This window comes from Lactuca sativa, chromosome 7, assembly GCF_002870075.4.
Source record: "Lactuca sativa cultivar Salinas chromosome 7, Lsat_Salinas_v11, whole genome shotgun sequence".
Classification (NCBI taxonomy): Eukaryota; Viridiplantae; Streptophyta; class Magnoliopsida; order Asterales; family Asteraceae; genus Lactuca; species Lactuca sativa.
The window spans coordinates 53,739,910-53,811,998 of record NC_056629.2 but is presented as its reverse complement, the minus strand read 5'-3'; the positions used below and the strand labels follow the sequence as shown (position 1 = coordinate 53,811,998).

The 72,089-nt window shown below is 38.0% G+C and overlaps 2 protein-coding genes across 2 annotated transcripts; one reads left to right on the top strand and one right to left on the bottom strand.

Moving 5' to 3' along the window:
- The first annotated feature begins 44,208 nt into the window (after nt 1-44,208).
- On the top strand, nt 44,209-45,618 carry LOC111905714 (1-aminocyclopropane-1-carboxylate oxidase 1). The gene is made up of 3 exons (XM_023901440.3): nt 44,209-44,367; nt 44,515-44,738; nt 44,833-45,618. The coding sequence occupies exons 1-3, from the start codon at nt 44,266-44,268 to the stop codon at nt 45,410-45,412; spliced, it is 906 nt and encodes a 301-aa protein (XP_023757208.1). The 5' UTR covers nt 44,209-44,265; the 3' UTR covers nt 45,413-45,618.
- A 1,145-nt stretch (nt 45,619-46,763) lies between these two features.
- Nucleotides 46,764-48,760, bottom strand: LOC111905706 (uncharacterized). Its single transcript, XM_023901431.2, has 2 exons — nt 48,473-48,760; nt 46,764-48,191 (listed from the first exon to the last, which is right to left on the bottom strand). Exons 1-2 carry the CDS (start codon nt 48,691-48,693, stop codon nt 46,916-46,918), a joined length of 1,497 nt encoding a protein of 498 aa, XP_023757199.1. The 5' UTR covers nt 48,694-48,760; the 3' UTR covers nt 46,764-46,915.
- Between the last annotated feature and the right edge of the window lie 23,329 nt (nt 48,761-72,089).

Sequence of the window (72,089 nt, the reverse complement as noted above, 5' to 3'; positions counted from 1 at the left end):
ACTGGAAGTACCTGAAACCAAAACTGAAAACCGTAAGCACAAAGCTTAGTGAGTTCCCCACCCTACCACATACCATGCATAACCACATACGGCACATACTGGGCCACGCCCGCTATCCTGGGCCTCGCCCACCCCAACCTCGGGCCTCGCCCGCTACAACGGCCCCGCCGCTCCAGGCCCCGCCTGGCTTCGAGCCCCGCTCGGATATAGATCTGTTTCATTTAGGCCTCGCCTGTCACAGGGCCTCGCCCACTAACATATAATAGCACATAAACATATCACATCACATCACATAAGCTTAACACATTCTAACGGATCTTGTCCTAAGGCCTCGCCTACCTCTGGGCCCCGCTCTTGTCCCGCTACTGATGAGTCATGGAACCCTGTCCATACTCCCGCTGATAGAGAGGTACGGGCCCAGCCCACCCTCACTCCTTCCCTAACTTGGGCCTCGCCCCTGATCTGCTGCTACTAAGATGTGGAACACCATCCACACTCTGCTATTGGTGAGATACGGGACCTCGCCCACACTCACCTCCCTACCAAGCACATACAAGTATCACACAGACGACAAGTATAAACTATCACATAAACCATTCCTTGGGCACCCGCCTTCTATCATTGGACCTCGTCCCAAATATCATACTAGCATACTGTGCCTAGGGCAAATTCCCGGGTCTTCTACTCATAACTACATGGGCCGGCATTGTGGCCGTAGACCCATTCATACAAAGGGAAACTCACCTGCACTGGCTGAACTCGCTGATGATCCCACTGGCTGCTGACCGGCAACTCTCTGAACTCCTGCTCCACTAGCTTCCCGAGCTACCAAAATCAATGCAACACTTAGTCTAGCTGACCCCCGACAGTCAACCAAGTCAACTCTGGTCAAAGTCAAGATCTGGGTCAAAGTCAACCTTCCAGGTCAACCCTACTCGCCGAGTCACCCTATTGACTCGCCGAGTTCATATGTTTAGAGTTCTTCCATTTGCGTCTCGACTCGCCGAGTCAGTCCATGACTCGCCGAGTCTACCGATTTCCGAGTCCTGACCTGTCCAACTCACCGAGTCTCCACTCGACTCACTGATTTGAGTCTCAACTCGAAGGGTTTGGGGTTTCGCGACCTGACTCGCCGAGTCCAAGAACAGACTCGCCGAGTCCAAGCCAACCTTCAACAGACTCGCCGAGTTGTTCATCTAACTCGTCGAGTTCCTACCCAACTTCATCTGACTCGACGAGCTGTTCATCCCACTCGTCGAGTTCCTCCTCATCTTCATGCTACTCGCCGAGTCCACTCAAAGGACTCGCCGAGTCCATTCAGATCTCTATACATGCAGAGGACTTTTGAGTCATGCATGGACTCCAAACCGTAGATCTACCCTTCCCAAGCCTATTCCTCACGTAAAGTTGCAAACTTTACGTGTAGAGAAGGAGATCTAGGCAAAACACACCATAAACTAGGGTTTAAGGCAAGGAGACTCCATAATCAATTCAAGGGCTGAAACTTTACGCTTCTCAAGACCATAATATGCTTGGATCTGAAGTAGCAACTCCAGATCCGGCTTCTAACTCAAATGGATGACTATCCATGGCTTAAAAAGCCCCAAATCTCACAACCAAAGAAGATCTAAATGAAAGAAACGACTTATTACCTTCAATAACTCATAAAGGTTCCACAAACTCCAGATCTAAGGCCAATCCTTGAGACTTCAATGATTTCCCTCTTTCTTCTTCCTTCAATTCACCCAAAAATGACCCAAAAATGACTTGGAAGCTTGAATGCACAACAATGGGGGCTTAGGGTTTGTTTTCTGTATGAGGGAGGCTCTAAGGAACCCTAATGGAGAGAATAAGGAGTTTAAATAGCGCCCAAAGTCCCGGATTTAGGGTTTTCCTCGAACAGACCTGACTCACCGAGTCTCCTTGGCCGACTCGCCGAGTCGGTCACTTACTCCTCGACCCGGATCTCGCTTGGACTCGTCGAGTTCTTCCTTGGACTCGCCGAGTCCCCCCCTTAAAGTTAGGGTTTCTTTCCTTTCTTGGCCTTCAAAACTTTGGGTGTTACAGATTGAATTGATCTATATAATTTTTCTTTTTTGCTAAATTCCTACTATATGTATTGTTTATGAATTGCATGGAAGTTATTTTTGAAAAGAGTTTGGTTGTTTGAAAAGTTGTTGAGAAACATTTTGACATCTTTATGTGCATTCACTTAGGATGAGATACCTTAGGAGTTATGTATGATATCCACATAGGAATTGAATAGTTGAAGTGATTAAATTCCTAGATAATCATCACTATACATAATCGAGGTTAACTACCCCTTGTGTGGGTCTTGTGGGATGACTCATAAGTCATAAGTTTCCAAACCTATTAGAACGTGTGTGATATGGTGTATTGGTGGAGTGATTCCATAGTACAATGGTGTATTGATGGGTGTTTCAATTTATAATGGTCAAACGAGAAGGTTTGATTCATGGAAAACATTACTTATGACCAATGTTTTAAAAACTGGTTCGAGTCGGTCGAACTGATCGGACCTGAAACTGGGGACGAGAACAGTTCAACAACGACCAATTTTATGTTAATTTATAAATCGGATTGAACGAAAAAATTTCTTCAAAAACCAGGTTGAACCGGTGTGATGGAACTTGTAAAAACCGTTTGAATCAGTTTATTGGACATGCATAGTTGAATTTCACTTAGTCTGTTAAAAACAATCAATTCTCAAAGCTAATTGAACATTTTCGGAGTGTACACAACTTGAAGACAGACGCACACCACCTCCATATATATAAATTTTTTTTGGTTGAACAGACGGTCGAACTGATTGAACCAGAAATCGGTCAACAAACGGGTTCAACTAAAAAACTGGTTATTAAAACATTGGTTAAGACATATTTTGTTGGTTATTAAAACATTGGTTATGACACATTTTGTTAATTTATATATTATGAAATTTTGGATGTAGAAACGAAAAAATTTCCAAATTGTTATCTTCACTAAGTTTGATTGTAAAACGAGATTAGTTAAACAAGCAAACTCCTATATTTAAATAGCAATCGTCACCACATTCCAAATATAAGAACTGGTTAGGCCTAGGAACTAGTTATACAACTCTTTTTGATTAAATTATAGAAATATAGAAAACGCAATATAAAATCAAGAGGATTTTTCAAAACTCTAGAACATCCCTAGGTAATGAATAAAACTTTCGTACGTCGTCTTCCATGAGGAACATTTTCTCAGCTATATGCATCAAATATCTTTGTGTGGCTGAAACCATGGGCGGAATAATAAATAATAATGAGATCAATGAAGTCAAGTGACCTCACAACAATTTTATATGAGCTATCTATTTTACAATCAAAATCAAAATGGAGAAACAAATTTTATCAAGTTAACATCTTAGCATTGTTTCATGGTTGAGTATATATATATATATATATATATATATATATATATATATATATATATATATATATATATATATATATATATATATATATATATATATATATATATATATATATATATATAACTCAACCAATGAAATATGCTACTTAAAAACCTTAAGGCTAGTTGTTATCCATAAACTAGTTGATAAAATATAATCGAAAAGTTAGGGAAGATATAAAATGACATTTAGAAAAATATGTTTTTCTATAATTAGATAAGAGTATATTTGGAAATTTTTCATCCACTCACATTTTACTTACCAAAAATAGAAAATAGTCACTTTCCACTATCTTTAATTTTTTTATTTTTAAAAAAATTATATATTTTTTATACAAATATTATATTCGTTTTATAGGAAATTAAAAATCATAAATTTTAATATATGTTTTATAAATTTTAGTATTTATATAATTTAGTAATATTAAAAAAATAGAAAAAAATAAATAAATAAGGCTGACCAATGACACGAGGAGAGCGAGGGCGGTAGCCTACCCTCACTCTTTTCCCGCACACTCTAAACCGCATTGCCGGTGTTGTATGCAGGGGTGCAGTTTCCTTTCCCGCTCCATACCCTTTGCCTTATAAACTATTTTTTGTTTGTCAAAGATAACAACTTAAAAAATTCGGAAAATAAACTTGCATGACACGCAAAACACAACCTAAATCCAAAAGTATGCTATATATTCTAAACATTTTATAAGACTGCCTAGTTTGGAGGTAGTATTTAAGCTATTTTTCCAAATTTCTAAGTACATTTTTTTGGTATCTAAAATGTAACTTTTTAATAAACATTATAAATAACCAGATTAGAACATCATACAAAGATAACAGATTTGGATGATTATGGAAAAATAATATATATCACATGATTATTTTGTCATTTTTGTTTATTGCCGTCTAAAATGAACGAGAAACAACACATCTATATTTCTTCTCGGAACCATATACTGTCTCCAAAATATTGTATTTATAATACTGAAATATTACATGATGAAAGCAAAAGATTCTATTCATTGAACCATTTTCTCCATTCAGTATTATATGCTTCATCTTTAGATCTCATGTCATTCACTAAACAAGTAAACAAAACATAATCTTATCGTTTCATATAATTTAGACCCATAATTATAATGTCTCGATGCCCATGTTAGAATGATTCTTACAACTTGAAAAGACTGAATCAAGATATGATATCAATCAGTTAAAGTTACAAATATTTGTATCTCACCTTTTTCAATTACTATATATGTCTGATGATTTTAAAGGCAAAAATAAAAAACAAATTAAATTTAAGATTGTGAATTGTCTTGTGCAGAACTTAAAAGTAAATAAATTAAGACAAATATTCATTAATAGTTCACATGAGTTTTCAAAAATATAAAGTTTAGTCTTTAATTTTTTTTAGGCTTATCGAAGGTATTTATGGTTTTAATATTTATCGTAGTTCGTCTCTTATTCATATAAAAAGATTTTTATATCCTTTTATATTTTTCTTTAATTAAAAGTATTTAATCAAAAAAGAAATAAATAAATCACAATAACACCCCCACCCCCATTCTTCCCCGAACCTCTTATCGGGAAGAAAACAAATACTGCCAACCACAACCTAACTCGCCATTAGATTTTCACAGAACCCCCACAAGGTCCAATCATAACCCCACCCCTCAATTCACCTTCCTCCGTCGTTAACCACCATGCAACACCACCTCCAAAGTCAATGAAAATCGCATACCACCCATTCCAGCCATCAGTTTTTGCTAAAATCACCTCCATTATTCTCCCCTCACTGTGTGGACAATACCCCAACCCCGAACAACCGTCATAGCTACCTTCAACGACCACCCCCACAAAGCCACCATCTATTTTTAAAACCGACACCACCATTAGAACCATTGTAACATCTCGCCATCATTTCATCTGCTGAAAACAATAGCCTCCGTATGTAAGGCGAAGACGAAGGTTTAGGTTGAAATTTGTATATATATATATATATATATATATATATATATATATATATATATATATATATATATATATATATATATAGAGAGAGAGAGAGAGAGAGAGAGAGAGAGAGAGAGAGAGAAGGAAGAGAGAGAGTGGGAACATGAAAAAGTGATCCTTATGCAATCCAAGATGAAGACTTCCGAGATGTAGATTGAGTCTAAAGTGAAGATGTTCCAAGATGAAGACTTATCCGAGATCTATGTTTGTTTAGAAGTATTTTGAGTCTGTAATGCATTAAGTGTTCTTATTGCTTTCTAGTATAGTACAAAAGACAAGATCAATATCAACAACGACTGTGTCAGTCTATTGATCTTCAGAAGTCTCTCAGTCCACGTACTTTTTCAGATTTGTCTTTTAGTGACTCCTTGACTATTTAAGGAGTTGTCATCTTTGTATCAAAATAGAGAAGAGTGCACCTTTTTCACTCTAATCAATAATCATTAAGTTAGTCATTCTTTCTTACATTCTTCTTGTTCTTGAATTACTTTACATTGTTCATACTTACTACTTTTCCATATTTGAGCACTTTGTTGATTATCTCTATTCTAAGACAAGACTGGTTTACCAGACTTGACTGGATTTTCATTACAAGCAAACATTGATCTTAACAAGGTTTGAGTTCTCAAACCTTGTCCATTCAATCTCATTGCATTCATAATTAGTATCATATCCTAAGTGGTTGTCCTTTGAATCCATAAGAACATATTATAGTTGATTGTTGATTACATTGATATCTCAATCATTTATGTGTTCAGGATAAAAGTTTTTCTATATACCAATTCAGATCTAATATCTTAACTTCATTGGCTGCTTATAATCAATCTTAACAAACGTACTCAATACAAATAGAAAATAGTGTGGGTTGTCCATCACGTGCCCCATTACTAGTTGTTGAAGAGTATGATCACTGGAAAGTTAGAATGGAAAGATTTTTGATCGGTGAAGAAAAATGTGATGAAATATGGAGGTCAGTGAAAGAAGGTCCTCATGTTCCTGTTAGAAAAGTGGTTAGAGATGTTTCCACGCTCATGGGTCAAAAGGAAACTCAACCAACACCACTTACTGCAACCAACATTGAGAAACTCCATGCATATCAAGTTGCCTTCTCTGAAATGGTGTTTGGTGTTCCTCTTTCTCTCTTTGAGCACATTAATTTGTGCAAATCTACTAAAGAGATTTGGGATACACTTCAAGACTTGTTCGAAGGGTCAGAGAACATGAAGGATAAGTGTTTGACCTCGGTGGTAAACGACTTTGGCACCTTCACTACAACTCTTGGTGAATCTGTTGCTCTTGTATCAAACCGGTATAAGATCATGGTGACAACATGACAACATATGGAGTAGTCCGAACTCCTCTCGAGTATAACCTCAAGTTCATTAACAGTTTAGGAAAAGGATGGGGTAATGTTAAGTCCTATCTTCGGAGTAATGAATCTCTGAATAAACTGAAGCTCTACCAGTTGTTTGACGAACTACAAGGTCATGAATCCAACATTGCTCTAACGTTAAGAGAACTTTCAGGAGGTCCTCTTGCTTTGGTCAATTTTGTCAATCCACCACTTTCGAATCTATCTGCGTTGGATCCTTTTGGAGCTATACCACCTATTCCACTTGTTCAACCTACATGACCCTCTCCACCTGTTGCACTTGTTCCTCAACTTCTGAGTTACCCATATGAAGAAAGTTTTGATCTAGAAGAAGCTGATTCCGAACTTCGTTTTCAACAAGAGTTTGCACTTTTGTCCATGAAGTATAGACAACCTTAGAATCCCAATCAAAAACCATTACATAACCGCTTTCAAGCTCCACATCAAAGCAATCCTCAACCTTATCCTAAACCAACTGAAAATCCACCAGTGTATCGACTCAGCATTCCTAATCACTCCTCGGAACCTCAGGAAGTTCCTAACTCAATCAAAACCAAGATTTCCTGTCATAAATATGGTCTTAGAAACCATTATGCAAAGGACTGTTTGGCTAATGTTCCTAAAAAACCGAAGGTAAAAGACTCTGCCTACTATGCTCGTTGTAACACCCAAATTTTCAAATAATTTTTCACGTTTATAAAAACACCTTTTTATTCATAATTGTCATAAAACATCATTGTATCACATAATCAGTTCATAACACCACATTCCAAGATCAAAATATATAAAAAGCTCCTCGAGTGTGTACTGATCAAACCGACGCCTTCCTGCGATCCTCACTAGTACCTGAAACACATAACATAACACTGTAAGCATAACTGCTTAGTGAGTTCCCCAAAATACCACACACAATACATATTAGCCACTCGAGGCTATAACTCTGTTTGACCCTCTGGTCAATGTGTCTCAGTGGAACCCTCCAGTCCCATAACTCTGTGGGCCCTCTGGCCCTAACTCTGTGGACCTTCCGGTCCAAACTATGAAAACTCTGGCACATACACAGCATAAATCACATAGAAATCACATCATGCAAAAGCATACAAAATACTTTGTCACATAACTCTGATTACCACTCTAGGTAAAGTATAGTGAGAAGACTCACCTCGGGTAACTCGGTAAAATCTTAACTCTGAAAAATCTGATCTAGCCTTCGCCTAATCATATGAAATAAACACTCTAAATCAATACATCCCTTAAGGCTAGGCTATTCCCTCTCTTAGTACTCTCAGAAGGGTAAAAGACCATTTTACCCCTCCCATGGCTCAAAGACTCTAAAGTTGACCAAACCCTAAAAGTCAACAAAAGTCAACCTTCTGGGTTACGCTGCGCGTACCAAACATGTACGCTGGCGTACTCGGCGTCCTCACAGAAACGGGGTGCGCGACCCCGTACGTCGCGCGTACTGGGATTACGCCCCGCGTAAACCCCGGTTCCAGACTCTAAGCTCTTGAGGTCTTAAACAGTTAAGACCCACGTCCAACTTTTAGATCTGACCATTTATAACCCTCTTAATCCATAAAGTCGGTGACTTTAAGCCTTTACATGGTTGGACAAGTCACTAACACCTATAATACTCCATTTCCTAACACTAGAAAGCTCAATACTCAAGCATGACCTCATATCCACCACCAAGATGGAAACTTTATGGATCTATAACACAAATACCACTGAAATGGGACAAATCTAGGTCCATGGAGCACATTACACTCATCAAGTCTCCACCTTTGGGACTTTTAACCCTAAAATGGCCCATGAAACATCAAACCAAAATGTAGAGGAAAGTTTTGAACTTTATACCTCCAAATGCAGCTCCTTCCTCTGTAGATCTCAGATCCAAACTTGCACTTCAAGCTCTAGCCTCCACAAGCTCCTCTCCTTCTTCTTCACTAACACACCAAGGCACTTTTAGCTCCAAAACACTCACTCTCAAGCTAAGGACGATGGGAGGCTCTCTTAGGGTTTCACTCACTGATATGGAGGCTGAGAAATGAGATTTATCATCCATTATATAGTGCACAAGTCAAATATTAGGGTTTGCGTCTGGACCCATTACGCCCAGCGTACCCAGGCGAGTCCGCGTCCAAATTAAGCGCATGAGTACGTGCATCGTACTCCCCAGTACGCCCAGCGTACTCATTTGCTACAAGAACTCTTTCAAGGGACCACTTTTGACAACTTGACAAAATGGAAGGATATAATAGCTTTACCTAGATTTTGGGATGTTACACTCGTAGAGCACAAGAACTTGCTGAAAGTGAAAAGTATTTTGTCAATACGGTTTCTAGAAATGTTGATGGGTATTGGTCATATGGTGATGAGGGTGAATGAAAATCTGGAAGAAACTTGTGTCTTATGGCTAGACAGTCAGTTGAGTGTAATAAAGGTTATTGGTCTTCCGGTTTAGACGTTGATGATGAGGATGCCGAACCACACTACTACATGGCAACCAACAATCCACCTAGCCACAACATCATCCAACAGGTAAAATCCATGATTACTGATAATAATTTTGATTTATTTGTTTATGAACCTTATCTAACTCAAATTCAATCAGATGTGATAGTTATTTATAAAGCCTCTGAGTATGTCATAGAAGTTAGTGAGAAGTTGGATAGTGATTTGACCCATCATAGATTACGATTCAAAGACCACAAGCTTAAGATTGAATCATTAGAAAGAGAACTTCTAATGACCAAAGATGAATGTATCATTGAAAATGACAAATGTGAAATTTTAATTAATGAAAAAAAAATTGTTACCTGATAACAAACGTCTTAATGCTAAAATTGATGTTTTGCATAATTCTATTGATGTTAATGAAGTAAATGACAAAATGACACACAATTTTCGTCATCCCTGGTCCAAAGCACCACGTTTTGGAAGCAAGTTTCCGATATCTATTGCTCGTCCCATGAAGGAACTTCAAAACTTAACGTTCAGGGGAGATATTCAAAATCACATTTATTCAGAGACCCCTATCTCACCATTGTCGTCCCGTCATGATACTTTGGACAAATATCAATGATTAATCCCTGAGTTCAAACCGATCACTATTACATGTCTTGATTCCACGAAATCTCCTCCTTTGATATCCCTGGACTTGAATCTGTCTTCAGAACCTTCACATTACATAGGTGGTACTGGAGTTTGTTTTCCTGACTCTGGTCCTCTGAACAATTGTGTTATTAAGGAAATCATTCTTGAGAAAAATGGACATGACATGGACAAACTTAATGACACCACAAGTTCATTTTGGGCGTCCTTTGATAGTGATGTAGATGAAGAAATTAGGTGTGATGACGACACTTCGTTAGATTCTTGTGTCTCTAACTCGAAAATTGTTTCTAAGTCAACCCTAGTTCTAATTAAGCCTCGTTTCAACTATCCATCAGTTAGAAAATTTTCCAAGTCATCACCTGGAAGAAACCTAAGTTGAACAAGAAGGACATTGTTCATCCAAAGATCAAATCTAGGAAAGCTCTAGTGAAAGAAACCAGATATAGGAAACGCTCTAGGTTCATTGAGAGATCCGAAAATAAAGCACCTCAAATAGCCAGTCCTGCGACTAGGAATCACAATACTTTCATGCATGTTAAGATTCTTAAGAGACCATCTATTTATGTGAAAACTATTACTGTTGAGACCTCATCCAATAAAATGGGTTATCATTGGAATGCATATTCTTCTATGTTTATTTCCACCTCGGATGGTACGATTTTTAAACCAAAACAATTTCCAAAGTCAAATGTGCCTACGAATGTAGTGAACAAAGGAAAAGATTCACGGAACACTGTTATTCAGAAACCTTCTAACGGTTCAAGTCAAAAGTTTGAATGGAAAGTAAAAAATCTGAAAACTCAATTGATACACCTCGGAACACAGTTCTTTCTGAAACATCTTGGAAAACTGTCCCTCTGAGGAAAACAGTGCCCAAATAACCAATAGTTGACTATGATTTTTGGATCAATGAAAAGACTCTAACATTCTAAATTTTCCCAAAAGAATCTCGGAAAATGCCTACCGAGACACGAGCTACTCATAAATCACAAGCTAAGTCCAAAGCCCATGCTGAAGTCCCTAAATCTAAATCAGAGTCTAAAAACTCCAAAACTCACTGATTTTGCAGGCTTTTTGTGCTTCACAACAAGATACAATACGGTATATTGATAGTTCTTGTTCCATGCACACGACTAGGAAGAAGGATTTTCTGCGTGATCTGAAGCTTGCTCCAAATGTTGGTTTGTTACTTATGGCAACAATTCAAATTCCCAAATTTGAGGTTATGACTTTATATCCAATAGTAATTTCTATATCTCAAATGTGGCTTATGTGGCTGATCTCAAGCATAATCTGATTAGTGTGACCCAACTCATTGATGCAAAGCGGAGAGTTGAGTTCTATAAGAAGCATAGTTGTGTTATAACATAAGATCGAAAATAATGTCTTATTAAATTAGATCGCATCAAAAATATGTATCCCCTGGACATCAAAATGATCATCGGGAAGCCTCAATTGTGTCTTTTATCAAAAGATGTTCCTGATGTAAGTTGGCTATGACATAAGAGGCTCGTTCATCTCAACTTTCAATACATCAATGATCTGGATTTTGGTGAATTGGTCCAAGGTTTGCGACTCCTCAAGTTTGAAAGCGATCATCTTTGCGTTTCATGTGAATGTAGGAAGCAATCAAAGAAAGGTCATACCATGATAATTTAAAAATCTATTTTGGAACCACTCTAACTTCTTCACATTGATCTTTGTGGGCCATCAGATGTCGAAAGTTTGCATTAAAAAAATACATTCTTGTGATTGTTGATGACTATACAAGATTTACCTGGGTATTCTGTTTGAGCATGAAATCGGAAACAACTTTCGAGCTCATTGATTTCATCAAAGGAATTTAGTTGTTGGCCAAGTTACCTGTTCGAAGACCTCATAGTGATGATGGGCCCGAATTCACAAATGCCTCAATTGAAAATTTTCTTACTGAAACAACTTTTCTGCTCCCTACACTCCACAACAAAATGGTTTTGTTGAAAGAGGAAACTAAACTCTCGTTGAAGCCGCTTGGTCGATACTGAACTTTGCAAATGTTCCTCTTTATCTTTGGGACGAAGCCGCCTCAACAACCCAATTCAGTCAAAATCGAAGCATCGTCAATCGTTGACTCAACACACACCATATGAAGCAGTGAATGACCGAAATCCAAGTATCTCATTTTTTGCACATTTTTGGTTGTAGATTCTTTATAAAAAACAACTGTGATCAACTCAACAAGTTTCAATCGAAATCCGATGAAGCTATCTTTTCGGGATACTCAGCCAAATGTAAAGCTTACAGAGTTATGAATCATAGAACACGTGTAATTGGAGAAATCTTTGATATCACTTTTGATGATAATTTTGTTCGGAACTCATTACCTACTAATGTTACAACACATATCATGGAGTCTGATGCTCCACATCCTGGGTCTCTGAATGCTCAAGTAGTATATGAAGTTGATTTTGCAAGCCTGCTCGGACCAATAAAAACTGCTCTTTAGTCGGAATCTCGATCAAGACCATCCTCAGCTGCCACTCCTGTTTCTCAAAATGCTTCTGGTCCGACCCCAACCTTTCCTCCATTTGATTCCGAGACATTTCAACCTTCTCAGGTTGAGGGGGAGAATAGCTATCCAACCCTCGAATCAAATTGTTAATTGATTCCAAGATACGACAGATCAATTTGCTGGAATTGACCCTATTCCAAACAACAATGAAGATGATGTCAACCTCTTCTACTTTCCGAACGACGACGATGCTGACATATCCGATTCAGAAGTTCAAGGGGGAGCATCATCCTCAAATTAAAATTGTTCAGGGGGATCAACACAACCCCTTTATTGATGTCGGATCATCCGCTGCACAAGAACTTCCGATATTGCATATCTGGAAAAAGGATCATCCTCCAAATCAAGTAATTGGAAAGATTAACGATGAAGTTCCAATTTGCTCTTCTACTAACATTCAAAATGAGTGTCAATTCTCAGAATTCATATCAATGGTTGAAACTAAATCTTTCAAAGAAGCCTTAGAACATTTTGAGTGGATCACAACCATGCAAGAAGAGTTAGCGGAATTTAATAGAAATCAAGTATGAACTCTTGTCCATCCTCCTCGGGATCACCCTACTAACAGAACAAGATGGGATTTCTAAAACAAACTCAACGATGTTGGAGTTTTAATTCGAAACAAAGTGTGATTGGTAGCCAAATGATTCACTCAGATCGAAGGAATAGATTATGATGATACCATTTCTTCTGTTGCCTATATTGAAGCTATCCGAATCTTTCTCACTTATGTTGCTCATAAAGGATTTAAAGGTTACCAAATCGACATTAAGAGTGCTTTTTCTCAATGGTGAACTTGATAGTGAAGTATATCTTCAACAACCTCTTGGTTTTGTGAATCTTTCATATCCGAACTACTGCTTCAAACTCCAAAAAGCTATTTATGGACTCAAGCAAGATCCTCGCGCATGGTACGAGACACTCAATGATTTGCTGAAGCTTTCTGGATTTCAATGAGGAATTCTTGATCCTACATTGTTTCGAAGATCCAACGTAAGTCATCTTATGTTAGTTCAAATATATGTTGATGACATCATCTTTGGATAAGCTGATCCAACGATGATTGTTGACTTTGCTAAACAGATGGTTAGTCGATTCCAAATGAATTACGCTTCTTCCTTGGACTGCAAGTTAAACATACCAATAGAGCAATCTTCATTCATCAAGAGAAATAAATTTCCAAACTTTTGAAGAAATATTCAGTGGACACCTGTGCCTTTGCAAAGGTTCCAATGGGTTTCGTACACAAGATCTTCTCGCACCCATCTGGTGTTGTCGTTGATCAAAAGAAGTATAAGGGAATGATTGGATCACTAATCTATCTCAATGCAAGTCATCCTGACATCATGTTCTCTACATGTCTGTGTGTTAGATTCCAGGTTAATCCAAAGATGTCTCATCTTTTGGCAGTCAAACAAATCTTTTGATATCTCAAAGGAACAAAGAACCTCGAAATTTGGTATCTTGCAAATGAAATTTTCCTACTTCAAGCTTATTCAGACTCAAACTATATAGGACTTCAACTTGATAAAAAAATCACATTTGGTGGTTGTCAATTTTTGGGAGGAAAATTAGTTAGTCTGTCATCCAAGAAACATAATTGCATTGCTTTTTCAACAACCGAAGCGGAATGGATTGCTGCTGCAAGCTGCACCTCACAAGTTCTATGGATGAAATCTCATATTTTGGACTATGGTTATTGATTTCAATGGATTCCGATCTATTATGACTCTCAAAGTGCTATTGCGATCTCTCATAATCCAATTCAACACTCCATGACCAAACACATTGTTATTCGGTACCATTGTATTAAAGATCATGTTTGAAAGGTAACATTGAGCTCATTTTTGTTCCATCTGACGATGAAATTGCTGATGTATTTACTAAGGCATTATACGAAACCAAATTCAATGGTTTTCTTAAGAAAATGGGAATGATGATGCTTGGTCTTCAATTCTGTCAAGAAGTTTGCAGTCTCTGATGGAAATATCAGAAAGTCAAATAATTACGAACCAAACCTTTTACCTTAGAATTATTTCTTCTCGGAAAATAAAGGATCATTATATGTCTTTTTGTCTAACCTTTCCTTCTAGTCTTAAGCATTGCAGATTGCCACCTCATGAACGTTCCATCCAATTCAAGTTTGTCCGATATCGTGAGAATGTTTCACCTCAGAATATATTACATTCCGAGATCCTCACGATGAATTGACCTCAGAATTTCAATCCGAATTGGTAATGTGTTGTGGCACTTATCTTAGTCCGAGACCTTCTCCTTCATATCTTATAATTTCTCAGATCTAAGCTTTTTTTTTTTAATATGACCTCTAAGATCTTCATTTGTTGATATCTCTGATATTAATTTAGAGTTTGTGCTATCTCTGAACATATATAAATTATCAACAATGCTTTGCAATTTCTTTGAAAGTATCTTAAGTCATCTCCATCTCGGAACTTAAACATTCCGAGATCTTCTTAAATCTTCAATAAATGAATTTTAAGGTTATCATTTGTAACATCCCGAAAATCAAAACCATAGTAAATTTAAACTTGTCAAAAACAACCCAATAACCATGATTCTTTACAAAACCATTGTTTCAAAAGTGTATGTCATAAATCAGAGTATCCCAAAATCCAATAACATAAAAATCTAAAGGAATGTGCACGATCACGACTTTGCTTTCCCACGATCCTTTAAAGCACCTGAAACAACAAGTTGAAATTGTAAGCCAATGCTTAGTGAGTTCCCCCAAGGTACCACCACACAACATAACCAACAACCGCATGCATACATGAGCCTTCAACATAATTGGATCACCTCGCATGCCTATAGATTATTTGGACTGCTCTCAGCGCCTTCGTCCTCACTGGACCGCCTAGCAGGTCTTCAGTATATTCGGGCCACCCAGGGTGTCTTGACCTTCAACACCATTTGGTTCGCCTCAACCCATCAAATCATAACATGTCGATATATATATATATATATATATATATATATATATATATATATATATATATAATAACAACAATAATCAACAAACACAGGTAGACCTACACATCTACCAGTCTAATCTCATAACCAATGAACACGTATCTCAACATAATAACACACAACAAAACAGGATATCTAATCCAATGGGTCGTCCATGGTGCCTTCGACCCATAAGTACAGTGAGGATAACTCACCTCTTAGTTCAAAAAAATATTTGAATAGGTCTCTCTTCCGAATATCAGCTCTATGCATAACCTATTCATCAAATAGTGACCAATATCAAACACAAGTCAAAATACCCAAAATATCCTTAGGTCAAAGTTGGTCAAATCCTGGTCAAAGTCAAAAGTCAAAAGTCAAGCCTAGTCAACACAGCCGAGTACGCCCAATGTACTCAGCTTGTACGCTTGGTGTACATAAGTATTGACCAAATCATGATGGGTTGAGCTAGTACATCTAGCATACCTGGGTTACTCCCAACATACACGGTTGAGTCCCTTTCTTCTTATTAAGAGCTTGATCATTAAGCTCTTTTGCCCATAATCTAGATCTTGTCCTAAAATAACATACTTAACCATAAAGTTTACAACTTTATGGTCTTGCATGGCCATTAAGCGCCCAATAACAAAAACCCTAACTACTTAACCCATTAAGACCTTGTAACTAATGCATGGAAGGAAACTAACAATCAAGACTATATTTTTATGCTTCTAAATGCTCCAAAACGTCTGAAAGGACAACTAATATGGATTAGAGTAATCCATGCTCATAATACCAAGCTTATGGGTCCAAAAGAACACCATTTCATGGCTTAACAAGATCTTATCAACACTTAATCAAGTCCATAGATTTTTACCTCCAAATGATACCAAATGATGATGTGATTTTGGATCCAAAGTGTTCTAATTCTCCAAGATGATCTTTTATTCATCCTTCCTCCTTCAAGGTCACCAAAATACACTCAAAGGCTCACAAATGTTGTCAAATGGATTAGGGTTTGCAAGGTAGTCGAAATGGGGTTGGAGGCCGATGAAAGGAAGAAGATATGAGAGTTACGAATGTTTAAATAAGGTACAAACCCTAACTATTAAAGGTTGGGATTTACGTACGTACTCCCAATGTACCATTACGTGCGCCCAATGTACTCATGTTCAACCTAAAACTACAAAAATGTCACTATGGGCCAATTTTGCAATTAATTCACAACCAAGGGCTAAAATACTTAGGGTTTAAAATGGAAATACCTCAATATCAAGATGTTACATCTTTCAAAAATTAATTTTCAAAACGTTTTCTCATGATGATTTAAACAGTAATTTCTTTATGATTATCCTCTTAATTCCCAATAAACATGCTTTTGGCACGCATTCCAATAAATATACTGAGTATTTCTGAATCGAATCGCCGGCTACCCAAATTAAACAAACAAAATGTCCCATCTCGTGGTTACCATCTCTCACATAGGAAGGTTTTCTAGCCCTATGTATTTAATGCATTCCGTTTACTTTTCGGGTGTCATCATTCTTACCCTTTGACCCAACCCATAAACAACCATATAAAAAAGGATTTTGAATCCCAACTGTTCCCACTTTTCTCACTTTTGGCTATCTTCTTCCTGGAACCTTTCAACTGTACTCTTCTTGTTCTTCATAGTTCTTCAAACTTCATCAAAGGTGTCAACAAGGAAACTACCCATCTCTTTTCCCTCGATCATATGGACTATGATGAGTCTGTTAGAATCGTGATCGAGTTCATCACTTAACATCCAATCACCATTCCCCTCTCCTAAAATTCCCAACCCAAACTTCCCTTTTAGGCTTCTGCACAAAGCTTTTGAACGTGTTAAGATCGAATATGGTGTTCTTGAAGCGAAAATCATAGATGATCGTATTGTACCGGTGCACAAAGCAACATTTCTTCGTGCAATTGGAGTAGTAGAAAAACCTCAAGGTTTTTGAGTGCAGGAACACACTTTAGACAAATTACAATCGTTCCTCCCTCAAATTGGGTACAATGGAGAATTCAAGGCCAACGAGTTCAACAGATTGGTTGTTCCATGCCTTTAGACCATCTTGATGCACTTCATTCGCATAGGTTTATTCGGAAAACATGATGGAACTGACATGATGAGCAAAGATTGGCTCTATGTGGTCTACAACATCTTCACCGGCCAAGAAAACGCAGTCGATCTACCGTAGGTCCTTTGGCAAGACTTCAGAAAATTCTCCATCAAGAGGAAGACAAATGAAATTTCGAGTCTGTGATTCTGGGCTCTAACTCTACAATAACTATGATCCGAGTGCAATGAAGCCATTCCAATAAACTTAGATATTCTTGAGGTCTACTATTCCTTTAAAATGATTAAGACTTATAGGTTACCTAGTCAAACTGCTTTCGGACCTATCCGACGTCTACCCTAACACGTGTTGGCTATTATTCCTTCCGACTATCCACATCTAAAACAACATCTAGAGACTTTGGTTGTGTTTGAACCAACACAACCTGCCCCAGTCTCAGATGAATTAGCCTCAGAAGAGAATAAATCTAAACACAACATCAAACTCATATCATTGTTTGGAACTATGGATATTGATCTAAAACACTTAGGGCTTGAGAATACCCAAATCATCACATGAAATCTTAACTTGAATCAAACACTAGAAATCTCACCATTAGTCAAGAATTAACAAATGGATCATGATTTTTAAAGGACATAAGCAATATAATCACAAATCCAAACTCATATCATTTCTTGGAATCAATAGTTTGAATCAATGAATCCTAGAAAGGAAAATACCCAAATTACCACCATTAGAACTAGAATTAGATTCAAACATCATGGAATCTTAACATAAGCCAAAATGTTGACAAATGGATCATTGGTTGAATGAAATGTACCATTTATCCATAAACTCAAGCTCATATCATTGCTTGAAGCTTCAATTCAAAATTGAAGATCTAGGATTTTAGAAACCGACCACAAATCCTCCTCCTCCTCCTCCTTGAAACCTTGGACAATCGGCCTTTTTATGGCCTATCTGGTTGCAGTGAAAGCATATCAAGCCCTTCCCGGGGCAATCCTTACTCAAGTGACCCTGCTGGCCACATGAGTAGCATCCCGACATCCCGGCTGTCCGACAAGTCCCACTATGAAACCTCCCGCACTTGGCGCACCGGCCCCGGCCTTGCTGGCCCTTACTCGACGAATCGGAGGTCTTAGGCTTCTTAGCCTGGGCCCCCGCTGCCTGAACCTGCGTAGTCTTCCGCTTCGTGCGGGACTCCAACTCCATCTCCCTCTCACGGGCCTTATCAACCATCTCATTGAGGGTTTTGCACCATGTAAAGCTCACAAATTCCCGTATGTCCTCTCTCAACATAGAGTGGTATCGGGTCCTCCTCAAGTCCTCATCTGCCGCATACTGAGGGATCAACAAAGCTCGCTCTCGAAACTTAGCGGTGATCTCCGCCACAGTCTCAATAGTCTGCTGTCAATCATGAAACTTCCTCACCATCCATTGCACCTTAATAGGTGGTGCAACCTCCTGATCGAATCGTCACACAAACTTGGCCCACGACATGTTGGCCTCACCGGCTGCTCCCACCTGACTAGTAATCTCGCCCCACCAATCTCGGGCCCTGTCCCTCAACATACAGGAAGCAAATCCAACATTTTCCTCCTCCGGGAAAGAACTCGTGCACTGGGCATTCTCGATGTCCGCCACCCAGCGTCTGCTCACAATGGGGTCCCTGACCCCTGAAAACTCCGGAGCTCCACATGCCTTGAAATTCCTAAACGAGGGGGTTCGAGCTCCACCCTGGCCCGCATAAATATCAACCCTGAATGCTCTAAGCCTCTGTTCCATGATCTCCATCATGCCCTCCTTAACCGTCCCAAAGATGACTAGGGTAGCGTCAAGGATACCCCTCGTAACCTCGGCCGCAATCAGCTCACACAGCCTCTCATCGATACCATTAGTAGGGCCGCCTGACCCAGCCCCGGATCCCGATCCTGATCCCAATCGTGTAACCACCATGCTGGACTGACATTTCATAAAACATAATGATCAGGTTACCCGTAACGAGGTTACTTCCATACCGTTTTCCTTTGGAATTCCCAGGTAGAACATGGGTTTGGGTACGAGTCCTGTGCTTCCAGTAGTACAGGCCCAATACTACCTTCCACACCTACTCGTACTTTACCCCGCTGCTTTACCTGGTACTTCCAAAGCTATCCACACAAACCATGACCCACGACCCTCACATGGATCAAACCCGGACACCCTATGGTTGTCCTACTCATAACAGTCAGACCAATCACTACAGGTTGCTTTTAGGCATGCAAAGTATACACAGAAAGGACCAATAGACTAAATCAATCATCCTGGGGCTATAAGCTCCTAACCGTATATAATTTTAAAACATACACTTAGCAATTTCATATAATTGACAAAGCTCACTATCATATAACATGGCTATTCAACTTGGGAAACTACTTACTTGGCTCGGCTGATCACACACATTGCACTCTCCTCTTTTTGGCTTGAAATCCTTTTTAAGTTTCTTTTGAAAACATTTTACCACTTCCTTAGTTTGAGTCCCAACACACCCGAGAATGTGCCCGAATCCCTCAAACCAAGGCTCTGATACCAACTTGTAACGACCCAATTTTTATCAAGATTTTTTTTCATTTCTAATTACTCAAACAATTCCCATAATCCGTAGATTTCCAAACCATTTGTTTCCCAATTCACAATTATTACAATTTCATTGTACTTTCGAAAACATCAGAGAGTCTCAACACACAAAAAGAGAGGTAGAGTGCACACCACGTCATCACGCCTTGCCTTTTTCCCTTAGGCTCAGAAGTACCTAAAACAATTAACAACCTGTAAGAGAAATGCTTAGTGAATTTCCCAGAGCATACCACATACACAAACCACATATCATATATCCTGTTAGCTATAAAAGCTACACACATATCACGTAAGCCATGCATACATGAAAACTGTGAGATTGCCATGGGCTACCCCACATGGTCTTTACCTAGTACTGCCATGGGCTCCCCCACATGGCCTTACATCCAATGCCATGCGCTACCCCACATGGTCTTCACCTAGGACTGCCATGGGCTACTCCACATGGTCTTACATCCAATGCCACGGGCTTCCCCCGAGGTCTTCATACAAAGAATGCAATCACATAACAACCACAGAATGTCTAACACATATAACATAATCACATAATGGGTCGGACTTGGTGCCTTAGACCCATAGGTATGGTGATAAACTCACCTGTCATGAATGCTGAACTGACACTTTGCGACCAAATGTACCCCACGGGCTGCTTCACGCAACTGCCTAAAAATGTCATAAAATATCCATTCATTTCCCCAAAGTCCATCCTGGTCAACCACAGCCCAGATCAAGTCAATCGGTCCCTGTTGACCCTAACTCGTCGAGCACAACTCGTGACTTGCCAAGTTTCCTGGGACAACATCTACTCGCCGAGTCATTAAGGTGACTCGTCGACTTCATGTGGTCTTGATCGATAATCTAATGTCGTTTGTCAAGTTTCCTTGCTTGCCACTCGACACGTCTACAAACATCGAACCATTTGGGGAAATCTTACTCGACTCGCCGAGTTGTTCCTTCAACTCGCCGAGTTCTAGGTAATCTTCATCCGACTCGTCGAGTTATTCATCCAAATCGTCAAGTTCATAGCAATATTCATCGGGCTCGCCGAGTTGTTCGTCCAACTCGTCGAGTCCATGCCTGCCTTCATATGACTCGCCGAGTTGCCCCCTGTGACTCGTCGAGTCCTATCAAATCTCAAGCCATACAGACCCTTTTTGAGCCATGCAATGCTTCCAAACTACAGATCTAGGCTCCTGAGGCATGCTTTCCACGTAAAGTTGCAAACTTTACGTGCATGCAAGGCTTTAAGGCCCTAAAATGGAAAGTCTAAGCTTGGAATGGAGTCATACACTTGAGGGAAGGCACATGCTAAGCTCAACTAATAAATTTATGCATCTCAAGGCCAAAGGGGGTCCAGATCTGAATTTACAACTTCAGATCTTTGCTTAAACACAAAAGCCCTTTCTTAGAATCCATGTACAAGAGGGTTTTGGGTGGAAATGAGCCAAGAGATAACTTAATACCTTCAGAAAGTGCTCTACAGAAGTAGATCTTGAATCCCCACGAGTCCCTTGCTCCTTTTAGCTTGATTCCTCAAGTGATTCCTTCACCAAATCCCTCCTTCAAGCTTTAAAACCACCAAGAAGCACACTCACACTCGAATCAGGGTTTTAGGGAGGTATAGAGCTGTAAAGGGGAGGCCAAAGGAGGCTAATGACCCTTTAAATAGGGTGCAAGGCCCTGAAATCTAGGGTTTCATCTGCCAGCATCTACTCGTCGAGTACCATAATGGACTCGGCGAGTAGATCATTAACCTCGTGCCCCAAACCCGCTACTACTCGACGAGTAGGGAGGCCAACTCGCCGAGTAGGTTTTTAAAAATCCCAAACCGAAATGTTAATATTAATACCTGATGATCAGGGCGTTACATTTTACCCTTCTTAGAGAACTTATAGAGAGGAGTTAGCCTAGCCTTTAGAAGTTCTATTAATTAGAGTAATTATTTATGTGATTTGGCGGAGGCTAGTGCAGTAATTCAGAGTTCGAGGTTTACCGAGTTACCCGAGGTGAGTCTTCTTACTATACTTTACCTAGAGTGGTAATTAGAGTTATGTGACAGGGTATATTGTATGCTATGTGTTATCTATGTAATTCTTTGCTATACGTTATTCAGAGTCTACAGAGTTAGGACCAGAGGGTCCACAGAGTTATGGGACTGGAGGGTCCCACTGAGACACTTTGACCAGAGGGTCATACAGAGTTATAGCCTCGGGTGGCTAATATGTGTTGCATGTGGTATGTTGGGGAACTCACTAAGCATTTATGCTTACAGTGTTTGGTGTTATGTGTTTTAGGTACAAGTGAGGATCACGGGAAGGCGCCGACATGATTAGTACACACACGAGGAGTTTTTATACATTATGATATTGGGATGTATTATTTGGATTGATATGTGAAACGATGAGACTTTATAATGTTTATGAATGAAAATATGTTTTTAAAATGTGAAAATTTGTTTGAAAAATTTCGGTGTTATAATTTGGTATCAGAGCCTTGGTTTGAGGGATTCGGGTGCACCTTCGGGCGTATCTGAACTCAAACAGAGGATTTGAGAGATTTTCAAATAAAAATCACAAAATTTTTCTCAAAGAGTACAAGTTTTGAAAAGAGCAGAGCGGAGCAGAGTGTACGATCAGCCAGCGCCCGAACGGTGATTTTCCCAAAATACCCTTATGTTATGTGTTATGAGATATGAGATAATATGTTATGCATGCTAGAGTAGGCTATGTATTCTTATTAGGACTAGAGTGGCCTGATTTGTGATGCCTTAGCCTAGGGGTTTTACTGCTAGGAGATGCTTGAGAGTGGGTAGATAGCAGCGAAGAGCTATGAGAGATCTGCTAGAGAGTAGACTATGCATAGTGAGAGTAGAGTACTTGGGATTTGGAATCCAAGGAGGAGGACTTGGGGTGAATACTGATGCAGTGTGGACTGTAGTATTAGGCCTGTACTACTGAAGACACTGGATCAGTGTGCAGCCCAAGTAAGAATCCTTAGGGTACCAGGGATCGAGTTGGAATGGGATATCGAGTGTATGTATGCTCGAGCGAGTCTCTGATATTTTGTGTTGTTTATTTCAGAGAGACATCATGGTTGGGACACGCCACACATCTGAGAGCAGTGGTGTAAGTGACGAGGAGATCCGTAGGTTGATTCATGAGGAGGTGGCTGCTGCCATCCACGCAGAGATTCCAGAGATGTTCAGGTCTATTAAGACCACGCTGATTAAGACTTTTGACAAGAGATACGCAGCGGTTACTGAGGCTGTAACCGATGTAGCTACCGCAACTGTTGCTGCTGCCAGACCTCAGGGTGGTGATACGTTGTTGTTCCGAGAGTCCAGCAACACGAAGCCACCAGAGTTTGATGGGACGCAGGATCCGATTGCTGCAATGAGACGGGTTTCTGATATTGAAGGATGTTTCTATACGTGTTCATGTCCGGAGCATCTGAGGGTTCGGATCGCGTTGAACCTGTTTCGCTTGGGAGCGAAGGACTGGTGGAAGTTTGTTACAGCGCACTATTCGCCTGCTGATCCTGCTACAGTGACCTGGGAGAGGTTAACCGCCATGTTCCGTGATGAGTATGTTCCCTCGGTGGAGAGGGAGCATTTGGCCCAGGAGTTTCTAACCCTCAAGCAGGGTACTGAGTCTGTTACGGTGATCACCAGGATATTCCATAAGAGGGCAATGTTCTGCCTTGAGCATGTGTCTACCGAGCAGGCACGTATGAGTCGGTATCTGAGTATTCTAAGGAGCGACATACGAGAGTTCATGGCAAACTCGTCGTACCGGACATTTGCTGAGCTCCAGGCAAATGCTCGGAAGAGGGAGATAGAGATAGAGACTCAGGCTAGAGAGGAGGTGGAGTCTCAGGGGAGGGATCGGTGGCCAACTCAGTCCTAGCCGGCAGCCAAGCGGGCCAAGCCCGCCTATTCGAGATCAGGGGACCAGAAGGGCCGCACTTATGGAAAGTGCGGAAAGGGTCACGAGGGGGTTTGTAGAGCAGGGTCTTGCAACAAGTGTGGCAAGGAGGGTTACATGGCCAAGGATTGCCCCAAGGGGTTTACAATATGTTTTCACTGCAACCAGACCGGACACCGGAAGGCCGAGTGTCTGCAGTTGCGGGGGTCATCCCAGGGAGCATCAAAGGGATCTGCCCCTGCTGCTGTTCGAGCTACCGAGAGTCGGCCAATGAAGGCCGAGGCGCTAAAGGCTCGCCGGAGATCCTTCCAGTTGACAGCGGAGGAGGTCCGCGCAGCGCCAGATGTTGTGGCTGGTACATTTCTTGTGAGTTCTATACCTGCTTTGGTGTTATTTGACTTGGGTGCGAGTCGGTCGTTTGTGTCGTTAGTCTTTAGTCAGCATATTAGTATCGATCGAGAGGCGTTGAGTCGACCTTTGCGAGTTTCCATAGCTAACGAGAGAGTGGTGTATGCCATTGATGTGATTTGAGGATGGGTACTCGAGATCTTCGGCGTTGAGTTTCCGATTGATTTGGTCCCGATTGCGATGGGAGATGTCTGCGTCATTGTGGGCATGGACTGGTTGAGCAGGTTTGGTGCAGTTATCGATTGCGAGCGGCAGTTGGTGACCATACGAGACCCTAGTGGGGGAGTTCTTATGGTTTATGGAAAGGGTACCCGTTCCGGGTCAGCATTTTGTTCGGCCGCTAGAGCGAGGCAGAGCCTACAGCAGGGCTGTAGTGGGTTTGTGGCATATATGGTGGATACGAGAGTAGATGCAGAGAGATCGAGGTCGGTCGATGAGGTCCCGATAGTGCGGGAGTTCCTGGATGTTTTCCCCGAGGAGTTTTCGGGTGTGCCTCCCGAGAGACAAGTGGAGTTCCGTATCGATTTGGTTCCGGGGGTAGCGCCTATCGCCAAGGCGCCCTACTGCCTTGCGCCTCCAGAGATGCAGGAGTTATCCTTGCAGCTTCAGGAGCTGCTGGGAAAGGGGTTTATACGGCCGATTAGCTTGTAGTGGGGAGCGCAGATCCTTTTTGTCAAGAAAAAGGATGGTTCACACCGGATGTGCATTGATTACCGGGAGTTGAACAAGCTGATGGTCAAGAACCGTTACCCCTTGCCGAGGATCGACGATTTGTTCAATCAGTTACAGGGAGCGTCTTGGTTCTCCAAGATTGATCTGAGGTATGGATATCATTAGATGAGAGTGCGTGAGGAGGATATCCAGAAGACAACGTTCAGGACTCGTTATAGGCATTTCGAGTTCGTGGTGATGCCTTTCGGGCTCACCAATGCACCGGTGGCGTTCATGGATCTCATGAACAGGGTGTGCAGGCCGATGTTGGATCGTTCAGTGATCGTGTTCATCGACGACATATTGGTGTATTCGAGATCCAAAGAGCAGCATGAGGAGCATTTGAGGGAGATCCTCGGAGTTCTGAGATTGGAGAGGCTTTACACTAAATTCTCCAAGTGCGATTTCTGGTTACGGGAGGTCCAATTCTTAGGACACCTCGTCAACCAGAATGGGATATTGGTCGATCCGGCCAAGATTGAGGTGGTGATGAGTTGGGAGGTGCCGAGATCCCCCTCAGAGATCAGGAGTTTTCTGGGGTTGGCCGGATATTATTGGAGATTTATCAGAGACTTCTCCAAGATTGTTGTTCCTTTCACCAGGTTGACCCGAAAGGGCGTAGCATTCAGTTGGGGTCCAGAGTAGCAGGCCTCATTCGAGACACTTCGGCAAAGATTATGCGAAGCCCCAGTATTAGCCCTTCCGGAGGGGATGGAGGATTTTGTGGTGTATTGTGACACGTCGATATCAGGATTGGGTGCGGTGCCAATGCAGAGAGGTCATGTGATAGCATACACATCGAGGCAGTTGAAGCCTCATGAGACGAGATATCCCACTCACGATCTGGAGTTAGGGGCTGTGGTGTTCGCCCTCAAGATCTGGCGTCACTACTTGTATGGGGTTTGGTGTACCATATACACGGATCACAAGAGCTTGAAGTATCTGATGGATCAGCCCAACTTGAATATGCACCAGAGGAGATGGCTAGATGTGGTAAAGGATTATGAGTGTGAGACCCTGTACCACCCGAGCAAGGCTAATGTGGTAGCCGATGCCCTGAGTCGCAGGGCGGAGAGTGCCCCGTTACGAGATGTTTGTTTGAGTTTGAAAGTGATGAATCTGGTGTTGGACACCATTCGGGAGGCCCAGGTAGAGGCCATGAGACCGAAGAACCGCAATAGAGAACGGGTGATCGGACAGATATCTGAGTTTGTTGCCGATAGCCGTGGGCTTATGACCTTTCAGGGTCGGATTTGGGTGACGTATGAAGGCGGGGCATGTACCATTTTGATGGAGGAGGCGCATAGATCGAGGTTCTCGATCCATCTCGAGGCCACTAAGATGTATTTGGACCTGAAGAAGGAGTATTGGTGGCGCTGTATGAAGAGGGATGTCGCGTGGTTCATAGAGAGGTGCTTGACCTGTTGCAGGGTGAAGGTCGAGCACCAGCGTCTGCATGGCAAGTTGCAGCCATTTGAGGTTCCTGAGTGGAAGTAGGAACATATTTCCATGGATTTTATCACCAAATTGCCGAGGACTGCGAGGGGAGTCGATGCAATTTGGGTGATTGTTGATCGGCTGACGAAGAGTGCCCACTTTCTTGCTATCAATGAGAGCTTTTCTGCTGAGAGGCTGGCAGAGTTATATGTGAGAGAGTTGGTATCCCGGCATGGAGTGCCGATCTCGATCGTGTTAGATCGAGATGTGTGTTTCACTTCCAGATTCTGGAAGAAATTCCATGAGGAGTTGGGTATAAGGCTGCATTTTAGTACCGCATAACACCCACAGACGAACGGTCAGAGTGAGCGGACAATTCAGACGCTCGAAGACATGCTGCGAGCATGTGTGATGGAGTTCGGAGGAAGTTGGGACACGTATTTGCCGTTGGCTGAGTTTTCTTATAACAACAACCACCATTCGAGTATCGGCATGCCTCCCTTTGAGTTGTTGTATGGGAGGAGGTGTCGGACTCCCATATGTTGGGGAGAGGTCAGGTAACGAGTGATGGGCAGCACTGAGTTAGTGCTTCAGACGAATGAGCAGATACAGCAGGTCAGGCAGAGGTTGTTGACAGCTAAGAGTCACCAGAAGAGTTATGCGGATAGGCGACGATCCGAGCTTGAGTTCCAGGTGGGGGATTTCGTACTCCTTAAGGTATCTCCTTGGAAAGGAGTGATCCGATTCAGGAAGAGGGGCAAGCTGGGGCCCCGGTACATCTGTCCGTTCAGGGTGACTACGAGGGTAGGCAGGGTAGCGTATCGTCTGGAGCTACCTGCGGAGTTGAGTCAGATCCATGATACCTTCCACGTGTCACAATTACGGAAGCGTATAGCCGACGAGAAGGCGGTGGTATCATTGGAGGATATTCAGGTGGATGCCAGCCTGAATTATGTGGAGAGGCCAGTTGCGATTGTGTATCGGAAGATCAAGGTTCTGAAGAACAAGGAGGTGCCCCTGGTGCAGGTCCAGTGGCAACATCGGAGAGGGTCAAAACTGACTTGGGAGCCGGAGTTAGAGATACGTGAGCTGCATCCAGAATTGTTTGTGGAGTAAGACTTCGAGGGCGAAGTCTGATTCTATTGGGGGAGAGTTGTAACATCTGGAAATCCAGGTATTATATTTTATTATTTATTTTTAAGAAAAAGTGAGGGACTCGACGAGTTGAGTTGTAGACAAGTCGAGTAGGACCGCGAATGCTGACTGGATTAATGAACGGACTCGATGAGTCGAGAAGGGTGGACTCGACGAGTCCGCGATGTGGATTGAAACCCTAATTCTTGGGGTTTGTGCCCTATTTAAAGGCCTTTATGGCCTCCATTTGCGGCTACCAGTCCAGAGAGAGATACTCTAGCGATTATGAGTGAGTTGTAAGAGAGTTTGAGCCCTTTTGATCATATTTGGTGTGATTTTGCAAAAGGGAAAGTGTTTCCAGCAAGGGGAGGTCAAGAGGATTTCATTTCAGTGGGTTTCCAGCTTGGATCTTCAAGTTTGAGGTAGCTATTCGATCCTATCCTTCTGTTTTGATTAAGAGCATTGAATTTAGGGTTTTCTATACCCTTTTATGGCTTGTATAGATGAATATAGTGTCCCATTGAGTGCTAAACTCTAGATCTGGACCTTTTGAGGTCCAGAGAGCCTGAACCATGCTGCTTTTTGTGGTTCTATGGAGGAAATGGACACAGGTTGCCATGTTAGAAGAGATCTCATCAAAATAAGCCTTGGGAGCATTGCATGTGTAGCAAGATTCGGCCTTTACGTGGTTATTGGTCATGGGGAAGCCAGATCTATAGATTAGTGAACCAGATCTGACCTCAAGAGGTCAGATGAGTGTTGTCATGGGAGCAACTCGCCAAGTTCATAAGTGGACTTGACGAGTCGAGTCGGGGTTGCCCCACGATTTGTTGCTGAGTAACCCGACGAGTGGAGAGGGAACTCGTCATGCCAAGTGGGGCTTGGAAGGATTCAGAGGGCCAGTGTGACATCCCCAAATTTCTCGGCCAGAAAAGACCGATTTAATTTATGCTTTTTAAAAATCAAATCAGAGAAATCTTTATAAAAGATGTTGTGGAGTTGGTCCCCAAAACAAAATATGATAAAAGTTTGTCAAAATCTTTCTTTAAGAAATATATCATTTCCTTTTATATCAAAACCTCGGGATGTCATGTTCCAATACAGATCAAAAGCATAAACAAGACATTATAAGCCTTACGACAATTATTTGTAACTACTGGCCTATAATCCAAACTCCACTCATCATCATCATCATCTGACTATGCTCGGGGTCCTCTACCTGTAATATAAACAGCTGAGTGGGTCAGGCTTGGAAGCCTGGTGAGCATATAGGGTTTTCAACCCACAATACATAAATTTATTATGTTTATACATCAATCAATCAACCTAACTACCCCAAACCCCATTATTTTATTTATTTCTTAAGGGTTTACCCTAAGAATCAACTACCACTCCTTCCTAAGGATTCATCCTAAGGAATAGACACAAAGTCACCTCGTGACCGGGGTTTATACAACGGGCACTAATTCCATAGCTGCCAAAGTTTATTCAACATGTGCTAAGTCCATAGCTCTCATTTATCAACAATATTATTTACAGGTGTTCTCTCATGCAATACATGTCAATGGGTTTTTAGAGTACAGTAAATGAACATATAGTTCATTACACCTACAGGTTGCGGGCCTGCTAGTGTTCCATAGACTGTCTAGAATAGTCCATGGTTGTCATCCATACTCTGCTGAATGACGGGGGCCAACAATTTGGGTAAGTGATTCTCTCAAATTTTCACCACTCACCCTTAACTTATGATCAATATTATTGATCATCTCCTTTATCCAACTCACCTTTCATCATACCCACTATTTCATCTACCCATGTTCTACCCAACATATTTTGTAGATAAAAAACATATACAGTTTAAAACTTGTATAAAACATCAATTCAACAGTCATTTCAGTCAAACAATTAATATATTTACACATAACACGTATTTCAAGGTAAATACTTCATATCTATGTGTAAATTGAAAGTAACTACACACTCACTTATTTTGGTGAAAATCGGGCAGCAATTCGTTTCCTAAAACGATCGTTTCTAATAAAACCGGGAGTTTTATTGAGAAACCGGGCTCTGCGAAAGGTCGGGCTTCGAAACCGAAAAGATAAATTTTCCAGGCTTCTCGGGCTCTTCGTGGGGTATTCCGGGCTTTACAATTGATACCGGGGCTTTGCGGGATGTTAAGATGAAGAAAATATGGAGAGAGGGGCTAAAAATGGCTAAATTCCAAAAGTAACCGGAAACCCTCGCAGGTACCCTTCTATTTATAGGGTCCGAAGTTTGATCCAACGGTTGAGAAGTCTCCGGATCCGACGGCTAAGAGGCTTCGCAGAGGGTCTCGCACATGCCTCGCACCTGGCTCGCACATGCGGGGGCTCGCTGTCGGCTTCTAAGTGGACCAGGGCTTGCCGGCGCACCTGCGAGGCTCGGAGCTAGGCTATGCGAGGCTCGGACACACGCGGCAGCTGGGCGAAGCTTCGGCTGGGGAGCTGGCTGCTTCGGATTGGGCCTCCTCCTTGGTCGAATCAGAAGAGGACACGTGGCTCCCATGACTCAGCAGCCTCGGTGACTCAGCAGCCAGGTGACTCAGCAGGACACGTGTCACTTTCTAAGCGAGGGTGACGTGGCAATTGTGTGACTATGCGAAATTTCTCGGTTTTCGTGCCAAAACTTCTAAAATTCATAACTTTCGCATACAAGCTCCGTTTTTGACGTTCTTTATATGCACGTGTAGCTAAAATTACGATCTACAACTTCCGTTTAGACTTCGTCGGCTAATTTTGACTTTAAATTTTATATTATTATTTTTAATAGACCGGGACAAGAAATCCGTTAAAAATTCATAACTTCTTCATCCGACGTCCGTTTTCGTCAGACTTTTTACCGTTGTGCTCCTAATGACGAGACCTTCAATTCTCGTTTAGGTTGTGTCGGCTAAAAACCGCTCGATCTAAAATTCGAGTTTTTAGTTGTCTACTGCTGCGCTGAAACTTCGAAAAATCATAACTTCCTCATATGAAGTCAGATTTGGGCGTTCTTTTTATCGAACTTCTCGGTTTAACGAATACTACGACTTTCGTTTAGATTACTAAGGATAAAAAGTAGTTTATCAAAAACTCACTTTTTACGACATTCAGCACTGTGCCGGTTTTGTGGCGAAACTTCAATAGGTCATAACTTCTTTGTTATAACTCGGATTTTGGTATTCTTTATATCCCCGAAATCCTTTTTTCGACCACTACAACTTTATGTAAAGATATCGGGCTTATCTCACACTTTAATTTTGACGCTTATTTTTATTTTTAATTAATTAAACCCTAATAATTAAGCATAAAACACATAATTCACATAAAATTCACATAATTCCTTTTCATTTCTTCTAAATGAGTTACAAAGGTTAACCTAGACCATTATGTCAATATTAATGCCTAGCCTAGAAACACGGGCGTTACAACTCTCTCCCCCTTAGGATGATTCCGTCCCCGGAATCACACAACGACAAACAACTACGGGTAGCGACTCACTATGTCACTCTCCGTTTCCCAGGTGGGATTTGGCCCATTTATAAGTTTCCAACGTACATGCACTAGATCGACTATTTTATGTTACAACTTCTTAGTCTTACGGTTAACGATTGCCTCAAGTTCTCCAATTAATCTCTTGTTCTTGTCCAACCTTAACTCAGAAATGGGAATTATGTCAGGCACACTTTCCGTGAACTTTCTCAAATAACACACATGAAAGGTGTTATGAATACCCTCTAGTTCTTCCGGTAACTCTAGCTTGTAAGCTTGATTCCGGATTTTCTGAAGAACTTTAAATGGTCCAATAAACCTTGGACTCAACTTTCCCCTTCTACCAAATCTTATAAGTCCCTTCCACGACGAGACTTTAAGTGAAACCGAATCTCCAACTTCGAATGATATCGGTTGTCTTTTCTTGTCAGCATAGCTGTTTTGAGCAGCTAACATCTTTTTCCTAATCACTTACAACTTTTCAGCAATCTAATGGACTATTTCACGTCCCATAAACTGCTTTTCCTCTTATAGACTCCTCCAAAACATTGAGGTAAAACGGCTGTCACGATCGGATACAATCGTTAACAAAACACCGTGAAGCCTCACACTTCCTTCACATAAGAATTCACGAGTTTATCCATAGAACATTTCTCGATGGCTGCTATGAAATGCGCACTCTTAGTGAAGCGATCAACGACTACCCAAATCATGTCGTGACCGTTCCTTGTTCTGGGCAGTTTAGTCACAAAATCCATGGTGACGTCCTCCCATTTACCCATGGGTACGGGTAAAGGTTCTAAACTCCCAAACGTTTCTGATGTTGTGCCTTAACCCTAGCACAAGTTACACACTCGGCCACATACCTAGCAACATCTAGCTTCATCGTCGGCCACCAATAATAGGGTTTTAAATCCCTATACATTTTTCTACTGCTGAGATGAATCGAGTACATGGTCCAGTGAGCTTCTTCCATCAGAAGATCTCTTACTCCGCCCGTCTTAGGTACCCAAATCCTATCTTGGAATACCTTCAACTCTTGGTTGTTTGTACCGAATACTAACGCTTTGCCCAAACGTGCTTCCTTTCGGTCATTTTTCTCTAAAGCTTCCTCTTGAGCTTTCTTTATACTTTCCACAATTGTCGAGACAACTTCAATTCTCAACGCTCTTGGCCTTTACTTTTCAAGGTTTGCCTTCCGAATGAGAGCATCAACATCCACATTTGCTTTACCAGGGTGGTAAATTATCTCGCAGTCGTAATCCTTGAGTAACTCTAGCCAGCATTGTTGTCTCATGTTCAATTCCTTCTGATTAAAGAGATATTGAAGACTCTTATGATCAGTGAAAAGTTTACACTTTGTGCCATAAAGATAATGCCTCCATATCTTTAGGGCGAATACTACCGCTGCCAACTCCAAATCGTGAGTGGGGTAGTTCTTTTCATGCTCTTTCAATTGCCTCGATGAATATGCTATCACCTTATCCATTTGGGTCAGAACACATCCTAACCCAACTCCAGAGGCATCACTATAAACTGTGAAGTCATCAACTCCTTTGGGTAATGAAAGAATCGGTGCTTCACACAACTTCTTCTTTGGCTTCTCAAAGCTTCCAATGCTTCTCATTCCAAGTATAGACAGCTCCTTTGTGGGTCAAAACTGTCAATGGAGTCGCGATCGAAGAAAAGCCTTGGATAATTCAGTAATAATATCCAGCTAATCCTAAAAAGCTTCAGATCTTTATAGGACCTTCAATCGTAACCTTCGAGTTACAAAATAATTCCTTATTGAGGACTCCTTCTTCTTCTTGGAATAAGTACTTTCCTTCATTTATTATAACAGACCGATGGGTCATGTTCTAATGATCTCTCATTGTATACTGCACTACTTAGACTCAGATCTCCTTGGGACAATTTCCAAAACAATCTACACCTTCCTTCATGTTCTAATGTGATACAATCACAGTTCAACATGTATGATTCCTAAATATCAACTTCTTTAACAATGAGTGCGATACTTCTGTTGATCGCTTTAATCATCTTTTACTTCAATCTTCTGGCTTAACTCAAATGCTACATCGAACTTGGTTCTCTGAACCACGTAACATACTCATCTTAGTCGGACTCGATTCAATATGACCTCTTAGGTCGGAATAACAATCATCTTCTTAGTCATTACCGAAACGATGGTAACGACAGACTAGAACAAGACGGAATCAAATAATAGCTTCTTGGTAACCTTGTGACTTTCCTTGATCCAAGTGCGAGTCCTGTGCTTCCAGTAGTATAGATCTCTACTACTATTCACACCTACTCATACTCGTCCCAAGTACTGTCTCGCAGTCCCCAAGTCCTAAAATCACAAAACAATTTAACACATACAAATGTGTCCAATTAATCATAAAATTTTCCTAGACTCTACTAGGACTTCTTTCACGCGTATCTTCAATGATCAACTCTACTTCAACTTGGTTGGTGATGGAAATTTCAGATGATTGGGACAACTTCAAAAATTACACCGGCCATTCTATTCATCAGACGACAAAACCAGGTTTTATTTTATTTCCTTGAAACAATTACACAAAGGTTCAAGTTTACCCTATACTATGCCTCTCATAGGCTAAACTACTTGTTACTATTCACATTACTACTTCGTAACTTGATCTTCGGGTATCAAGTCTTGACTTCTACTTCCTAGTGTTATTAATCGCTTCTTCAAGGATATCCTGAAATTCCTTTGGCATTGATGGTGCACTTGGCCTTGTTACTTCATTGTTCTTCTGACAATTCTTAGAAATATGGCCTTCTTCTTTACATCTGTAGCACACCTCCTTGGGAATCGTACACTTATTGGCATAATGCCCTATTTCTCCACATTTAAAGCACTTCACCTTCCCGTCACAATTCCCAGAGTGTTTATTTTTGCACTTCCCGCACCATTTTCCTTTATCTCTTCTTTTGCCAAACTTTGTGGATATGTTGCTCTTGTTGGGCCTTGAAGACCCCTCAAATTTCCTCTTCTTGCCAACTTCAACTTTGTTGGCGGTTGTGTCATTGATCATTTCCTCAATAGACTTGGCAACCCTAATAGTTGCCTCAAGAACAGATGCCTGAAGTACTGGCACAACAAGTTCATCCTTACTTTGTTGAAGTAAACGTTTTGTTTCTTCCATCTGTTCACCTAACATCGTACGTACCATTTCCTGCACTCCAGTCATCGTGATTGGCTCAGGCTGTGGATTATCACTTCCGAACCCACTTTGAGTACTCGGCATTTCGTTCTATACACCAATCGTAGGTGAATTTAGATCTTCATTTTTTTTGTTAGATGTTAAGTCTTCGAAACGTTTATATGTTAGTTCTAATATCGTAGTCATACGTTTAGAATCCTACACACATAAGGTTTCCAGATCCGATCGGCAACAGACCATAGATCCGAACAAATAATAGCATCATTATAGCTATAACACAAAACATTTAGCACATAAGGGCATTTTAGGCATCTTCCCTAAAATAAACTAGTGCTCGTGTCTAAAATATGGTAGACACTCATCTCACAATCATCACTTAGCATTCTAAGTTCAAGTCTAGAAATTCTACAATTTCTTAGTTCGCTTAAACTAATGCTCTGATACCAACTGTGACATCCCCAAATTTCTCGGCCAGAAAAGACCGATTTAATTTATGCTTTTTAAAAATCAAATCAGAGAAATCTTTATAAAAGATGTTGCGGAGTTGGTCCCCAAAACAAAATATGATAAAAGTTTGTCAAAATCTTTCTTTAAGAAATATATCATTTCCTTTTATATCAAAACCTCGGGATGTCATGTTCCAATACAGATCAAAAGCATAAACAAGACATTATAAGCCTTACGACAACTATTTGTAACTACTGGCCTATAATCCAAAATTCACTCATCATCATCATCCGACTATGCTCGGGGTCCTCTACCTGTAATATAAACAGCTGAGTGGGTCAGGCTTGGAAGCCTGGTGAGCATATAGGGTTTTCAACCCACAATACATAAATTTATTATGTTTATACATCAATCAATCAACCTAACTACCCCAAACCCCATTATTTTATTTATTTCTTAAGGGTTTACCCTAAGAATCAACTACCACTCCTTCCTAAGGAACAGACACAAAGTCACCTCGTGACCGGGGTTTATACAACGGGCACTAATTCCATAGCTGCCAAAGTTTATTCAACATGTGCTAAGTCCATAGCTCTCATTTATCGACAGTATTATTTACAGGTGTTCTCTCCTGCAATACATGTCAATGGGTTTTTAGAGTACAGCAAATGAACATATAGTTCATTACACCTACAGGTTGCGGGCCTGCTAGTGTTCCATAGACTGTCTAGAATAGTCCATGGTTGTCATCCATACTCTGCTGAATGACGGGGGCCAACAATTTGGGTAAGTGATTCTCTCAAATTTTCACCACTCACCCTTAACTTATGATCAATATTATTGATCATCTCCTTTATCCAACTCACCTTTCATCATACCCACTATTTCATCTACCCATGTTCTACCCAACATATTTTGTAGATAAAAAGCATATGCAGTTTAAAACTTGTATAAAACATCAATTCAACAGTCACTTCAGTCAAACAATTAATATATTTACACATAACACGTATTTCAAGGTAAATACTTCATATCTATGTGTAAATTGAAAGTAACTACACACTCACTTATTTTGGTGAAAATCGGGCAGCAATTCGTTTCCTAAAACGATCGTTTCTAATAAAACCGGGAGTTTTATTGAGAAACCGGGCTCTGCGAAAGGTCGGGCTTCGAAACCGAAAAGATAAATTTTCCGGGCTTCTCGGGCTCTTCGTGGGGTATTCCGGGCTTTACAAATGATACCGGGGCTTTGCGGGATGTTAAGATGAAGAAAATATGGAGAGAGGGGCTAAAAATGGCTAAATTCCAAAAGTAACCGGAAACCCTCGCAGGTACCCTTCTATTTATAGGGTCCGAAGTTTGATCCAACGGTTGAGAAGTCTCCGGATCCGACGGCTAAGAGGCTTCGCAGAGGGTCTCGCACATGCCTCGCATGGCTCGCACCTGGCTCACACATGCGGGGGCTCGCTGTCGGCTTCTAAGTGGACCACGGCTTGCCGGCGCACCTGCGAGGCTCGGAGCTAGGCTATGCAAGGCTCGGACACACGCGGCAGCTGGGCGAAGCTTCGGCTGGGGAGCGGGCTGCTTCGGATTGGGCCTCCTCCTCGGTCGAATCAGAAGAGGACACGTGGCTCGCATGACTCAGCAGCCTCGGTGACTCAGCAGCCAGGTGACTCAGCAGGACACGTGTCACTTTCTAAGCGAGGGTGACGTGGCAATTGTGTGACTATGCGAAATTTCTCGGTTTTCGTGCCAAAACTTCTAAAATTCATAACTTTCGCATACGAGCTCCGTTTTTGACGTTCTTTATATGCACGTGTAGCTAAAATTACGATCTACAACTTCCGTTTAGACTTCGTCGGCTAATTTTGACTTTAAATTTTATATTATTATTTTTAACAGACCGGGACAGGAAATCCGTTAAAAATTCATAACTTCTTCATCCGACGTCCGTTTTCGTTAGACTTTTTACCGTTGTGCTCCTAATGACGAGACCTTCAATTCTCGTTTAGGTTGTGTCGGCTAAAAACCGCTCGATCTAAAATTCGAGTTTTTAGTTGTCTACTGCTGCGCTGAAACTTCGAAAAATCATAACTTCCTCATACGAAGTCAGATTTGGGCGTTCTTTTTATCGAACTTCTCGGTTTAACGAATACTACGACTTTCGTTTAGATTACTAAGGATAAAAAGTAGTTTATCAAAAACTCACTTTTTACGACATTCAGCACCGTGCCGGTTTTGTCGCGAAACTTCAATAAGTCATAACTTCTTCGTTATAACTCGGATTTTGGTATTCTTTATATCCCCGAAATCCTTGTTTCGACCACTACAACTTTATGTAAAGATATCGGGCTTATCTCACACTTTAATTTTGACGCTTATTTTTATTTTTAATTAATTAAACCCTAATAATTAAGCATAAAACACATAATTCACATAAAATTCACATAATTCCTTTTCATTTCTTCTAAATGAGTTACAAAGGTTAACCTAGACCATTATGTCAATATTAATGCCTAGCCTAGAAACACGGGCGTTACAGCCAGTGTGTATACACACGAGGAGTTTTTATACCTTATGGTCTTGGGATGTATTATTTGGATTGATATGTGAAACGATGAGATTTTATAATGTTTATAAATGAAAATATGTTTTTAAAATGTGAAAAATTGTTTGAAAATTTTCGGTGTTACAACGTACATGTTGTGTACGCCTTGCGTACACGCGCGGACCCACATTCCTCATGCATGAGTATGCCATGCGTAGACCCCGAGTATACATAGAGCACGGACCAGGAATGCAAACTTAAAGAGTTAAGGGTTAGAAATGAACCTTATCGGAACGGGTGTTACAACTATTATAGTTATACTCGAAACATCTAACTCGAAAATTACGGGTGTTACACATCCAAACTCACAAATCTTCCAACTATTTGTTAGTTGGATTTTGTAGATGGATCAAGGAGTTAAACTACATCAACAGTTTCATAATAATCACCTAATCTAAGCATAAAATCGGATTTCACCATTGATAGTTAAGAAAAATCATCAAAACAACTCCAATATTACAAATCTCACAACCATTTGTTTGTTGGAGCTTGGAGATGAATTAAGGAAAGAAACTACAACATTAATTTCATAAAAACATCACAAATAGAGCAAAAAATTCGGATTTCACTTCAACATGAACCCTATTCACGAATTTGGGGGAAAGAGGAAGACAACTAACTTTTTAATGCAAAAATGTTGAAGAGACTGAGCAATGATTCATCTAGAAGTTTCAATCATCAAAACACCAAGGAATTTGAGGGAAAACCGATTATGAAGGTATGAGAGGGTTTCAGATCGAGTGGAGAAGAAAAGAAATGAAAATGAGGAGAAAAACAATAAAACAAAATTGTGCACATCTGATCAGCATCGTGGACGCTAGGCTTCTTCCATAGGGTGCGGGAAGTCCTTCAATAACTATTGAATTGATATTTTTGGTCCCTCAATTGAAATTCCTTTCGTGCTTGGTCCCTAACTTGGCTAAAACCTTAATAAAAAATATTTTTAGTCTATAATTGGTCCTTTTCCACTATGAATCATGCAAATCTAGTATGTGATGCTTATTTGGTCAAATTTTCGGGTCAAACATATGTTTCTCCAACTTGTCACTTTAGCCCCTAAATCTTAAAAGTTTTCTTTTAACGTCCAAACTCTATCATAATTTATTTATGACTTAGAAATAATATTTATTATGGTTATTAACTAAAATCATTTACCTCATTTATTTATTTATTTCATTTCAATTTATTTTATTTAAAATTCAATAAACTTTTTATTTTTACCAAAATGCCAAAACTTCTAGCCCTAAAAACAGGACGTTATTGACCAGCTTTGTGCAGATGGCCAAGATACTTGGGCGGACTAGCTTAATGCTGGAGGCCAGAGAGTTGATGACAAGATCAACTAAAGTGGCGTGAGTCTAGATACTCGTTTCTAGGAGTTGATAGCGATACCAAATAAAGTGTAGTGAGCCTAACTACTTGATGCTTGTTTGGGCAGATCGGTCTCGGTGCCAAGAGCCTTGGTTGTATGTTTGTATGTATATTGTTGTATAATATATTTTGGGGAACTCACCAAGCGTTAGCTTACAATTTTGGATTTAATGTTTTTCAGGTACTTCATCAAATCGTGGGAAGACGAAGATGTGACTGTACACACACACATCAACAGTTTTATGATTTGAGATTCCACAATGTTTTTCTTTATAACACTGATTTTAGACTTTAGCTCTGAACAAATGGTTTTATCTTGAATATGTCTTTATGAAAATGAGTGTTAATTATATTTTAAAAATGTACAATTTATTCTAAAAATTGGAACATTATAAAAAAGATAATATTACAAGTTGTTATAGATAATTGTACTTTTTTTTTTAACATTTGAAACAAGTATAACAGTGAAACGTGTAAAAAACACAGTTGACTAAATATAAGCACAAAACAATGTTACCTTTTTATATATAAAACAATCATGCTACTTTTTAAAGACGTTTCTCTTTTTGTGGTGTATCACACTAAAGAAAATAGCACAATATGAAACTACATATATTTAACAAAACTTATATTAAAATTCTTTTTATCAATATAAAAATTGATTTTGTACATGTTGTTTTAAAATCCTATTTTATATTGTTATCATGTTATTGTATTAACTTGATTTAATAGAAATATATAACAAAATATGCATACTATTTTAATATATTATATCATTTAGAATAACTAATCAGTACCTTCAAAATGATATCTAACCATTATATATATATATATATATATATATATATATATATATATATATATATATATATATATATATATATATATATATATATATATATATATATATATATATATATATATATATATATATACTTGTGACCTAGCTCATTCGATCTACATGTATTTACGAGTTCTATTACTGAACATTTTCATTCTAGTGGAAAAAAGATGATACCATGATTTTATTTTATGATAAATAAGTTGATTTATTAATATTAAACAACACAAAAGGTTTTCCATCTTTGTTAATAACCATTACGAAATATTTAATTATAATTAACTTTGTTTAAATCATGTATCAAATCAAAATGATAATTTTCATAGATCATATCAATTAACAAATAATGTAGTTTCATGTTTCAATTAGAGCAATAAGTGACTTTTTTTTTTTTTTTTTTTTTTTTTGAGATTAATGACTTAAAAAGACAACATATTTTGTTTTGTGTTTACATTTAGAAAAAAAAAATCGTATGTATTTAGCCATCGAACTTGTTTCATATGCTCAAAAAATGATAGTATTACATAGACCTGGCAAACGTGTTGTGTCGTGTCGGGTTCGTGTTGTGTCAAGACATTAAACGGGTTGAAAATGTTAAAGGCTTGACCTTAACCCGACCCGTTTAATTATCGTGTCGTGCCGTGTCAACCCATTCATTTTCGTGTCAGGTTTCGGGTTAAGGTTTAGACCTTGTAAATATGTTATGTCATGTCGGGTTGAAATATTTTAAAGGTTAGAAAGTAGGAATTATGAAGGCAAAAAGGAAAAAGTGAAACACTAGAGTTATGAGATGGAATGAAAAAATTTATAATAAGTTAGAAAGAAAAATGAAAAGAGTTAAAAGTTGGGGAGCAAAATGGATAGATGGTGAGGATGACTAAAATTAACTTGGAAAATTTGAATATTACTTTTAATTATTGAGTTTGGCCCACTACAAGTCTAACATATAACATATTTATAAAAATATGAAATTTATAATAAATAATATATAATTAAACGGGTCATATTCGAGTCATCTTTGAGTTGAAAGTCTTGACCCTAACCCTACCCGTTTAATTATCGTGTCGTGTCAACCCGTTTACATAAACGTGTCGAAATCTCTGACCCTAGCCCGCTAATTTTGTGTCGGGTTCGTGCCGGGTTTTCGTGTCGTGTCATGTTTTACCAGGTCTAGTACTATTACATATGTTGGCTGTTGTTATAAATAGATGTGAGCATTTGGACCGGATCAGATCGATTTCGGAGAATATTATGGACCGTGGACCGGACCGGATGAGACTTACCGGGTCCAGATCCATGTCCAGGTCCAAGTTCGGGTTTTCCGGTTCTTGGATCCGTTTGGACCGGTACAACTTTACAAGCATATGGTACAACTTGTTAAGACGCGCTTTTGGGTTTGATACAACTCGTTAAAACAAATATGTTACTAGGTTTGATACGTTACAACTCCTTAAAATAAAAATACTTTTTTGGGTTTGATACGGTACAACTCGTAAAAATAAATATGTTTCCATTTCTTGTGTGCTTTGCACCCGTTAAACATTGATTGTTTATATTTTATATCATTTGTTTGAAGGATCGTAACTCATTGAATATAATACCAAATACAACAAAATTATAGTCTAAACTCATCTATAAACTCTAAATTACACGTTAGAAAAAACTGCATGTCAATTCGGCTTAAAACAAATAAGATATGTTTGTTTAAAGAATTTCATAGAAAACAAAAGTTTAAATTTCTTGCTGAAAAACTGAAATATTTCAACTTTGATATCTCATCTTTGAAAAATTGTAACTCATCAAATATAACACCAAAACAACAAAATTATAGTCTATAATCATCTACAGATTCTAAATTACACGTTGGAAAAAAACTTCATGTCAATCCGACTTAAAACAAATGAGATATTCTTGTCTAAAGAATTTCATAGAATACACAAGTTTAATTTGCTGAAAAGTTGAAATATTTCAGCTTAGATATCTCATTTTTGAAGGATTTTAACTCATCAAATATAACACCAAAATAACAGAATTATAGTGTAAAATCATTTACAAACTCTAAATTACAAGTTGAAGAAAACCGTATGTGAGCCCGATTTATAACGAATGAGATACGTTTGTTTAATGGGTTTCACAAAATACAATTTTTTTTTTAAAAAAATAAGCCTGTCCAAACCGATTTTTATGCGGAACTGGCCAGACTGGACCGGTAAAAAAAATCGGACCGGTTTTGCTCAAATCCTAAAACTGAGAACTAACCTGAGGATCCAAATCCGAATGCTCACCCCTAGTTATAAGTAACATTGCCTTTTTTGAACATGTAAAACAAATTCAACAGTGAAATGTGTATAAAAAAATTGTTGGCCAAATATAAACATAAAAACTAAATGACTTATAGCCCATCCGTATCGTATTGCTCTTTCTCTTTGAAGTTAAAAGTTGAAGTCATGTTGTGAACATAAGTAAAATTAGGTGTTAAGTTGGGAATCTATTATATATTGCCGGTTCAAAAAAAATATAAACATAAAACAAAATATATTTACCTTTTTTAATATTTAACCCTCAAATAATGATAAACAATCAAGCACTAATTATCTAATTACTACAACACACATTGAAACATTATCTCTTACGGTCCGATGTAACCATTATTTATTTGTTCCACTTATTTAATATCACATAATCGTTCAAAAAAGATACACATCCAACCCACCCAACTCCCAAAAATCTAACTATTTTAACTCAAAATAATCATAATCATGATCAACTTTAAATAATCAAAACAAATAGGGACTTACAGGTGAAGAATATAAGCACTAGATCATGACAAAAACACCCAATATCTTTTATTGATTAAGTAAAAATCTAAAGCTAGATTCGGCCTACAAACACTATGAATGAAAGTGATAACTTGAATAATCTAAAGCGGCCCATTGGAAACCCCTATCCAACAAATGGTTTGCAAATAAACTGAGGTAGAAACCGCACCCAGTTTTCTACAAAAATAAAGAATTGAAATTCAAGAAAACAATCAATTATGAGTGCAATTTCAATTTCCCACAGAAACGGAGAGCCATAAACAAAAAGCGTAGTTGTTGTATAATAATATTAGTACTATTTCAAGAAAAGAATAGGAAAACTAGTCACATGCAAGGAACCTCAGCAAAAGGAAGAATCCAAGTAAGAAAAGTATTGTCCACAGATTTACTAATAAATATAAATAAAATTTTTAAAAAATATACTTCATCCATAATTTAGAGTCAACTGAGAAGATCTTTGAATCTGGATCTTGTTTATGTTGCTTAAAAAACACATTTGACCTATCGAATACAAGATTTTCAATCCCGATATGCATCATATAGTGATTCGTATACAACGATTTTTTTTCCATACACAACAATTTATATTTTGTATAAAGAAAAACTGTTGGGTACGAAGTCTTATATAACATAAGACTATAATATACAATTTGTTTATTCATTTATAGTACCATAACACTATAGAAAGATTAACAGCGGTAATAAGCAAGTAATGGAATTTATTATTACATTCTATGATCATATTTGGTTGATAGGAAGGAAGGAATGAAATGAGTTCTCATGAATCTTTTATATTATATGTAAATACAATATATAATTTTAACTTTGAATTAACACTATTTTCTATATTATTTAATAATAGTTATAGAATTTACTATTTACAAATGTAATATATTAAACATAATAAAAGTTCACTACGAACTCAAAGAAGATCATAATAGAAAAATTAATTTCTAATTAATCTTAGAAAAAAGTAACAATTTAATTAAAAATATGAGATTCTTAAAAAAGATTTGTGCTATTAAAAAGTTATCTATAAAAATAGTTTATAATTCATATATTTTTTTTCATTCCATTAGCTAGGTGTTGCAATGAATAAATAACACACCATGCATAATTAAAGGATTGAAAATCAATAAAATAAAATAAAATAAAATCATCTCTCTTTAGAAATGGTGTATTCATTACATCACGAAAAACAAACATTTTTTTATTCGAATGATATGAATTATTCCATACCAAACACTAGCTACCTTACCTATGCACAACATAAGTCAATTTTTGCTTTCTATTTTTAGACATACCCTCAGTAATAATCATCAGATATATATCCAAACTCATGACCTATACTTATTGTAATTATAAGAAGTTTCAATCATTTTGACAAAACGTATATGGGTCATAATAATACATAATGTTTGACCAGAAAAGTGATACCTTTCCAAATCCAAATGGTAGAGAAGATTAAATGAATACTTATTAATTAATTACTCCCTGATATTTAGGCCATGGTACATTTACAACCACCTTTCCTTACAGAATTAACTTCTTCTGATTAAACTATTGGTGAAAATAGCTTTGTTCCCTTGTGGGTTTCCTATATATACCTCACTATATTAAGCATATATCCATCATCAAGAAAGTTCAATCTTGAAAAAAAAGAACAAAAAAGAAAATGGAGATCCCTATGATCGATTTTAGCAAGCTTGAAGGCGAAGAAAGAAGCGAAACAATGGCACTTCTTCACCATGCTTGTGAGAAATGGGGCTTCTTTCAGGTATATGTATCTGATTATAATCTTCATTACAATCGTAATACAGCTCAAGAGTTGTTGGAATGATAATTCTTTTGCATAAAACTCTGAGTATAATCGTTTATATAACTTTTTGCTACGATATTAATTATAAGATGTAATGATATGTAGATTGAAAACCATGGAGTTGATAAGCAACTGATGGAGAAAGTTAAAAAACTTGTGAATCAACATTACGAAGAGAAAATGGAGAAGAGTTTTTATAACTCTGAAATTGTTAAAAGTGTAGAAGATAAAAACAAAACAACCGATATCGATTGGGAAAGCACTTTTTTCTTATGGCATCGCCCGAATAACAAAATCAACGAGTACACTAACCTTTCTGAAGAACTTCGGTAAGTTATTTTTATAAACAAAAGGGAAATCATTACTTCTATTTATATATAAAAAAAAAATAAGATTTTATATTTATATAACGAATACATGCAGAAAAACAATCGATGAGTACATTGATCAACTTATAAAAGTAGCCGAGAAGCTTTCTGAACTCATGTGTGAGAATCTTGGTCTAGAAAAAGACCACATGAAAATGGCTTTTTCAGGAACCAAAGGTCCTTCGGTGGGGACAAAAGTGGCGAAATACCCAAAATGCCCTCACCCAGAACTCGTAAGAGGTCTTCGTGAACACACGGATGCCGGTGGCATCATTCTATTGCTACAAGATGACCAGGTGCCTGGTCTTGAGTTTTTAAAAGAGGGCAAATGGGTAAATATACCACCTTCGAAAAACAATACTATTTTTGTTAACACGGGTGATCAAGTTGAAGTGTTGAGTAATGGATATTATAAAAGTACAGTTCATCGAGTTATGACTGATAAAGATGGAAGTAGGCTTTCGATTGCCACTTTTTATAATCCTAATGGCGAATCCGTAATTTCACCAGCTCCTAAGTTGTTGTATCCGAATCGGTATACTTTTCAAGATTATTTGAAGCTTTATTCGTCCACTAAGTTTGAAGAAAAAGGGCCGAGATTTGAATCTATGAAGAATATGGTCAATGGTCAATGAAATGGTGAAGTCTTCATGCATAAGAGTCAATGATCTCATACTTGTTTGTGTTTTTTTTTTTTTTTTTTTTTTTTTTTTTTTTTTTTTTTTACTTTTTGCAAACTTTTGATCATATTAGTAATGTTTTTTTTTAATATATAGTAATATGTTGTCTTTACTTCTTGTAAGCTCTTTGAAAGCAAATATATAATAGAAAGTTATCAACATGTTCCAAATACATTCAAACCTATTGTTATTTATAACGAAAAGTAAATTAAATTGATTAGTAACGAAGAATATATTATTTTATAAATATAAACTTTATTCAAGAAAATATATACCCTTCAATAAATTTCATATAAACATATTTCATGTTAGCTTAAAATACAGAGAAAATTAATGAAATAACCAAAAGTTAGGGGTGTTTTCAGCAAATAACCATGAAATTTTGAGTTTTGGAAAATGACCACGAGATCCGCAGAGGGGGTTCTGCGGATCCCTTTAATCCTCTGAGGAACGACGCACAGTATTACGAAAATTACGTGACACCACTAAAAGTCAAATTTTTTTTGGGATTTTCATGGTTCGGCAGAGGTGTCTTGTCAACACCTTTGCAGATTGCTTAATGTCTCTGAGGAATGGTAAATACTTACAAATCCCAAAAAAAATTCTCTTAAAAAATTGTTCATCCTCATTCCTCAGAGACGTTAAGCGATTCGCAAAGATGTTCACGGGATCCGCACCCCCCCCCCCCCCCCCCCCCCCAAAAAAAATAAAAAGTGTCTGTTAGTGCTGACACCTCATTTCTGCAAAGGTTTGCTAAGTTCTTCAGTGATCCACAGATCATTTTACGAAACTCGAAATTTCATGGTTATTTGCTGAAAACACCCCCCCCCCCCCCCCCCCCCTAGTTTTGGTTGTTTAATGAATTTATTACATGTATTTCAAATAGTCAAAATTATTAATTACCATTTTAAAAAATTGCTTACAAAAACTAAAAATTAAATCTCATGAAATTTTAGAATAGAATTATAATAAAAACACATTTTGGTTTAACTTTTTGAAAAAAAAAATTTTAATTGGGGTTTTGATTTTTTTTTTTTTAAAACATTAGTGTTATTGAAGATATATAAACCATAATAATTTATAATCATAATATATCATTCCTTTTCATCGTTGAAAGCAAAAAAAGGGACAAAAAAAACACCCTTGGCTATTTGTAATGTCAAAAAAAATTCAAAATTTGTCATTCAAACACACACACACACACACACACTTATATATATATATATATATATATATATATATATATATATATATATATATATATATATATATATATATATATATATATATATATATATATATATATATCATAACAAATTAGCAATACATACCCTCATTGGAATCTTGAATTCTAGATTACATGTGATATAAACTTAAATGCACCAATTCAAGATGCTACAATATCTACCAAACCCTAGTTTTAATCCCCAAATTTTCAAAAACCCAATTCAATAAACATCAAATACTATCCAATTTTGACAAAATCGATTTTTTCAAAAAACTTGATGTGTCACCAACAGCTTCAGAAAGTACCGCTTTATGAATCTTTAACAAAGAACCACACTTTGTAACAAAACACAACAAAAAGTTTGCAAATTTCAAAGACTTAGATAAAACTTTAGCAGATTCTTGAATCTTGAAAACAATTTGGTCAACCGAATCTTGACTCAAATGAACATTATGATTCAAGATATTCTGGAAAAGGGTAAACAACAGTTCAGTCCATACCAGTTTTTCACACACTAAATGCTGATAACAAGGAGGGCATATATGTCTTTTTCCATCTAATTCGTCTTCAGAAAGTAGTTTTTGACAGAAGGCGGATACGTGAGCAGGGTGTAAGCATTCTTTAACAATCTTTGTGATTACATCACAAATGGGGGTATTTATGCCATTTTTGTGAAGGATTAATGGAAACAGAAGCGCATACACAGCAGCCTTATGATGCACCTTGCAGTAGTCGATTGTGGCACTTACAAGAATACGTGAAGCTGGTTTTTCAAGTGTTAAGAACTTTGGAAGCAAAATTGAACATAATATATTACTTGTCCATTCAAATTCATCTTCTTTTCCATTCAAAAGATGAGATAACAGAATTGGAATCACTTCATCATTTACATTCCATGGTTGAATCAAATCCAAAACTTTTAAAGATTCTCCCTTTCTTTTAACACAAAGTTTTTGAATATCATCCGCAATTTCTGCAGCTTTTAAACTTGATTCCATGTTTAATATTCTTGTTTTCAAACACAAAGCTGTTTCTTCTGTTTCATGGTCTATGGGGTCGATTTCACGATGAGTCGATTCAATACTTTCAAAATTTCCATCTTTGCCCTCTTCAACTTCCATTATTGTATATTCATCGTCTTCTGATGTGATATGTGGTGTTTTTGTGTTCAGATCGTCTACTGAAATGGGAAGCCATGGAAGAATTGGATCATTGGAGTTAGCAGCATCTTTAAGCCACCCTGGCACTGCTCCAAAACTTGCTTCAAACTTTTCTTCTTCAGAATCTAGATTGAAAGAAGAAACCCATTTGGAGTTTGAGTCAGACACAACATCGAACAGTTGGTGTGCAGCTTTATTGACCCAAAAATCAACCACTGTTTCATTGTACAGTATATCCCGTGCAAGTTTAGACAAGTCTTGTTTATTGAACTTTGCATGCTCGTATGTAAGAAATGATAGAATTCGAGCTTGGACTGCATTGGGTAATGTCTGTATCCACATGAACCTGATAATCGGGGGAAAAGTACAAAGTGGAAGAAAGAACCATTCAAGCTTATATGATATATGCATTAAACAAAGTGAACAAGAATGATGGAAAGCTAATGTATTTGCATTATAAAGGCACAAACTTTATGAGAAAATCATAATCATAATCGCTTAGTCTAAGCAGTCAAAATTAGTTTAAAAGTTCTGTCGTAATTCACCAATGAGAGGTTTCATTCGGTGATGAAATCATGTAAAATGATCATACACATGGAAACTAGGAAACAAAATTGGGGTTCTCACCTGTGTTTACTAGGGAGTGAAGATGAGGATGAAGAAGGAGAGCAGACGACGTCGGCTTCGGTGGACTGCATTAGGAGAGCGAGGAAAGAGGCGGTGGAAATCGAAATGGAGATGGAGGGGTTTGACGAGGGATTGAAGGAAGATTGTAGCCATAGCGATGCCTCTGTTTCAGGACATGTGGAATTCATGAATATATCAAGCAATGGAACCCATGACTCCATACTCGACTCTTCGGTCACTACTCACTAGCAAATGAATTCAAAGGGTTTTGACTTTGATCGTGGTCCTTTTGGGGAAAGATCGCACTTGGGTTAAAAAAGAAGTGTTAATCGCTAATTCGCCGCTTACAACAAAAATGTTATTTTTTTAATTTATTTAGTTTCTAATAACTACTATATAAAAAGATATTTAAAAAAACATTAATTTCACTATATCCCAACAAATTATTAGTTTTTATTTTAATTGGTTCTCATATTTCTTTTCCAGGTACTCTAGATGCATAAATTATAAAATTCAATTTTAAAAACACTATTATTTGAAATACAAAGGGGTTACACGGTTCTCCCCTGTTACTATTTGTTGGCATCTTAATTGCTCGAATTTAAGCATCTAGAAGACGAAAACCAACAGAGAATGAAGAAAAGAGTACATGAAAACCTACATGTTTTGTTCGATGGATTATATGAAGATAATTATGCTTTTGAAGATAATTATGCTTTTGGATCAGACAACGTTACAGATATTGAGATGTTCTTTCTCATCTCTATATGTTTGTCCTTCCTACAAAGTTACAGATATTGACATCTCTTTTCTATTTTTATTCCGGCAACCACACATTTGAAACCACCATGGATGTCTTTCTCTTTCACCATTTAATCAGAGTTTTCATCGGAGGAATACAAATAGAAAAGAGATGACAGATTATAGTAACTACAACCACCGTTGACATCTGTTTGATTTTTGATGAAGACAAAGTGGAGGTGGAGGTTGAATATAGAGAGAAAACCAACGACGATGCTGAGCTCGTGTTTGTGGTTCGATGGTTGGTTGGTGGTATGCTTTAGGATTAGTGATGTTGTGTACATATCTTGAATTTGGGGTTACAAATGCTGTATAGAGATGTAATATAGACGATAGAACTTAGGCGTAATATAAGAAAAAAATTTCCATATCTTATCTCTTATTTGGCATTAGAAACTGATTATACTATGCGAGTTACCTAAATTAGCATGTAAAGCGAAGTTCATGCCCTAGAGATGGGAAAAAAAGAAAAAGAAACCATTTAAAACAGAAATTGATAGTTGATTGAGGTTCACTAACACTAACCCTAAAATACCATCACTAGAAGGACTTAAGTTTTTTGTTTTTTTTTTCAAATATTTTTTTTATTGTTCGAAATGGTCAATTCAACAAAATATATAATGTGTATTTTTTTTCCATCAAACATTTTTCAATAAATTATCTCTATTCATGTCCGAAATTTCCATTTCGAAACATTTAATATCACTTGTGTTCAATCAGATGTCACATTTTAAGCTTGTATATCATATTACTACCCATTTTTTTTTTTTTTTTCTTTAACTTTTTCTTAGACTTATATAAAAACCAAAGTATTTTCTTGAAATTCAAGAATTATTCATATGATTTCAGACTTGTTTTTGAAATTTTGGAATAGTTTTTTTTTCTGTTCGGAACCTGTTGGAAATGTTTTTTTTTTTCTTAAAGTAGTTTTAAGCTTGTATATCTATCTAAATAATAAATAAAGTGATAAGAATTACTATTTATATTTTAAAAGAGGCTTGCAACAACAACCAAGACCCAAAGAGGAACGACCAAACCCAAATGATTCAAACTATCTAGATCTAGCCCACTAGGATCGATCCATGCGAGGCCTATCTAAATTTTTCCCTTCTTCAGTTCATTTAGCCAGCGTTTTTGCACCCTCAACAATAGAGCTGATTCAGTATTCGGATAAAACCGAATTATCCAATTGGATAATTTAGATTTGACTATTTGGTTCGGATATTTGGATATTTTGATTGGTTTTCAACAAAACTGAATTATTATTTTGGATTTCGGATTGATTTTGGTTTATAAAATGAGAACCGAATAATCCAAACAAACCGAATAAACATTTATCATTTATCTATTTATAATATATATCTATAGTTATTTATTAACTTTGTAATTTATTTTTTCAAATATGTTCAAAACGTTTCATCCAATAAAAAAACATTAATATGCATTTTCTCTCAAAAAATTTCTATCTATAAAATATTTAACTATAATATATCTTCTTATTAGTTGTTTATAAATTTCAAATCATAACTAAATAATTTGTTTTTGCTTATTGTGTAAAGTTAGGTAATATTATAATTATAAGTCGTTCTAAAATGTTTCGGTTTTTGAAAACCGAATAATAAAAACCGATCCAACCGAATTGTAATTGGATTGGATCGGATCAGATTTGAATTTAATTTGGACTATTCAGATCCATGTTTTGAAAACCGAAATCAATTTGGATTCACTTGATTGGATCGGATCAAACCAATCCATCCAAACAAACACCCCTACTCAACAATGATACTTTTGGGGGAAAAATAGTAAATTTTAATTTTGTCCTTTGTATTGATCCAAATTAGTTCATGCTAATTCAAGAACTAATCATAGGAATTTTTGGGCTTGAGCAACGCATGATTCTTTTAATTAATAGTCGATTACAGAATTGTATGATGTTTAATTTATGCTTTTATTGTCGTATGTTTATAAAACATTTAAAAACAATAAAACTTGAGCTCTAAAATAATAAAGTTTATTTTTTAAATGTTAACAAACTTATAGAATTGTCTTCATAACCTTTTTCATCGTACAATTGTTTTAACAAATTTTTTAAAAGTTGTTTTAAATTTGTTTGACAAATATCTTTATATTCATGATATATTACGTAATACAAACTTTTTTCTTGTAAAATAAGTGTACATATATTAATAAAACAATATAAATTTAAATCTTTTAATCTAAATATTGGAAGATCTCCCATATACATTCTAGTAGGGGTGAACATTTGGACATGTGGACCGGACCAGACCGTTGTTTTTTTTTTTTTTTTTTTTTTTTTTTTTTGACATCGGGCTGGTTCTTGGTTCTAGGATTTGAGGGCGGTCCGGTCCGGTTTTTTTACCGTCCGGTTCGGTCGGTTCCGGGTAAAACCGGTTGGGTCGGCTTATTTATAAAAAAAAAAGTTAAAATTTTAAACAAGCATATTTCATTCGTATTAAGTCGAATTGATATGCGGTTTTTTTTAACATGTAATTTAGAGTTTATAAATGATTTTAAACTATAATTTTGTTGTTTTGGTGTTATATTAAATGAGTTATAATCAATCAAAGTTGAGATATCAAAGCTGAAATATTTTAGTTCTTCAGCAATAAATTAAATTTTTGGTATTCTGTAAAATTGTTTAAAAAGCATATCTCATTCGTTTTAAGTCGGATTGACATGCGGTTTTTTCCAACGTATAATTTAAAGTTTGTAAATGACTTTAGACTATAATTTTGTTGTTTTTTGGTATTATATTCAATGAGTTACAATCAATCAAAGTTGGGATATCAAAGTTGAAATATTTCAGCTTTTCAGCAATAAATTAAATTTTTATATTCTGTAAAATTGTCTAAACAAGCATATCTTTTTCGTTTTTAGTCGCATTTACATGCGGTTTTTTTTTCAACGTATAATTTAGAGTTTATAGATGATTTTAGACTATAATTTTGTTGTTTTTGATATTATATTCAATGAGTTACAATCAATCAAAATTAAGATATCAAAGCTGAAATATTTCAGCTTTTCAACAATTATTTTAGACTGTAATTCTTAATTTTATGTATCTTTTAACAGATAAATCATATGAAAGGGATCTTGATAAAGTATCGATCCAATGGATAACGAGTTACGAACCTATTTGAAAGAGAATATAGTGAATTATAAAAAAGATTTTTCAATTCTCAGTTGGTGGAGAGTAAATACGATTAGGTTTTCGACAGTTGTTCAGATGACGAAAGGCGATTACTTTTTTTAGTCTTACATAGTTTCTTTATAAATTAATGTCGTTACAATTTAATTCTTTTGTTGTTAAATATATTGGTGATACAAATCTCAAGTGTGACGTTCGAGTCCATGTTTAACACATGTGGTAGAGTTATAAGTGAGTATCAAACTACTTTATCGACGTTGATAGTTGAAGCTTTGTTATACACCCAAGATTAGGTGAGAAAGTCTACAAATCCAACAACTGACAACGTTGACGACATCTTGATGGATGATGATATAGCTTTGGGTAAAAAATTTATACTCGTTCTTTTTATACAATTATTACTTTTTATTAAATGCTAACAACATTTTCATTTTGTGTTTATGTAGAGATTGCACAAGCTTTAAACATATTAGATTTAGATGACAATGATATGGGGATGACACCAATAGAAGATTAGATTATGAAGTTTGTTAGTTGGATTAATTTTAAAGTTTAAACTATGATTTTTGGTGTGACGGTAATTACTTTTGTATGTTTGTGTTAAGAACTTAAGATTGTTAACTTTTGTTGGTAAACCTGATATATATATATATATATATATATATATATATATATATATATATATATATATATATATATATATATATATATATTTGTTAGTTGGTAAACATGTTAGATTTAGATGACAATATATGTATGTTTGTGTTAAATTGTTACCGGTCCAAACAGGTCCAAGAACCGGAAAACCCGGACCTGGACCCGGACAAGGACACGACTCGTCCAGTCTGGTCCGGTCCAAGAGTCGGTCTGGTTCGGTCTAATCCAAATGCTCACCCCTACATTCTAGACATGATAGACCTACCATATTCTACTTCTAATTAAATTTATAGGTCTTGGTCTAACCTAAACAAGAAATTCATAGGTTCAAATTTCAACGATTTAACGGGGGCTTAGTCAAACCTAAACATCAAGAGGAACATGGAGGTCATGGAAATAATGATACTACGACATGTTTGGCACATAAATTTTGGGAGTTTTCAGCTTTTAGTTTTTACGAAAAAGCTCAAAAAAAATTTTGTTTGCCATTAGGAGCTTCTACATTTTTTCTGAAACAAAAAGATTCAAATCCAAAAGCTACTTCAAGTAACATTAGCTCTTTTATATTTTTGCAAATTGACATAATTATCCTTTTCTAAAATCATGTTTCTATTTTATATTTTATAAAAATGTCATTTTATGTAATTTTATATGTTTTAAAATCTTCAAGTTGCTTTTGATGAATGCTCATAATAGGAATTGCAATTTTTGACCCAACCTGTAACCCGACACACAAATAAATGAGTTTAGGTTGAATGTACATACAAAAACTTCTATCACTTGTTCCATTATTTCCGAGTTATAGCTAATGTTTTCATTCTTGGTCTTAAAACATTTGCCATAGTTTTGGCCTTAAAAAAGTTCTCATACAACTTCGTTTTTTATATGAATCTTTTGTAATGTTTTACCGTCCTACTTCTAAATAAATAATGAATAAATGATTATTTTTGGTCGTTAAGTATAGTTGATTTCTGTATTTTCTTTTAGTCATAGATATAGGTGCTATTTGTTTTGGAAGTGGTTAAATGTCTTTTGTCTTTTTCCATGTTTGCGAAAGAAGACGTGCACTTGAAAAACGTCTACCCGTCAGAAGGAAAAAATGCTCAAAAAGTACTTTTGCAGAAAAACAAACGAAGCCTATTTGTTTGAAACATGGACCAAAAACGTCATCAAAACATAAATAAATGACCAAATCCAAACATAAAAAATAACCAAATATAAAAAAGAAAACGTTTTGAAACTAGAATTAAAAATGATCTTTCATACTCAACGACCAAAATTATAATTTCCTCTAAAAAGCAACGTGGCAAGTTTATTTTAATCCATACATGCTTATCATATTTCCTTTTATTATTCGTTTTTTAATTATTAAACATTTCTATCTGTTTGTTTCTGAATTGCATTCTCAATAATGCAAGCTTGGCTGCTCTTGCGTGTGATCATTCTCTACCAAAAAATCCGGATTTTGTTTCGCTCTAAAATAACAAAACAAGAAAATTGTAAATTTCCTTCCGGTTTGTATATTTTCTGGATCACATACATATAAAAATGGACGAAATAATCCAAAACTAAAAGTGATTATTGACCGGTCAAAAACCGGTTTTAGAAAAATGAATTTATTAGGACCGGTTCTCCAACCATTGAACTATCATAATTTTAGATGGGTTATAGTCTGAAACTGGACTAAATTAATTATAAATCAGTTTTTATATTATTATATATTTTACAATAATGGATTAAAAACAGTAATGGCATCCTTGTTTTGTTTGTCAGCATAGGAAATTTATAGATATACATAATTCATGTATAGTTATCCATGAAAGGCAACACAATGAAATGAATGAATCATGTTTCCTTCATTTCTCGGTGCTCTTTCAATTGATCGAAACATTTAATAAATATTTTCTCAAATGAATAATGTAGTGGTTCATGGTCGGATTGCCCGTTTATTGAATTATTGGTCTCATCGGATTTGAATGTAGATCACATATCGATAAAAAATAACTAGATCCAACCGTGGGTTGGATCCATATTTCGAGGTTTATAAGAAACATGCAAAACAATTTTTCTTTATTTCTAAGTGCAAATAGATCTGACAATGAGATGGGTTTGAAGCGAATCGACCTTGAACCAAACTTGTCTAACAAATTTCGAATTCCGATCCAAACTCGCTCCGTAACCCGTATAGTTTTGAATAACCAAACTCATGCCCTTATCCGCCGAATCAACAAATATTCAAACCCACCTCGTAACTCGTAGGTTTTTTAAATAATCAAACACATTTTACTTAAACCTCAAACTAACATTTATTAAATAAAACAAAGGGAAATCTCCAGGAAAGTCCTAAAGTTTTAGTCCAATTTATGAAAAAGTCTCAAACTAAATTTTATTTATAGAAAAGCACATAATACCAGTTAACACTTCGAAAAAAACCATTTTCGGCCGGATTCGCAGATTTTGCCGGTATTCTGTCTTTTTTCGTTAGTTTGCTCAAAATTTTGGGACTTTTCAAAAAATTACATAATAACCAAAATATTGGGACTTTTTTGAAAATTATCATGAAGTTAATGGATATTATTATTAACAAATCATTTATAAACATAAAAAATATTTTTATTATAAAAAAAGAAATACATTTTTTGCTAATTTCTAGGAATAAATTGGTGGTCTAAGTCTCTACGTTCTTCCTATGCATTGTTGTGGATATGATGGTGAGATGAACTTAGTTAGCATTTCTCTAATGTTGGTGTTCCTCTTATGTTGTTTAACCTAACTACAAACAAACATTTATACATTACATGTTAATAACCACCAGCTAACACACATCTATAAAATATAAAAAATGAATCGTGAATGATAATTTATATGGAAACAATTGAAAGGTTATTATCTATTTAAATTGTCATTCAAAGTTTACTTTTCACTCTCGATAGATATGTGTAATTTTATGGTTGTTACCGGGTAATGTTTAGAGGTTAGGTGGTAGTTAGGTTAAAGAACATAATGAAAGATCTATATGTTCATGTAATGATATTTTCTAATAACACGTGATCATATAACATCATGTCTAATAGCAAGTAGACACTTATTGATTGTGTATTAATAAATATTATCAACTCTTATATTGGTCACGCCTAACAGAGTACTTTTCGCTATGACACCCACAACGATACATAGGAAAAACATAGAGACTTTGAAGTGGTCAACAAACAATAGAGAATTAAATAGTCGACCATTCATTTGTTAATAATAAAAAAAATGTATTTCCTTGTTTATAATAAAAAAAATTATGTTTATAAATGATTTGTTAATAATAATATCCATTAATTTCATAGTAATTTTCAAAAAAGTCCCAATATTTTGGTTATCGGGTAATTTTCAGAAAAGTCCTAATATTTTGAGTAAACTAAGGAAAAAGGGCAGAATACTGGCTAAATCTACGAAACCGGCCAAAAATGGTTTTTTCAAAGTTTTAGCCGGTATTCTATGCTTTTCTGTAAACAAAAATTAGTTCGGGACTTTTTCATAAATTAGATTAAAATTTTAGGACATTTTTGGAGATTTCCCTAAAACAAATGTTGATTTAAATAACACATTACGTACTCAAGGGCTTTCGATTGGAATTTAATCATTTTTGTAGTAACTTCTGATTGGTTTTTGACCATCGATTGTATTGATAGAAAATAGCAACTGCAAACTTTCTTCCGATTGATAAATAACTGTTTGGTTAATTAAATATGACAAAATTGCAAAAATGGTCCCTGTGGTATGTATTTTTTGGGGTTTTAGTCCAAACCCCGACTTTTTTGGTTTCATGGTACTTTTGAGTTAATTTTGTTGTGTTTTTGGTCCCTCTAAATAGTGAAATGACTGTAATACCCTTGGGGTATTTATTTTTCATTTTTCTTTCATTTCTTCTTAAATCTAATATTAATTTATTTATTTTAACAATTAAAAAAATAAGAAGGGGCTCACCTTCTCTCTCTCTCTCTCTCTCTCTCTCTCATCCTACACCAGAAAAAACCCATCTAAGAAATTGGATCTTCACTTCTTCAATTAAATCATCTGTTTACAAACTTAACAAAAATAAATGCTTCATCTGTTCTTGAAGGTCAATAAGGTCCATTTCTGACATTCTTACAAATTAAACATGGTCATTTGTTTTTGGAATTAATCACTGTTACACCCTTCGATAGCCTCCTAGAAGTGCAACTTTCGTTCATAAGTTGTTTCTAGGATGATAAGCTTTCGTTATCCTTTCATTTACAAGATGCAAGTCCCCAGGATTCCATTTTCGGAATTAGAACAACTGCAAGTCTCCAGGATTTGCTCTTCTTATAATTGATTTGGGGGTTTAGGAATTTAGGAATTTGGTATTCCTGGAATGAGTTTGTTGAAGACGAAGAGAGGGATGGAATTGGTGACTACCTTATTGACCTTCAAGAACAGATGAAGCATTTACAACCAACTTGATATAGAAGAACGAACAACTTGAAGAATTGAAACACCAAGAAAAATCTTTTTGTTCAGCTATAGGGACAATTGGAACATCTCTCTCTCTTTCTTTCTCTCTCTCTCTCTCTCTCACTCATCATCTTCTTCCTCAAGAAAACCCACATAATTATTTGTCTTTGTCAAAAAAACACATATACATTTCACACAGTGGTCGTGTTCATCAAAACACAACCTTAATCTAGAAGTCGAAAGGAAGATTTGAAATGAAAACCTAGTCAGAAAATCATAATCCGAAGATTACCGCCTGAAATGACGATGAACACCACCATGAATGAGACGAACTCCAGAGATGGAGAAATCTTCGGTGACCATATCTTACACACCGATACACTCAATATCAACCGTCTCCGAAATTGAACCAAAAGATTTGCAGTGGATATCTTGATTTCAAATCGTTGCCTTCTTCAAGATCTGAGTTTGTGCTTATCATCTGTAATCAATCGATGGAGGTTTTCTATGAATCGACGACTAGGGAAGGGTCATGTTCATTGGAAGCCATCAAATCCAACACCAAATGTTGAATTTTTTTATCTAAATACATACACAAAACAAAATATATGATGAAGAACATAGGAGATTCGATGTTGCTAAGACTATGGTGGACGACGACAATCCATAAGTGAAATCTGAAGATTCAGGTTTGTTTTTGTCACATCCCAAAACCATGAATGACGGAAACATTCTGGGGCGGAGGACGTCGTGTACAGTATCACAAACAATGAATAATAGTAAACAAGCAACAACATCATCCATTGCATTAATAGTATAATTTCATACATGCGTGTTTTGTCAAAGATATAGACACCAAAAATATACATAACAAAAATAACAGATGAGTCTTGAATGAACTCCATCTTCTCAAAAGCCTGGCACCTGTACCTGTCTAGTGGTGACCTGAGAATACAAGTTATTTTGAAAGCGAGTATCAGCTTAGAGCTGGTGAGATCATAAGTATATTAATGTCTGACTTTGTATGAAAACGGTTGTAAAATGTTTCTGTAAAATGTTTTGTACAATGTTTTGAACTCTCCTAGAAAACCCTATGTTTCCAACTAACTGTATGTCACACCCCAAAACCGAAACGGCGAAAACGTTCTGGGGTGGATGACGTCATGTCAAGTATCACAACACATGCATATAGTAATCAAAGTACAACAAAACATTGCATTAATAGTAATAATTTTACATGGTTACATTACAGTACATCAAGGTAATACAAGTAGATATAAGTAAGTACGGCATGGCACTAAGCTATCTTCATCAACTGCTCCGGGGATGTACCTGTCTAATGCTAACCTGAGAATACAAGTTATTTGAAAAGCGAGTATCAGCATTTTTACAAATGTTGGTGAGTTCATAAGCATTTAGTGACGTTTTCATTCAAATAACTTTAATAAAAGTAGTAGTTTAAGAGATTTCAGTGTATTAGAGTCCTTTCCAGAAAATCCTATATTTTCTTTAATTAAGCAGCCTTCTACCAAGACTGGTCAGTGTTATGTGGTAAAAAGTCATTTTCCCTAAGTTGCTATCATTATCAAAATACTGAATTTGTTCATTGAGGAAAGCAAATGACATCAGGGAATAACATTTGCCTCAGCAGTGAGGACTGCTGACTAAGGCATGGAATCATAGACTCCAGGAGAGTATCGAACGAATGACTCGCCTGGTTCAGTCTAACAAATAGAGACACAGACCCCAGAAGGTACCAAATGAAAGGTACAGCTGGTAAGGTCCAAACATTGAATACAGACCTCAGACAATATCAAATGAAAGATATGTCTAGCAAGGTCTAAAACAGTGAATACAATGAATACAGACCCCAGACAACATCAAATGAGAGATACGTCTTGTAAGGTCAAAACAGAGGAGACAGACCCCAGACAGTATCAAATGAAAGATACGTGTTGTAAGGTCAAAACAGTGTGACTCTGAAAGTGAATTACCAGCATACAGTGAAAATTGCTGGCGAAATACCGTTACCTTAAAGCCAATGAATTATAAGGTAACCCGGGATACTCGTAACCATACTGACTAGAGTACCAGACGCCCTACAACCGTCTATAAAATGTGACATTTGTCACCCGTTGGCTTAGTAGGCCGGGACTGTAGCTAGCAGTCTGGGTGCGGGGTTGTCAATCTCGTATAGATCTATACACACAATGTCCGCTCTCCCTACAGGAGACTCTGGTTACCAACTAGATGACGAAAAAGGCCGTGTACTGAAGATGCATCCCAAATAGTGGGTAAAGACTTCCAACTAGTGGGTTTCTAATGTAAGTGTAGACTAGAGGTAGAGACTCTTAACTGAACTGACTAGAGAATTCCTATATGTCCATACTCATATACAATATATATAACTAATGATTCAAACGACCTTCGGACGGCCATCCGATCCCACCAGACCACATCTCAATGAAGAAAAAGAAATAGGGCAGACGAGCCTTCCTAAGTCTTTCAATCATTACTTATATGTACCTATATAAGCATAGACATACATCTAACTACGACTGAGTGAGTATCAAGTAGGAGTGATCTTTGTGAAGTAGGAGTGTCTAACAAGTGAAGTAGGAGTGACCGCAAGTGAAGTAAGAGTGTCAAACAAGTATAAGCGTATCACGAAGTAGAGACGACAATAAGTGAAGTATGAGCGTATCGAGTATAAGTGAAGTAGAGTCGATATCAAGTATAAGCGAAGTAGAATCGTATCACTAAGTAAAAGTGTGAATAAGTATAAGCGTCCATCAGGTATAAGTGACTTCAAGTATAAGTGAAAGCGTTACAGAGTAGGAGTATAAGATAAGTATAAGCGAAGCAGCAGTATTTAACAAGTAAAAGTATACGTCGAAAGAGGGAAACTCTGATGAATAACCTTTATATCCGGAGAAAATCACAATTTGTATTCTTTTGTAAAATATGTTTGAAAATCTTTCATAAACCAGTTTGGAATGAATTTAGATAAAACAGTATGAGTAAAAGTTTTGAAACAATTGAAAACCATTATAGTGTCCTACTCAGTAAAACAGTGTACAGTGGTAAAATCTCGTGCATGCGGGTTATCAATCACATGTGATTGATATGATAACTGGCATGTTTAACTTGTATTCCCCCCCCCCCCCTATAAAACATGTAAAAACATTTAAAGGTTCATTCAGGGGTATGAACTCACCTGGTGTAAGTAGGTCCGACGAAGGTGCCATTTGGGCGTTCGGTGTCACGCAAGGACTTGAACACACACAATGACCTATTTAACATATGATAACATATGTTCACATACAATTAGTATATTTAATACTAATTAAACAAATATACGCGCTCACAGGAGCGGAAAACACTTTGTTTAAGTGTTTGGGTGTCCCGGGTAGCGTCTAAAGGTGTGTATGGCTAAAGAATGGAGCTTACTATCCAAGAGTAAACCCTTATCACATAGTTTACGGCCCAGGGACATCTCACCATGAGTTTACGGCTGTAAACTCATGGTGATGGGTTCTAGGGTGTTTTAAGGCTTCTACTTGCTCATGGAATTATTCTAAGTACTTTTCCCAAAAGGCATGAGTGGTTTTGAGGCTTCTAAGGGCATTATCTTGGAGTTTACGGCCTAGGAACAACTCCTAAGTGAGTTTAAGGCCGTAAACTCTCACCCTTAGAGTTTTGTGAAGTTTCAAGCCCTTATTGCCTTGCTAGCAATTTATAATGAAGTGTGATGCTATTTTGGGGGATTAAATCTATCATTTGGATGTGTTTTGGGGAGTTTACGGCCTAGACACTTTCTTGGGCTGTAAACTCCTTTTTATCCCTTCATTTCTTGTGTTTAAATCCTTGTGTTAATCTTAGTATTTTATGGTAAATGTCTAAGGCCTTTTGGGGAAACAAAACCACACTTTGGGCATGATTTGGGGTGTTTACAGCCTTGGTATAAACTTGGGCCGTAAACTCCTTTTTCCCCATCATTTTGATGTGTTTAATTGATCCAAACTCCAAATACTAAGTCCCTAAATTATGTATGAAGCCTAAGGGTGGTTTGGGAGTGTTTTGGGGGCACTTTGACAAGGTTTTGAGGGGTTTACGGCCTAAGCAAGTGCTTGGGCCGTAAACTCTCTTTTATGCCCTAAATCATTGTGTTTTGGTGTTTAAGCACTCCTAGGCAATCCCCTTAATTTATTTCCAAGCCTATAGGGACAAGTTTGGGGTCTTTTGGCCTTATTTAAGGCGTTTACGGCCTAAGAAGGAGCTTAGGCCGTAAACTCCATTCTAACAGCTTCTAAGTCTGAATTTTTAGCTATGAGTGGAGTCCTGTGTTTTTATTTCCTTTTATCACGACTTAACGACATTTTAAATGTAAACAATTGGGATGTTTATTAATATTGACGACCTCTAATTAACGGAACTTTTATAACTGGAATATTCCGTTAACGGAAACGGGGAAATATAACGGAACAATTTGGGTTGTCACACTGTAGCCTTCTACTAAGGCATCTAGTGTCTGTGTGTATGTCTCTTGTTTGAGTGTGTGTTTTCCCAATTCGTACTATCATTAACAAAAATATAGTTTCTACATTACCGTGCTTCGTGTGAATATTCACGAAGTGAATGTAAAGGGGAAAATATTATCGTACCGTAGTATTTGTAATAAGTGACTACCGTGGTACTAACTACCTTAAAACAAAAGGTGTTCCAAGTAACATGTGATCGACCTGTATCCTGCTACCGACTCTAGTAAAACAACGATGTAAGACGCCGTAAGAAATGACATTTGGCACCCGTAGACTTGCAAGTCCCACTGTAGTGAGCAACAAGGTGTAGGATAGTCAATCCAGTATAGATCTATACGCAAACTCATACGCTCCCCAATTAAGAAGATTCGGGATACAAGAGCGGTCGTGGCAGGAAGTGCCATGACCTGCTCGATGGTTCACATAACTGCATGAATGTATATGTAATGAATGTGCTAACTGAAAGTGTAATCTTTCTCTACCTAGCCTGTGTGTACTGAAATGTTTTGCGTGTGCTAGCTGTAATGTATGTTCTCTCTATCTAGCATGTATAGTAATATACTATATGTATTACTCGTACTGACTCATTGTATGTTTCATTGTTCTAGTAATAGTAATAGTATCCTCCTATGCTACCCCTATGGTAACTTACTAGTGATGTAACTGATACGTATGAACATGGAAGTATACCCTTGCTACCCAAGGGCACCGAATGAACTGGAAGGACCTTTATGACTATATATGTACACATGATATATAACTAATATTTAAACGGCCTTCGGACGACTACCCGATATCCCACCAGACCACATCTCAAGCGCGAAAAGGAAATAGAGCGAGCAGGCCTTCCTAAGCTTTTTAAACATTGCTTATATAACTATGCATATCTAGAAATGCAATTGATAATAAGTAAAACAGAGTTTAAGTAAATGTATTTGATAAGTATAAGAACTTGTAAAACAGTTTGAAGCAAAACAATTTTATAAACAATTTGAACAATAAGGAAAATCATTGGTTTTGTAGTTATTAATCACATGTGATTGATGTAATAACTATAAGTATTTGACTTGTATTCCCCCCCCCCCCCATAAAAGCATTTAAAAACATTTAAACCGTTGATTAAGGGGGTATGAACTCACCTGTAGTGAGTGGTACGGATGTATTGAAGATGTAGGATTGCTAGGTGTCAAGTGAAGTCTTGAACACACGCTATGATCCTAATTAACATATAATCACACATATGTGTACCCAATTAGATTTAAACTACTAATTGAAATTTTTTTTGGCCTCCTAGAACATGCTAACCACTTTACATAAGTGTTATTAGCCTTAAGGACTTCATCTAAATTGTTGTAGGACCCGGCTAGTGAGTTTAGGGTTCCTAAGGACTCCATATATGAGTTTACTCTCCAATAAACTTCACACAAGGGGTTTATGGTCGTAAACCCTTGATTTTATGGCCGTGAACTCCTTAGGCTTAATGTCCTTTGGTGTTTTGAAGTTCTAAATGATTCCTAGAAGCATTCCTACTTGGTGGATTAATTCTTGGAAGGGGTTAGGGCACTAATACACTCCTTTGAGGAGTTTACGGCCCCAAGGCCATTTCCTTTTGAGTTTACTGCCATAAAATCATATGGAAAGGGGTGGTTTTGTGTTTTCAAGTCCCATACTCATCTAGGATATGTTTTAGACAAATATCTAAGGCTAATGAAGGCCTTAGGCACACTTTGGTACCCCCTTTTGATGTTCACAGCCCAAAGGCCATTTCTATAAGAGATTACGGCCGTAATCTCTCTTTGGGATAGGTCTTTGATGTTTTAAGGTGCTTGATTTAACTAGGAGTAAATCTATGTATTTGTCCAAGGCTTTAGGAGCGGTTAAAGCACTCTTTGGCCCTTGAGTTTGGAGTTCACGGTCCAAGAACTTCTTGGGCCGTGAACACTTTTCTCTTGGTGTTCATGGGTGATTTCTAATCTTATAAACTCTAGGATACAAGCCTAAGGTGGTTACATATCACGGGGGAAGGACTAGGCATCATTTTAAGAGTTTACTCCCCAAGGTGTTCTTGGGCGGTAAACTCTCGAATCTATTTGTTTTGTTATGAAATCGATGTTATTATAATACAACTAGAGAGAGGTACTCATGATTTGGGATGAAAACCCGAAGATCCGTGAGAGAGAAAATGGTTTTTCTCTAGTTGGAAATGTAACTAATGAAATAATTTGGTTAAGAATCATATAGATAGTCCTGGGATTTTTGGCAGAAAATAGTTTTATTCAAGAAATGAGCTCTAATACCATAGAGTTCTGAAATAATAGAGTTGCACAAAATCCTAGTGCATCCTCTTTCCTGATATCTCTTTAAATGTAAATCCTGAATTACTCAAACTTATACTAAAAAGTCTGAAAACTTACTGCAACTGTTCTGACTTCTATTGAAGTGATATTGTTTGTACAAAATAGATTTTCGGGTTGTCACATCATCCCCCCCTTAGAAGGAATTTCGTCCCAGAATTAGAATTTAAGCAAATAAGTAGTTACAAATAACTAAGTAAAAAGACGAGGATATTTCAGTTTCATCTGATCCTCACGCTCCCAAGTGAATTCCGGTCCTCGCTTGGCGTTCCAGCGAACCTTCACTATCAGGATACGGCTTTGTTTTGTTTGCTTGACCTCTCGGTCCATGATCTCTACTGGTTCCTCCACGAAGTTGAGGCTCTCGTTGATCTCGATCTCGTCGAGTGGAATAACAAGAGTCTCGTCGGACGGACACTTTTTCAAGTTCGATACGTGGAAGGTAGAATGTACGTTACTGAGTTCGCGCGGTAAGTTAAGTTTGTAAGCTACTGGGCCGATTCTTGCGAGAATCTCGAAAGGCCCAATGTACCTTGGATTTAGCTTTCCACGCTTTCCGAAGCGTATCAAGCCCTTCCAGGGTGAGACCTTCAATAGAACGTGGTCGCCCACCTGGAATTCCAACGGTTTCCTACGTTTATCAGTGTAGCTTTTCTGTCGGTCTCTGGAGGCTTTCAATCGTTCACGGATCTGAACGATCTTCTCCGTCATTTCCCGTATGATTTCTGGACTTGTGAGAGTGCTTTCGGGAATTCGTCCCTTAGCTAACTGGGTATCACCCACCTCAGCCCAGCACAGAGGGGATCTGCACTTGCGGCCATAGAGGGCCTTGAATGGAGCTGCCTTTATGCTCGTGTGATAACTATTGTTGTAGGAAAATTTGACAAGGGGTAAATGAGTATCCCATGCTTTCCCGAAGTCTATCACACAGGCTCGCAACATATCTTCCAAGGTTTGGATAGTTCTCTCACTTTGCCCGTCGGTTTGTGGATAGTAGGCTGTAATCATGTCCAGCCTAGTTCCTAAGGAACTTTGTAATGACTGCCAGAACCTCAAAGTGAATCTACTATCTCTGTCTTAGATAATGGATAAGGGAACACCATGCAGTCTTACAATCTCCCTAATGTATGTTCTTGTAAGTTTCTCCATCTTGTCTGTTTCCTTGATTGGCAAGAAGTGTGCAGACTTGGTCAGTCTATCGACGATGACCCATATGGAATCAAGTCCACCCGTCGTCTTGGGCAACTTGGTTATGAAATCCATAGTTATCTGCTCCCACTTCCATTCCGGTATCTCAGGCTGTTGTAGAAGACCGGAGGGTTTCTGGTATTCGACCTTGACCTTTGCACAAGTAAGGCATTTAATCACGAAGGTAGCAATCTCTGCTTTCATGTTAGGCCACCAGTATAACTTTTTATGGTCCAGATACATCTTATATGATCCCGGGTGCATGGAATAACGAGTGTTGTGCGCCTCGTTCATGACCAAGTGTCTGAAACCACCTAGTTTCAGGGTCCAGATCCGGTCCATGAAATAATAAGCTCCACCACCCTTAATCTCTAAGTTCTTATCCATCCCTCTTAGAGATTCACCCGCCACATTTTCAGGCTTCAAAGCGTCAAGCTGAGCTGCCTTAATTTGTGTGGACAAGTGTGAATGGATAGTCATAGTCAATGATTTGACTCTACGACCAGAATATTCCTTCCAAATCAGGGCGTCAGCTACTACGTTGGATTTACCCGGATGATAACGAATTTCGCATTCGTAATCACTGAGTAGCTCAACCCACCGTCGTTGTCTCATGTTGAGCTCTTTATGGTCGAAGATGTGTTGTAAGCTCTTCTGGTCTGTAAAGATAGTGCTCTTCGTTCCGTACAAGTAATGTCTCCAGATTTTCAGAGCAAACACAACTGCTCCTAGTTCAAGATCGTGGGTCGTGTAGTTGACCTCATGTGTCTTCAGCTGTCTCGAGGCATAGGCGATGACCTTACCTCACTGCATCAGAACACATCCGAGTCCTTGATTCGATGCATCACAATAGACAACGAAGTCGTCTATCCCTTCGGGGAGGGATAGTATTGGTGCGGCGCACAAGGCTCGCTTGAGTGTTTGGAACGCTCTCTCCTGCTTCTCTTCCCAGTCAAAGACCACGCCCTTCTAGGTCAGTGTTGTAAGAGGATTCGCTATGCGGGAGAAGTTCTGAATGAACCTGCGGTAGTAGCCAGCGAGGCCTAGAAATTGACGAATTTCCGTAGGCGTCTTCGGTGCTGACCAGTTCTCAATGGCCTTGATTTTGGAAGGGTCCACATGTATACCCTCTTCGCTAACCACGTGCCCTAGGAATTCGACTCGCCGAATACAAAATTCGCATTTCGAGAACTTCGCGTAGAGGCTCTCCGAACGTACTGTTTCGAGGACTTGCCGCAGATGTTGACTATGCTCTTCCTTACTACGGGAGTAGATGAGTATGTCATCGATGAAGACAATGACGAACTGATCTAAGTAAGGACGACACACCCTATTCATTAAGTCCATGAATACAACGGGTGTGTTTGTCAATCCGAACGGCATTACTACGAATTCGTAGTTCCCATAACGAGTTCGGAAGGCTGTCTTTGGAACATCCTCCCCTTGCACTCGTAGTTGGTGATATCCGGATCTCAAGTCGATTTTTGAAAAGAAGTTCGCCCCTTGAAGTTGGTCAAAAAAATCGTCGATCAGAGGCAAGGGATAACGATTTTTGACAGTCAGCTTGTTGAGCTCCCTATAGTCGATGCACATACGAAAAGATCCGTCTTTCTTCTTGACGAACAAGACTGGAGCTCCCCAGGGTGAGAATCTTGGTCTTATAAAGCCCTTGCTGAGCAGTTCATGAAGTTCACCGGACAGTTCTTGCATCTCTGTAGGTGCTAGACGATAGGGCGATTTGACTACTGGGGTAGCCGCTGGAACTAAGTCGATTCGGAACTCGACTTGACGTTGCGGAGGTAATCCTGGGAGTTCTTCTGGAAATATGTCGGGAAATTCGCGCACTATTGGAATGTTCTGGATGTCCTTCGTTTCTTGGCTCACATCGACTACATGAGCAAGGAATGCTGTACATTCCTTCCGTAAGAATTTCCGAGCTTGGATGCTCAAGATGATACGAAGGTTCGTGCCGGATTTATCGCCATAGACTAATAAGGTTTCGCCAGACAACAAATTAAGGCGAACCGCCTTTTCGTAACACATGATATCGGCACGATGGAGACTCAACCAATCAATGCCGATAATGACGTCAAAAATTTTAATTGAGACCGGCATAAGATCGATAGAAAATGAATGGTTATCTAAAGTTAGGGTACACCCAACGAATATATTGCTAGTGCTCTCTGTCTTCCCATTAGCCATTTCTACAGTGAACGGTTCATTAAGTGCTCGTGATTTTTGCCTAAGCAAATGAGCAAATTTTTGGTTCACGAAACTCCTCTCCGCTCCACTATCAAATAGAATGCATGCATAAGAGTTATCGAGGAGGAACGTACCAGTGACCACTGTAGGGTCGGCAACCGCTTCCTCATGGCCTATGGCCAGAACTCTTGCCGCTCCACCGGCAAACCCTGCCTTCGGGCAGTTTCTTTTAAAGTGGCCTACTTCGCCACATCCGTAGCATGTTTGGCCCGCTCCAGCACCGGGGGCTTGGTTGATTAGCTTTGCCGGAGCTTTACAGAAACGGGCTGTGTGCCCCTTTCCATTGCAGTTCAGACATTGCATCTCCCGGCATGCGCCGACGTGATGGAAGTTGCACTTGTTGCACTTAGGCAAACTTCCAGAGTACTGCTTTACCGGAGCAGTAGCGGCAGGGGCTATCACATCATGTACTGCCACGACCTGCCTCTTCTTGGCGGCCTTAGCCTTCTTCTTGTCATCCCAGAACTTCCGCTTGGGGTCAGCGGTCTTTGCAGGTTCTGAGATGTCCATGGTAGTTGTTGCGGCCGGGGTACAAACCCCATGGTCTATGAGCCGCTGTGCCAATCGCTTGGCACTATCAAATGTAGTGGGGTGTGGTGCCAAAACATTTCCCTGGTATGGGGGCACCAGTCCCCATATGTATCTTTCGATCTTCTTTCCCTCTGAAGGAATCATGTTGGGACAGAGGGCCACCAGTTCACAGAACCTGGCGGTGTAGGCGACTACATGGAGCCCTTCATGGTTAGGCCCCACAGTTCTTCCTCCAGCTTTTGGATCTCGCCCCTCGGGCAGTATTCCTCAATCATGAGGGTTCTCAAAGTTTCCCAGCCCATGGCATTAGCCACTACAAGAGATAGCGACTTAACATGGCCATTCCACCATGTTAGGGCTTTGGTTTCAAAGGTGCAAGCAGCATACTTCACCTTGCTCTCCTCGGGACAAGAGCAGATTTCGAAAACTGATTCGGTTTTCTCGAACCATTGCAAGAGGGCAATGACTCCGCTAGTCCTCTTGAAGGACAATAGTTTGCAGTTCGTGAAGTCCTTATAGGAGCACTCTCTCGAGCACACAGGAGCTTCCATCTGAACAGACTGAACAAGGGTTCCTCCTCCACTGGAACCCAATGAATGATATTGAGCCATGGCTGTAGCCACAGCCACAGCTACGACAACATTTAGAGCTGTCGTATCGAACTGAGGAGTAGGTGGTTGAGGAGGTGGTGTTTCATTATTGAGATTTCTCCTTGGATTTCTGCGAGGCGGCATCTTTGATCTATATTTTATGAAGATGAAAATATTGATAAGATTTCAATAGAAGAATTGATGAGTATGACTCATGGACTAACTCTCCATAGCCCAATGATACGATTGAATGAAAATCTAGAACTAAACAGATGATCAAATTTGGATAATAATTCCCATAAGCTTTGGTACTTGTCAATATTACTGGGATTACATATGTAATAAGTTCGGGAAAAACAGCTAACTGAAGAGGCCTGACATCAACCAAAAAGGGAAAATTTTGACAACATTACAACCTAATCAAGACCTAATAGGTCTATGATTTACAAAGGTAGGGAATTAGACCAGAGTTGTTACATAACTAGGTTATATCCAAAAGAGAGAAGTTGATGAAAATCTATCGGCGACGAGAACTACCCGAGTGAGTTCTTGATCCCGACAGAAGACGTTCCATGTCCCTAATGCGCCTATCAGCTCTTGCTTGCTGAGCTTGAAGTTCTCTAACTTCAGCTCGGGTTTCAATGAGTTCCCTCTGAAGGGCTGCATTGCGAACTAGAGTCCTTTCTTGGGCAGACTCCAGTTGGCGAATGCGGACAGTGTTGACACCAGAGTTGGCATCAATTTCCATGATTCGATCGATGGCTGGTCGACCCTGCTCACCATTACGAGCTATTCTGCGAATCATGACAGGCAAAGCCCGATCAGCATAGCCACCTTCGCTGAGGTTGTAAAAGCTTTGGTCCCTAAAGTAAGGTAAGGGTTGTCCCTGCTCGTCGCTCCAGCAGTTCAGGTTGGTTTCCCACAAGGGTGTGGGTCCTAGAAATGTTGGACGAGGATTGCTGTTAGGGGCTTGACCTATTGGTGGTAGGTTGTTGACTTCTGGCTCTGAGTCAGAACCATCAGAAAAGCCTTCAGCTTCATGATCATCCAAAGGGATTGGGTGATCATCTTCTGGCTCATCTTCTAGCCATCCTGCATTGTCGTGGTTGGGATTGTATGGGTCTCCGGGAAGGTGGAATCCATCCATTAAATCTACGCGAGAAGGGAGGTATAAGAATCTAGCACATAAGTAACTCATAGTAATGTAAAATACCCCTATAGTATTTTAAGTTTATGTTCTGTTGTTCTCATTGTGGTATTGTAGGTAAGTTTTTAGACTTGTTGCAACCTCACAACCACACTTAGGCACATGCTAGTCAACCCTCAGATAATATAGTTGATCAGGCTATATCTTCCCAGTTTTGACCATATGTCTCTAAGTCTAATTGTGTTGCCCAACAATCGTAATAATTTTGTACAGTCTTAGTGACATTGATTTTAGAATGAATGCAGGCACGTATATTTAGTTAAATATTTTAAATATTTAAAGTATAAACTCTTGGTCAGAGTATTTTAATCCCAATGTATTTATAGTTAGTATATCTTTTATGGGTTGATATACTCAATTCACTATAAACAATGCTCTGATACCAATCTGTCACACCCCAAAACCATGAATGACGGAAACATTCTGGGGTGGAGGACGCCATGTACAGTATCACAAACAATGAATAATGGTAAACAAGCAACAACATCATCCATTTCATTAATAGTATAATTTCATACATGTGTGTTCTGTCAAAGATATAGACACCAAAAATATACATAACAAAAATAATAGATGAGTCTTGAATGAGCTCCATCTTCTCAAAAGCCTGGCACCTGTACCTGTCTAGTGGTGACCTGAGAATACAAGTTATTTTGAAAGCGAGTATCAACATAGAGCTGGTGAGATCATAAGTATATTAATGTCTGACTTTGTATGAAAACGTTTGTAAAATGTTTCTGTAAAATGTTTTGTACAATGTTTTGAACTCTCCTAGAAAACCCTATGTTTCCTACTAACTGTAGCCTTCTACTAAGGCATCTAGTGTCTGTGTGTATGTCTCTTGTTAGAGTGTGTGTTTTCCCAATTCGTACTATCATTAACAAAAATATAGTTTCTACATTACCGTGCTTCGTGTGAATATTCACGAAGTGAATGTAAAGGGGAAAATATTATCGTACCGTAGTATTTGTAATAAGTGACTACCGTGGTACTAACTACCTTAAAACAAAAGGTGTTCCAAGTAACATGTGATCGACCTGTATCCTGCTACCGACTCTAGTAAAACGACGATGTAAGACGCCGTAAGAAATGACATTTGGCACCCGTAGACTTGTAAGTCCCACTGTAGCGAGCATCAAGGTGTAGGATAGTCAATCCAGTATAGATCTATACGCAAACTCATACGCTCCCCAATTAAGGAGATTCGGGATACAAGAGCGGTCATGGTAGGAAGTGCCATGACCCGCTCGATGGTTCACATAACTGCATGAATGTATATGTAATGAATGTGCTAACTGAAAGTGTAATCTTTCTCTGTCTAGCCTGTGTGTACTGAAATGTTCTGCGTGTGCTAGCTGTAATGTATGTTCTCTCTATCTAGCATGTATAGTAATGTACTGTATGTATTACTCGTACCGACTCATGAATGAACTGACTCATTGTATGTTTCATTGTTCTAGTAATAGTAATAGTATCCTCCTATGCTACCCCTATGGTAACTTACTAGTGATGTAACTGATACGTATGAACATGGAAGTATACCCTTGCTACCCAAGGGTATCGAATGAGCTGGAAGGACCTTTATGACTATATATGTACACATGATATATAACTAATATTTAAACGGCCTTCGGACGACTACCCGATATCCCACCAGACCACATCTCAAGCGCGAAAAGGAAATAGGGCGGGCATGCCTTCCTAAGCTTTTTAAACATTGCTTATATAACTATACATACCTAGACATGCAATTGATAATAAGTAAAACAGAGTTTAAGTAAATGTATTTGATAAGTATAAGAACTTGTAAAACAGTTTGATAAACAATTTGAACAATAAGGAAAATCACTGGT

What these genes read in the sequence shown, in the direction of transcription:
- LOC111905714 (XM_023901440.3), top strand. Translation starts at nt 44,266, where the DNA reads ATGGAGATCCCTATGATCGATTTTAGCAAGCTTGAAGGCGAAGAAAGA. An exon ending in AGAAATGGGGCTTCTTTCAG is followed by an intron (nt 44,368 to 44,514) that starts GTATATGTATCT and finishes AATGATATGTAG; the next exon opens with ATTGAAAACCATGGAGTTGA. An exon ending in AACCTTTCTGAAGAACTTCG is followed by an intron (nt 44,739 to 44,832) that starts GTAAGTTATTTT and finishes GAATACATGCAG; the next exon opens with AAAAACAATCGATGAGTACA.
- LOC111905706 (XM_023901431.2), bottom strand. Translation starts at nt 48,693, where the DNA reads ATGGAGTCATGGGTTCCATTGCTTGATATATTCATGAATTCCACATGT. An exon ending in TCACTCCCTAGTAAACACAG is followed by an intron (nt 48,192 to 48,472) that starts GTGAGAACCCCA and finishes CCCGATTATCAG; the next exon opens with GTTCATGTGGATACAGACAT.